Source organism: Leuresthes tenuis, unplaced genomic scaffold (assembly GCF_036924035.1).
Source record: "Leuresthes tenuis unplaced genomic scaffold, fLeuTen1.0.hap1 SCAF_23, whole genome shotgun sequence".
Taxonomy (NCBI): domain Eukaryota; kingdom Metazoa; phylum Chordata; class Actinopteri; order Atheriniformes; family Atherinopsidae; genus Leuresthes; species Leuresthes tenuis.
In genome coordinates, this window is record NW_027325377.1 from 12,013,084 (window position 1) to 12,085,172 (window position 72,089).

General features: G+C 41.8%; 7 non-coding genes and 5 pseudogenes across 7 annotated transcripts; 6 read left to right on the plus strand and 6 right to left on the minus strand.

The window, feature by feature from the left end:
* Window positions 1-613: 613 nt before the first annotated feature.
* LOC140283408 (U2 spliceosomal RNA) lies at window positions 614-790 on the minus strand (annotated as a pseudogene).
* Window positions 791-5,778: 4,988 nt separating this feature from the next.
* On the plus strand, window positions 5,779-5,969 carry LOC140283569 (U2 spliceosomal RNA). Its single transcript, XR_011910163.1, has one exon. It is a non-coding gene; the product is annotated as a U2 spliceosomal RNA (small nuclear RNA).
* A 9,335-nt stretch (window positions 5,970-15,304) lies between these two features.
* Window positions 15,305-15,481, minus strand: LOC140283473 (U2 spliceosomal RNA; annotated as a pseudogene).
* A 4,985-nt stretch (window positions 15,482-20,466) lies between these two features.
* Window positions 20,467-20,657, plus strand: LOC140283281 (U2 spliceosomal RNA). Its single transcript, XR_011909991.1, has one exon. It is a non-coding gene; the product is annotated as a U2 spliceosomal RNA (small nuclear RNA).
* Window positions 20,658-27,023: 6,366 nt separating this feature from the next.
* Window positions 27,024-27,200, minus strand: LOC140283470 (U2 spliceosomal RNA; annotated as a pseudogene).
* Window positions 27,201-32,185: 4,985 nt separating this feature from the next.
* Window positions 32,186-32,376, plus strand: LOC140283282 (U2 spliceosomal RNA). Its single transcript, XR_011909992.1, has one exon. It is a non-coding gene; the product is annotated as a U2 spliceosomal RNA (small nuclear RNA).
* A 5,842-nt stretch (window positions 32,377-38,218) lies between these two features.
* Window positions 38,219-38,395, minus strand: LOC140283471 (U2 spliceosomal RNA; annotated as a pseudogene).
* Window positions 38,396-43,380: 4,985 nt separating this feature from the next.
* Window positions 43,381-43,571, plus strand: LOC140283283 (U2 spliceosomal RNA). The gene has a single exon (XR_011909993.1). It is a non-coding gene; the product is annotated as a U2 spliceosomal RNA (small nuclear RNA).
* Window positions 43,572-55,265: 11,694 nt separating this feature from the next.
* On the minus strand, window positions 55,266-55,442 carry LOC140283409 (U2 spliceosomal RNA; annotated as a pseudogene).
* Window positions 55,443-62,291: 6,849 nt separating this feature from the next.
* Window positions 62,292-62,405, plus strand: LOC140283501 (U5 spliceosomal RNA). The gene has a single exon (XR_011910100.1). It is a non-coding gene; the product is annotated as a U5 spliceosomal RNA (small nuclear RNA).
* A 308-nt stretch (window positions 62,406-62,713) lies between these two features.
* LOC140283357 (U2 spliceosomal RNA) lies at window positions 62,714-62,897 on the plus strand. The gene has a single exon (XR_011910060.1). It is a non-coding gene; the product is annotated as a U2 spliceosomal RNA (small nuclear RNA).
* Window positions 62,898-66,048: 3,151 nt separating this feature from the next.
* On the minus strand, window positions 66,049-66,162 carry LOC140283502 (U5 spliceosomal RNA). Its single transcript, XR_011910101.1, has one exon. It is a non-coding gene; the product is annotated as a U5 spliceosomal RNA (small nuclear RNA).
* Between the last annotated feature and the right edge of the window lie 5,927 nt (window positions 66,163-72,089).

Sequence of the window (72,089 nt, forward strand, 5' to 3'; positions counted from 1 at the left end):
ACACCTTGTCGCAGCCAAACACCCTGTTTCGATCATGTATGGTTGGACATTCGCACCTTTTCTCACCCGCTTTTTGCAAACTATGGTCGGCCATTCACAGCTTCCTCTCCACCATACTTGTATGGTGGGATATTCACACCCACTTGCATCCGAAGATCTCCGCCCCCACTTTTGTTGATATTTAGTCGGTCATTCACACCTTACCCGCTTTTGGCAAACTATGGCCTTCTTGCAGCCAAAAACCTCTGATCTCGCTTTTGATGATGTAAGGTTGGGCATTCAGACCTTGCTTCACCTGCTTTTCACCAAATATAGTCGGACATTCACACCTTCTTGCAGCCGAACACTTCCGCTCCACCTTTTAGTTTTCTATGGGGCATTCACACCTTTATTTTCACCGCATTTTATAAAAACACCACAGGAACACCGTATTGAGGCTTTGTTCTGACCGCTCATTCGGTGTCGCGTTTCTTTCAAGCATTTCTCCTGGTTAGCCCGCACTCGGCTCGCTCCCAGAGCCGTGTTAAAGTCTACTTCGCATTCACTCTCTTTTCTCAGCAGACTAAAAGAAACTTCCATCCTGCACCGCTGTTAGCTTTTTCACAAGAGCAGAGGAGAGCGCACCGTTCCCAGCGGCACTGCAGTACCGGGTCGATGCTTGGAGTGAACGGAGCAAGCTCCTTTTTCAACTCCTATTGATAAAAATCCATTTAATATGTAGTCCTTGCATAGACATATCACATATTAAACTGATAAGTACAGATGGATTATGTGCAATTAGTAAAGAGAGTAGAGGACGATCTCTCTCGTTGGAAGTCCTTACCTATATCACTTATGGGGAGAGTTACAACCATTAAAATGATGATACTACCAAAAGTTAACTATTTGTTCTCAATGATCCCCATAAAAAACTATCTGCTACTTGGTTTAAGTCACTAGATTCATGCATCTCCAAATTTCTGTGGAAAAACAAACCACCATGTATTAGTTTAAAAACCCTACAGAAGACCAAGGACAGTGGTGGATTAGATTTACCTCATTTTCAGCACTATTCCTTAGCCAATAGGTTACAATATATATCAAAATGGTTTAAACCTTGTTGTTGTCACAGTTCCCAGAGACGTTGTAATCGTTGAGGATTCTATATTCACCCCCTCATTAGAGGCACGTGTTGCAGATTGATGACACTGAATCTTCTTCTCTGTTCATTGCTGGCATCATTCCCAGCATCGTAAGTGTTCGTGGCATTGTTAGCCTCTTCTTCTGGATCTTGATATCGAGCATCCTTTTGTATTTCTGGTTTGTAAGTCCTCTCTCTTCGTTCACCGGAGTCTTCGTCTCTTTGTCCTTGAGTTTGGTGATTTTTTCTTCTTTTGATGCCTTGACACAGTGTGACAGGTGATACCACATGGGAGATCCTTTAACTTGGACTGCTGTCCCTGTGCTGCGAAATGGCTGTGCTGCTCAAATGGTCTCTCCTTCATCATATACACAGTTATTTATACATCACCTTCCACCATGAAGCGTTGTCCCTTTTTGTTTCTCTCTTTGTTCTTAAAATGCTGTTATAAATGTCTAAACCAATCCATTAAACTAGATCATTTTGGCAGTAAAGCGATCTACAATGTGCTTGGTCGCAAAGCTGCTCATCTGTGGTAAACAGCTCTCCAGAAAGGCATTCTTCAATTGATTTCACTCATTTTATGTAATAATTTTGTGATTTCCTACAAAACTACACTTCTTCTCCCATCTGTCTGAGTATTTAATATTGTCTGGGTCCCGTTAAAACATGTATTTTTCCCATCTAATTCCTTGTTTGCTTTAAAACAAGTATTCCCCATTTTCTATCCCTTCAGTAGCCAACCAGTTTGTATGGAGTACAGTGGAGCAACTTGACTGATCAGTAAAACACTGCTTTTGTTGTCACCGCAAGGCTTCCCCCGTCGGTTGTTTCACTGAGACACTACTGAGTAACTACAACTCAACACAGTTTATACACATAACATTCATATACATACTAACAAACAAACAAACAATAATTTATCGCAATTTTCTCATCTCTGTTTGAACGTACACCCAGGTAAATATTCCTGTAGTCTTCTCATACCGACTATGGACCCATTCATTGTTTAACTTCACTGTTTTGCAAATCCTAATTGGATATTACACATTGACATTGAACTTTACTGGATAAGCAGGTCTTCATTGCATTCAGCAGCCTATATGTGAGCATTTATGTGTAAGCTGTTCTTCTTTGCATTTATCAGCAGCAAGCAATTCTTCACTGCACATGCATATGTAAATAGTAAAACAATTCCAATGTGTTAGCGAAACCTTCTATATCACAGTGGTTTCTAAGGTCTATTTTAAGTTCTTTGCCATCAGTGAGATGACATTGTTTACAAAGTGTGTCAAATTATCACTGAAGATCTTTTCAGGAATTTCAAATCTAGAAATGAGTTATTTTACGCGTGATTTTGCTACTGAGAGTGCATCTGCTTGTGCACATGGAAATATTTCAGACCATTTGGTAAAAACCTCTGTTGTCACTGAGCAGAATCGTTTCCCTTAACATTAATTTAGTTCAATGAAATCTACAAAATAATGAAATAATGAAATCCAAACAAATATGTTGAAAAAGATACACTGGCTTAGGGAATTATCTTCGTTTTGGTCTTAGATTGCCCTGTGGAATGTATTTTGCACATATTTGACCTGCTAGACAAAACTTTATTCATTTATTTATTCTAAAAAAATGTTTTTAATAATTAGTAAAACCATATGCTGTAAAAACCTGGTTCATTATTGCTTCCATCCCTCCTGTTGAGACATGACATGGTCCGTGGCTCAATACTGCAGCATATTTAAACAAATTCTTTGGCAGTATGGTTTTCCTTCCGGTCATTCATACGAGTCTATTGTAGATGGCAATTGAATAACATCTAATAATGCTAAAATATTTGTAGTTTATACATTTAGCTGTGGATGTCAACATACCTGTTTTTCCAATGCTGTGTTAACACATGTACAGTTGAGAAGGCATACTGACTGTCAGTGTAAACGTTAACAACCTTTTTGTTATTTAATTTACAAGCTTCAGTTAAAGCTACCAATTCGACTGCTTGAACAGAGTAATTTTTTGGTAGTGGTTGTTTTAAGAAAACTTCAGTTTCTGTTACTACTGCAAATCCTGTAGCATTTGTGCCATCAGGGTTTTTTTCCTTGATCTGTTGAATAAATATAGTTATTTCTGCATTTTCATAATGTATATCAGTTAAGTCTGGCCTGGGTAAAACACTGATGGTTATTTCTGACATGCAATCATGAGGCTTTCCATCTGTGGGGTAGGTAGCAGTGTGGATGGATTAAGTGTAGCACATCTCTCGACAACAAGGTGTGGCTGTGAAAGAAGAACTGTTATGTAGGAGAGATGTCTGGTAAAGATATTTTGTTAAGTAACCATATCACAGCCACTGCATGAGGTACCTTAAGTGTTAATGGGTGAAATAACACCATTATTGTTGATGCCTGCACTGCCAATGGCTTCTGGCCATTGATTCAAAAGTACGATCTCGTCCCTTTTTCCTCTTTCAGTGGACACTGGCCCCTAATTACCGCAATTCAGCAGGGGGTCTTTCATTAGGAGTACTGGACTCCCCCGTGCACGGTTTCAGCTCCGACCCTGGACAGCGGAAAAAACGTTGAGATCTGGTTTGAGGACCCAATTGTTGAGAAAAGTCTCTCAATGAGACTCAGAGTTGCTGGAGTCAGTTAATGCAAAGGTTTAATCTTGCAGCAAGTTCAAGAATGTGTGTGTGTATGGGTGTATGTGTGCGAACGTGTGTGAGTTTGTGTGTGTGAGAGTTTAAAGAACCTGTAATCCACAGGCAGGCCTTAACTAGTATGGCACGGGTCCAGCCTGTCTCATCTTTTTTGGAAGGTCCAGCGCTCGGCCGTAACCCTTCTGTCTGTTTGGACTCTCACATACATTCGGTTAATCATAGAAAAACGAGAACAAAACTTTTTAGCCCCTTAAATTCATAAAACAGACATGGTGCAGTTATTTCCATTCTAGAAAATAAGAGTAATCACCACCATTCCTATAAATTCTGGATATTCTAACAATCTGAATCTTTTTTAAATGTTCGATGAAGCCCTTTGCTGTTCTGTTTAGAGACTCAGCTGATCATAAACCAAGTTTTGCTCTTGAACCAAGCTTCTAAACTCTTCACCTTTTTCATTTCTCAGTTAGTATTCACTTTAAAACTGATTAAAAGAAAAATTAAATGAATGCCTATCAACAAATGTGGGATCTAAACTCTAGTGCTTCCTCTAAAATAATTTCCTTTCTCAATTCAGAAATGTGTGTGTGTAAGTCACAACACCCGTGACACCAAAACGGCTTTCTTTTCTCTCTTTTCTCTACACTCTGCACTGTGAGCACACACACCAAATCAGAAAGGCTTTTTTCTCTCTTTTCTACATTATGGACTGTGGGGACACAAAACCGCTCTCTCTTTTTTTTTTTTTGATTGTGTGCCAGGGCGTTGTCTCACGTATTAGATTATGCTTAAGATACGAATGAGTTTATCAGTCACATCAGAATCCATACATACTGATCCTCCCGTAATAAAATGGTCGGATCTTATCAAACACACTTTGTTTCTTGTGACAAGTCAGCGAAACAGCGTATACACGTCAAGACACTGAATCAAGTTTGCCACAAGAACTCATAAGTTTGGCAGTATTGCTCTGCCGTCAGCAATCATACACCCATTTTATTTTCATGAGACATGTGCAGGCACCTGTTCATCTACTGTTCTATCACTTTGAATTAGTTTATCTATTATCAATAAGGATACTTCTACAACTACTATCAAAGTATGTCCGGACTTCTTATGTTGTCAGTTGCTATATATGAATAAGTGGGTTGCTACTGAAAAGCATTAAGCATGTCACACAGCCCAAACATATAACATTTCAGGACACACCACACAGTTAACAACCACAGTGAAGCGTGTCAAAGCCCAAACATGTAACATTCAACAGGACACTTACACAACACATTCAAATCAAACAGTCAGACAACATACAAGAACCTATACCCCAGCCGGCATTGCTCCCTGCCTATTTTCCTACAACTCACTATGTGTGCGCACACCTTTATTCACAAACTCTTCAACTTATACTCTTTTACCGAAGCTGCTACAGCTCGATTGGCCAAATACCCTTAGATCCTATTTCGGTGAATTTGACATCTGCCTTGCATGTAACAGATTAGCGGTTTAGCAGTTTTAATTTAGTTTGAGTGAAGGAATTCATTTTATAGCAAATTTCCGAAATCGTGAAGAACTCATGGAAGTAAGCTTATTCTCGGATTCCTGAATCTTTAGATTTGCTCTTTCTTTTACTGCAAAGTACAACGTTGAGCAGCACTAATGAGTTGTTTCTATTTTTGGCAGGCTTTACCTTTGCGGATGAAGCCCTTTCTGTCTGTGCAAAAGAAATCTTGTTACTGTGCAGAGTGACTTCTCTGAGTAGAGTCGCCTTACTTGTTGCGACTGTGCCAATGTTCGAAGCTGGAGTGCAAAGTTGTTGCTTGAATGGTGCTCGCTGGAGTGTGCGGTAGTGTAAAGTTATACCATTTAAAAGGGCTGAAGAGTGCTCAGTGCAGCGGGTGGGCCGAGGTGCAAAGTGACACTATGGCCATAAAAAGAACACCGCTACAAGTGCGCATTGTGCCAGGAAGGGCCCTCGGACGTGAACCAGTGGACAGTTATCGCTTCTCGGCCTTTTGGCTAAGATCAAGTGTAGTATCTGTTCTTATCAGTTTAATGTCTGATGTGTCCTCTATGCGAGGACTACATATTAAATGGATTTGTATCAATAGGAGTTGAAAAAGGAGCTTGCTCCGTTCACTCCAAGCATCGACCCGGTACTGTAGTGCCCCTGGGAACGGTGCGCTCTCCTCTGCTCTTGTGAAAAAGCAAACAGCGGTGCAGGATGGAGGTTTCAGGGAGCCCAAGATGAAACTTTCTTTTAGTCTGCTGAGAAAAGAGAGTGAATGCGAAGTAGACTTTAACACGGCTCTGGGAGCGAGCCGAGTGCGGGCTAACCAGGAGAATTGCTTGAAAGAAACGCGACACCGAATGAGCGGTCAGAACAAAGCCTCAATACGGTGTTCCTGTGGTGTTTTTATAAAATGCGGTGAAAAAAAAGGTGTGAATGCCCCATAGAAAACTAAAAGGTGGAGCGGAAGTGTTCGGCTGCAAGAAGGTGTGAATGTCCGACTATATTTGGTGAAAAGCAGGTGAAGCAAGGTCTGAATGCCCAACCTTACATCATCAAAAGCGAGATCAGAGGTTTTTGGCTGCAAGAAGGCCATAATTTGCCAAAAGTGGGTAAGGTGCGAATGACCGACTAAATATCAACAAAAGTGGGGGCGGAGGTCTTCGGATGCAAGTGGGTGTGAATATCCCACCATAGAAGTATGGTGGAGAGGAAGCTGTGAATGGCCGACCATAGTTTGCAAAAAGCGGGTGAGAAAAGGTGCGAATGTCCAACCATACATGATCAAAACAGGGAGCGGAGGTGTTTGGCTGCGACAAGGTGTGAATGTCCACCCATAATTAATGAAAAGCGGGCAACAAGTAGGTTCGAATGCCCAACCATACATCATCAAAAGCAGGAGTGGATGTGTTCGGCTACAAGAAGGTTTGAATGTCCGAGCATAGTTTGTAAAAAGCTGGTAAGAAAAGGTTCGAATGCCTGAACATACATCATCAAAAGCAGGACTGGATGTGTTTGGCTACAAGAAGGTTTGAATGTCCGACCATAGTTGGTAAAAAGTGGGTATGAAAAGGTTCGAATGCCCAAGTTCGGCTGAAAAAAACTGTGTTCGGCTGCAAAAAGGTGTGAATGTTTGACTAAAGTTTGTAAGACAAGGTTTGAATGCCTGACAATGTATGATCAAAAGCGGGAGCGGAGGTGTTCAGCTGCAAGAAGGTCTAAATGTCCATCATTAATTGCTAGAAAACATGAAAGAAAATTTTCGAAAATCAATCTGCACATGATCATAAGTGGGAGAGGAGGTGTTCAGCTGCAAGAAGGTGTGAATGTCCTACCATAGTTGCTGAAAAATGTGTTAGAAACGGTAAGAATGCCGGACCATACATCATCAAAAGCTAGAGAGGTGGTGTTCGGCTGCAAGTAGGTGTGAATGTCTGACTAAAGTTCAAATATATTAACAAAAGCGGGAGGAGAGGTCTTCGGATGACTGGTTGAGAATTTCCAACCATAATCTATAAAATGCGGTGAAAAAAAAGGTGTGATAGAAACCTAAAAGGTGGAGCGGAAGTGTTCGGCTGCAAGAAGGTGTGAATGTCCGTCTATAGTTGGTGAAAAGCAGGAAAAGCAAGGTCTGAATGCCGAATCTTACATCATCAAAAGCGAGATCAGAGGTGTTTGGCTGCAAGAAAACGGGTAAGGTGTGAACGACCGACTAAATATCAACAAAAGTGGGGGCGGAGGTCTTCGGATGCAAGTGGGTGTGAATATCCCACCATACAAGTATGGTGGAGAGGAAGCTGTGAATGTCCGACCATGGTTTGTAAAACGGGTAAGACAAGGTGCGAATGTCCGACAATGTATGATCAAAAGAGGGAGCGGAGGTGTTTGGCTGCAAGGTCTGAATTTCCAACCATAATTTGTAAACACCGTTGAAGAAAAGCCTCGAAAGCCCGACTATACACCATCAAAAGCGGGAGCAGAGGTGTTCAGCTGCAAGGTCTGAATGTCCACCAATAACTACTGAAAAATGGGTAAGAAGAGGTGTGAATGCCCAACTATACATCATCAAAAGCAGAAGTGGATGTGTTCGGCCACAAGAAGGTTTGAATGTCCGACCATAGTTTGTAAAAGGCGGGTAAGAAAAGGTTTGAATGCCCGAACATACACAATCAAAAGAGGGAGCGGAGGTGTTTCGCTGCAAGAAGGTGTGAATGTCCGAGCATAGTTTGTAAAAAGCGGGTAAGAAAAGGTTCTAATGCCCGAACATACACCATCAAAAGAGGGAGCGGAGGTGTTCCGCTGTAAGAAGGTGTGAATGTCCAACCATAGTTGGTAAAAAGCGGGTAAGAAAAGGTTAAAATACCCGACTCTACACAATCAATAGCGGGAGCGGAGTTGTTCGGCTAAAAGAAGGTGTGAAAGTCCGACCATGGTTTGTAAAAAGCGGGTAAGAAAAGGTTCGAATGCAAAAATATACACCATCAAAAGCGGAAGCCGAGGTGTTCGGCTGCAAGTAGGTCTGAATGTCCACCCATAATTAATGAAAAGCGGGCAACAAGTAGGTTCGAATGCCCAACCATACATCAACAAAAGCAGGAGTGGATGTGTTTGGCTACAAGAAGGTTTGAATGTCCGAGCATAGTTTGTAAAAAGCGGGTAAGAAAAGGTGCGAATGCCCGTAAATGTATGATCAAAAGAGGGAGTGGAGGTTTTCGGCTACAAGAAGGTTTGAATGTCCAACCATAGTTTGTAAAAAGCGGGTAAGAAAAGGTGCGAATGCCCGAAAATACACCATCAAAAGAGGGAGCGGAGGTGTTCCGCTGTAAGATGGTGCGAATGTCCGACCATAGTTGGTAAAAAGCGGGTAAGAAAAGGTTCGAATGCCCGAATATATACCATCATAAGCGGAAGCGGAGGTGTTCGGCTGCAAGAAGGTGTGAACGTCCGACCAAAGTTTGTAAAAAGCAGTTAAGAAAAGGTTCGAAAATCCAACCAAACATAATCAAAAGTGGGAGCAGAGCTGTTCGACTGCAAGTAGGTGTGAATTTCCACCCATAATTCCTGAAAAATGGGTAAGAAAAGGTGCGAATGCCCAACCATACATCATCAAAAGAAGAAGTGGATGTGTTCTGCTACAAGAAGGTTTGAATGTCCGACCATAGCTTGTAAAAAGTGGGTAAGAAAAAGTTCGAATGCTCGAACATACACCATCAAAATTGGGAGCGGAGGTGTTCCGCTGTAAGACGGTGTGAATGTCCGACCATAATTGGTAAAAAGCGGGTAAGAAAAGGTTAGAATACCCGACTGTACACAATCTATAGCGGGAGCGGAGTTGTTCGGCTACAAGAAGGTGTGAAAGTCCGACCATGGTTTGTAAAACGCGGGTAAGACAAGGTGCGAATGCCCGACAATGTATGATCAAAAGAGGGAGCGGAGGTGTTCGGCTGCAAGGTCTGAATTTCCAACCATAATTTGTAAACACCGTTGAAGAAAAGCCTCGAAAGCAGGGACTATACACCATCAAAAGCGGGAGCAGAGGTGTTCAGCTGCAAGAAGGTCTGAATGTCCACCAATAATTACTGAGAAATGGGTAAGAAAAGGTGTGAATGCCCAACTATACATCATCACAAGCAGAGGTGGATGTGTTCGGCCACAAGAAGGTTTGAATGTCCGACCATAGTTTGTAAAAGGCGGGTAAGAAAAGGTTTGAATGCCCGAACATACACAATCAAAAGAGGGAGCGGAGGTGTTTCGCTGCAAGAAGGTGTGAATGTCCGAGCATAGTTTGTAAAAAGTGGGTAAGAAAAGGTTCGAATGCCAGAACATACACCATCAAAAGAGGGAGCGGAGGGTTTCCGCTGTAAGAAGGTGTGAATGTCCGACCATAGTTGGTAAAAAGCGGGTAAGAAAAGGTTAAAATACCCGACTCTACACAATCAATAGCGGGAGCGGAGTTGTTCGGCTAAAAGAAGGTCTGAATGTCCATCAATAATTGCTAGAAAACATGAAAGAAAATTTTCGAATATCAAACCGCACATGATCATAAGTGGGAGCGGAGGTGTTTAGCTGCAAGAAGGTGTGAATGTCCACCCATAATTCCTCAAAAATGGGTAAAAAAAAAGGTGCGAATGCCCAACCATACATCATCAAAAGCAGGACTGGATGTGTTCGGCTACAAGGTTTGAATGTCCGAGCATAGTTTGTTAAAAGCGGGTAAGAAAAGGTTCGAATGCCCGAACATACACCATCAAAAGAGGGAGCGGAGGTGTTCCGCCATAAGAAGGTGTGAATGTCCGACCGTAGTTGGTAAAAAGCGGGTAAGAAAAGGTTAAAATGGCCGTCTGTACACAATCAATAGCGGGAAGGGATGTGTTCGGCTACAAGAAGGTGTGAAAGTCCGACCATGTTTTGTAAAAAGCGGTTAAGAAAAGGTGTGAATGCCCGACAACGTATGATCAAAAGAGGGAGCGGAGGTTTTCGGCTGCAAGAAGGTCTGAATGTCCAACCATAATTTGTAAAAACCGGGGAAGAAAAGGCTCGGAAGCCCGACTATACACCGTCAAAAGCGGGAGCAGAGGTGTTCAGCTGCAAGAAGGTCTCAATGTCCATCAATAATTGCTAAAAAACATGAAAGAAAATTTTCGAATATCAAACCGCACATGATCATATGCGGGAGAGGAGGTGTTCAGCTGCAAGAAGGTGTGAATGTCCACCCATATCTCCTGAAAAATGGGTAAAAAAAGGTGCGAATGCCCAACCATACATCATCAAAAGCAGGTGTGAATGTCAGATCATAATTTGCAAAAACCTGATGAGAAATGGTGAGAATGCCCGACTATACACCATCAAATGCGGGAGCGGAGGTGTTCGGCTGTGAGTAGGTGTGAATGTCCACCCATACTTGCTGAAAAATATGACAAAGCAGTTTTCACTTGGTTTGAGTGAAGGATTTCATTTTATATAGAAATCCGAAATTGTGTAGAACTCGTGGAAATAAGTTTATTCTCGGATTCCTAAAGGTTTAGTGTTGTTCTTTGGTATACTGCAAAGTAATACTTTTTATTTTGTTGAAACCGATTCAGACATGGATAAATATCAAGGAAAAAGCAGTTTTAACTTGGTTTGAGTGAAGGAATTCATTTTATATCAAAATCCGAAATTGTGTAGAACTCGTGGAAATAAGTTTATTCTCGGATTCCTAAAGGTTTAGTGTTGTTCTTTGGTATACTGCAAAGTAATACTTTCTATTTTGTTGAAACCGATTAAGTTAAAACTGCTTTGTCCTTCATATTTATCCATGTCATAATAGCTTTAAACAAAAAAGAACGTTGTACTTTGCAGGATAGGAAAGTCGGGCATTCTCACCATTTCTCATCAGGTTTTTGCAAATTATGATCTGACATTCACACATGCTTTTGATGTTGTATGGTTGGGCATTTGCACCTTTTTTTACCCATTTTTCAGGAATTATGGGTGGACATTCACACCATCTTGCAGCTGAACACCTCCTCTCCCGCATATGATCATGTGCGGTTTGATATTCGAAAATTTTCTTTCATGTTTTCTAGCAATTATTGATGGACATTGAGACCTTCTTGCAGCTGAACACCTCTGCTTCCGCTTTTGATGGTGTATAGTCGGGCATTCGAGCCTTTTCTTCCCCGGTTTTTACAAATTATGGTTGGACATTCAGACCTTCTTGCAGCCGAAAACCTCCGCTCCCTCTTTTGATGGTGTATAGTCGGGCTTCCGAGCCTTTTCTTCCCCGGTTTTTACAAATTATGGTTGGACATTTAGACCTTCTTGCAGCCGAAAACCTCCGTTCCCTCTTTTGATCATACATTGTCCGGCATTCGCAACTTTTCTTACCCGCTTTTTACAAACCATGGTCGGACTTTCACACCTTTTAGTAGCCAAACAACTCCGCTCCCGCTATTGATTGTGTACAGTCGGGTATTTTAACCTTTTCTTACCCGCTTTTTACCAATTATGGTGGGACATTCACACCTTCTTACAGCGGAACACCTCCGCTCCCTGTTTTGATCATTTATGGTCTGGCAATACTACCTTTTCTTACCCGTTTTTGAGTTATTATGGCTGGACATTCACAGCTTCTTGCAGCCGAACACCTCTTCTCCCGCTTTTGATGATGAATGGTCCGGCATTCTTACCTTTTCTAACACATTTTTCAGCAATTATTGTTGGTCATTCACACCTTTCTCATCAGCTTTTTACAAATTATGATCTGACATTCACACCTACTTGCAGCCGAACACCTCAGCTTCCGCTTTTGATGGTGTATATTTTGGCATTTGAACCTTTTCTTACCCGCTTTTTACAAACCATGGTCGGACTTTCATACCTTCTTTTAGCCGAACAACTCCGCTCCCGCTATTGATTGTGTAGAGTTGGGTATTTTAGCCTTTTCTTACCCGCTTTTTACCAACTATGGTCGGACATTCACACCTTCTTACAGCGGAACACCTCCGCTCCCTCTTTTGATGGTGTATGTTCTGGCATTCGAACCTTTTCTTACCCACTTTTTACAAACTATGCTCGGACATTCACACCTTCTTGCAGTGAAACACCTCCGCTCCCTCTTTTGATTGTGTATGTTCGGGCATTCGAACCTTTTCTTACCGGCCTTTTACAAACTATGGTCGGACATTCAAACCTTCTTGTGGCCGAACACATCCACTTCTGCTTGTGATGATGTATAGTTGGGCATTCACACCTTTTCTTACCCATTTTTCAGTAATTATTGGTGGACATTCAGACCTTCTTGCAGCTGAACACCTCCGCTCCCGCTTTTGATGGTGTATAGTCGGGCTTTCGAGCCTTTTCTTCAACGGTGTTTACAAATTATGGTTGGAAATTCAGACCTTGCAGCCGAAACACTCCGCTCCCTCTTTTGATCATACATTGTCGGGCATTCGCACCTTGTCTTACCCGCTTTTTACAAACCATGGTCGGACTTTCACACCTTCTTGTAGCCGAACAACTCCGCTCCCGCTATTGATTGTGTACAGTCCGGTTTTTTAACCTTTTCTTTCCCGCTTTTTACCAACTATGGTCGGACATTCGCAGCATCTTACAGCGGAACACCTCCGCTCCCTCTTTTGATGGTGTATGTTCGGGCATTTGAACTTTTTCTTACCCGCTTTTTACAAACTATGGTCGGACATTCAAACCTTCTTGTAGCAGAACACATCCACTTCTTCTTTTGATGATGTATGGTTGGGCATTCGCACCTTTTCTTACCCATTTTTCAGGAATTATGGGTGGATATTCACACCTACTTGCAGTCGAACAGCTCTGCTCCCACTTTTGATTATGTTTGGTTGGATATTCGAACCTTTTCTTAACTGCTTTTTAAAAACTTTGGTCGGACGTTCACACCTTCTTGCAGCCGAACACCTCCGCTTCCGCTTTTGATGGTATATATTCGGGCATTCGAACCTTTTCTTACCCACTTTTTACCAACTATGGTCGGACATTCACACCGTCTTTCAAGTGTAACACCTCCGCTCCCTCTTTTGATGGTGTATGTTCGGGCATTCGCACCTTTTCTTACCCGCTTTTTACAAACTATGGTCGTACATTCAAACCTTGTAGCCGAAAACCTCCACTCCCTCTTTTGATCATACTTTGTCGGGCATTCGCACCTTTTCTTACCCGCTTTTTACAAACTATGCTCGGACATTCAAACCTTCTTGTAGCCAAACACATCCACTCCTGCTTTTGTTGATGTATGGTTGGGCATTCGAACCTACTTGTTGCCCGCTTTTCATTAATTATGGGTGGACATTCACACCTTGTCACAGCCAAACACCTCCGCTCCCTGTTTTGATCATGTATGGTTGGACATTCGCACCTTTTCTCACCCGCTTTTTGCAAACTATGGTCGGCCATTCACAGCTTCCTCTCCACCATACTTGTATGGTGGGATATTCACACCCACTTGCATCCGAAGATCTCCGCCCCCACTTTTGTTGATATTTAGTCGGTCATTCACACCTTACCCGTTTTCTTGCCGCCAAACACCTCTGATCTCGCTTTTGATGATGTAAGATTGGGCATTCAGACCTTGCTTTTCCTGCTTTTCACCAACTATAGATGGACATTCACACCTTCTTGCAGCCGAACACTTCCGCTCCACCTTTTAGGTTTCTATCACACCTTTTTTTTCACCGCATTTTATAGATTATGGTTGGAAATTCTCAACCACTCATCCGAAGACCTCTCCTCCCGCTTTTGTTAATATATTTGAACTTTAGTCAGACATTCACACCTACTTGCAGCCGAACACCACCTCTCTAGCTTTTGATGATGTATGGTCCGGCATTCTTACCGTTTCTAACACATTTTTCAGCAACTATGGTAGGACATTCACACCTTCTTGCAGCTGAACACCTCCTCTCCCACTTATGATCATGTGCGGATTGATTTTCGAAAATTTTCTTTCATGTTTTCTAGCAATTAATTATGGACATTTAGACCTTCTTGCAGCTGAACACCTCCGCTCCCGCTTTTGATCATACATTGTCAGGCATTCGCACCTTGTCTTACCCGCTTTTTACAAACTTTAGTCGAACATTCACACCTTTTTGCAGCCGAACACAGTTTTTTGCAGCCGAATTTGGGCATTCGCACCTTTTCATACCCACTTTTTACCAACTATGGTCGGACATTCACACCGTCTTACAGCGGTACACCTCCGCTCCCTCTTTTGATGGTGTATGTTCGGGCATTCGAACCTTTTCTTACCCGCTTTTTACAAACTATGCTCGGACATTCAAACCTTCTTGTAGCCGAACACATCCACTCCTGCTTTTGATGATGTATGGTATGGCATTCGAACCTACTTGTTGCCCGCTTTTCATTAATTATGGGTGGACATTCACACCTTGTCGCAGCCAAACACCCTGTTTCGATCATGTATGGTTGGACATTCGCACCTTTTCTCACCCGCTTTTTGCAAACTATGGTCTGCCATTCACAGCTTCCTCTCCACCATACTTGTATGGTGGGATATTCACACCCACTTGCATCCGAAGACCTCCGCCCCCACTTTTGTTGATATTTAGTCGGTCATTCGCACCTTACCCGCTTTTGGCAAACTATGGCCTTCTTGCAGCCAAAAACCTCTGATCTCGCTTTTGATGATGTAAGGTTGGGCATTCAGACCTTGCTTCACCTGCTTTTCACCAAATATAGTCGGACATTCACACCTTCTTGCAGCCGAACACTTCCGCTCCACCTTTTAGTTTTCTATGGGGCATTCACACCTTTATTTTCACCGCATTTTATAAAAACACCACAGGAACACCGTATTGAGGCTTTGTTCTGACCGCTCATTCGGTGTCGCGTTTCTTTCAAGCATTTCTCCTGGTTAGCCCGCACTCGGCTCGCTCCCAGAGCCGTGTTAAAGTCTACTTCGCATTCACTCTCTTTTCTCAGCAGACTAAAAGAAACTTCCATCCTGCACCGCTGTTAGCTTTTTCACAAGAGCAGAGGAGAGCGCACCGTTCCCAGCGGCACTGCAGTACCGGGTCGATGCTTGGAGTGAACGGAGCAAGCTCCTTTTTCAACTCCTATTGATAAAAATCCATTTAATATGTAGTCCTTGCATAGACATATCACATATTAAACTGATAAGTATAGATGGATTATGTGCAATTAGTAAAGAGAGTAGAGGACGATCTCTCTCGTTGGAAGTCCTTACCTATATCACTTATGGGGAGAGTTACAACCATTAAAATGATGATACTACCAAAAGTTAACTATTTGTTCTCAATGATCCCCATAAAACCATCTGCTACTTGGTTTAAGTCACTAGATTCATGCATCTCCAAATTTCTGTGGAAAAACAAACCACCACGTATTAGTTTAAAAACCCTACAGAAGACCAAGGACAGTGGTGGATTAGATTTACCTCATTTTCAGCACTATTCCTTAGCCAATAGGTTACAATATATATCAAAATGGTTTAAACCTTGTTGTTGTCACAGTTCCCAGAGACGTTGTAATCGTTGAGGATTCTATATTCACCCCCTCATTAGAGGCACGTGTTGCAGATTGATGACACTGAATCTTCTTCTCTGTTCATTGCTGGCATCATTCCCAGCATCGTAAGTGTTCGTGGCATTGTTAGCCTCTTCTTCTGGATCTTGATATCGAGCATCCTTTTGTATTTCTGGTTTGTAAGTCCTCTCTCTTCGTTCACCGGAGTCTTCGTCTCTTTGTCCTTGAGTTTGGTGATTTTTTCTTCTTTTGATGCCTTGACACAGTGTGACAGGTGATACCACATGGGAGATCCTTTAACTTGGACTGCTGTCCCTGTGCTGCGAAATGGCTGTGCTGCTCAAATGGTCTCTCCTTCATCATATACACAGTTATTTATACATCACCTTCCACCATGAAGCGTTGTCCCTTTTTGTTTCTCTCTTTGTTCTTAAAATGCTGTTATGCATGTCTAAACCAATCCATTAAACTAGATCATTTTGGCAGTAAAGCGATCTACAATGTGCTTGGTCGCAAAGCTGCTCATCTGTGGTAAACAGCTCTTCAGAAAGGCATTCTTCAATTGATTTCACTCATTTTATGTAATAATTTTGTGATTTCCTACAAAACTACACTTCTTCTCCCATCTGTCTGAGTATTTAATATTGTCTGGGTCCCGTTAAAACATGTATTTTTCCCATCTAATTCCTTGTTTGCTTTAAAACAAGTATTCCCCATTTTCTATCCCTTCAGTAGCCAACCAGTTTGTATGGAGTACACTGGAGCAACTTGACTGATCAGTAAAACACTGCTTTTGTTGTCACCGCAAGGCTTCCCCCGTCGGTTGTTTCACTGAGACACTACTGAGTAACTACAACTCAACACAGTGTATACACATAACATTCATATACATACTAACAAACAAACAAACAATAATTTATCGCAATTTTCTCATCTCTGTTTGAACGTACACACAGGTAAATATTCCTGTAGTCTTCTCATACCGACTATGGACCCATTCATTGTTTAACTTCACTGTTTTGCAAATCCTAATTGAATATTACACATTGACATTGAACTTTACTGGATAAGCAGGTCTTCATTGCATTCAGCAGCCTATATGTGAGCATTTATGTGTAAGCTGTTCTTCTTTGCATTTATCAGCAGCAAGCAATTCTTCACTGCACATGCATATGTAAATAGTAAAACAATTCCAATGTGTTAGCGAAACCTTCTATATCACAGTGGTTTCTAAGGTCTATTTTAAGTTCTTTGCCATCAGTGAGATGACATTGTTTACAAAGTGTGTCAAATTATCACTGAAGATCTTTTCAGGAATTTCAAATCTAGAAATGAGTTATTTTACGCGTGATTTTGCTACTGAGAGTGCATCTGCTTGTGCACATGGAAATATTTCAGACCATTTGGTAAAAACCTCTGTTGTCACTGAGCAGAATCGTTTCCCTTAACATTAATTTAGTTCAATGAAATCTACAAAATAATGAAATAATGAAATCCAAACAAATATGTTGAAAAAGATACACTGGCTTAGGGAATTATCTTCGTTTTGGTCTTAGATTGCCCTGTGGAATGTATTTTGCACATATTTGACCTGCTAGACAAAACTTTATTCATTTATTTATTCTAAAAAAATGTTTTTAATAATTAGTAAAACCATATGCTGTAAAAACCTGGTTCATTATTGCTTCCATCCCTCCTGTTGAGACATGACATGGTCCGTGGCTCAATACTGCAGCATATTTAAACAAATTCTTTGGCAGTATGGTTTTCCTTCCGGTCATTCATACGAGTCTATTGTAGATGGCAATTGAATAACATCTAATAATGCTAAAATATTTGTAGTTTATACATTTAGCTGTGGATGTCAACATACCTGTTTTTCCAATGCTGTGTTAACACATGTACAGTTGAGAAGGCATACTGACTGTCAGTGTAAACGTTAACAACCTTTTTGTTATTTAATTTACAAGCTTCAGTTAAAGCTACCAATTCGACTGCTTGAACAGAGTAATTTTTTGGTAGTGGTTGTTTTAAGAAAACTTCAGTTTCTGTTACTACTGCAAATCCTGTAGCATTTGTGCCATCAGGGTTTTTTTCCTTGATCTGTTGAATAAATATAGTTATTTCTGCATTTTCATAATGTATATCAGTTAAGTCTGGCCTGGGTAAAACACTGATGGTTATTTCTGACATGCAATCATGAGGCTTTCCATCTGTGGGGTAGGTAGCAGTGTGGATGGATTAAGTGTAGCACATCTCTCGACAACAAGGTGTGGCTGTGAAAGAAGAACTGTTATGTAGGAGAGATGTCTGGTAAAGATATTTTGTTAAGTAACCATATCACAGCCACTGCATGAGGTACCTTAAGTGTTAATGGGTGAAATAACACCATTATTGTTGATGCCTGCACTGCCAATGGCTTCTGGCCATTGATTCAAAAGTACGATCTCGTCCCTTTTTCCCCTTTCAGTGGACACTGGCCCCTAATTACCGCAATTCAGCAGGGGGTCTTTCATTAGGAGTACCGGACTCCCCCGTGCACGGTTTCAGCTCCGACCCTGGACAGCGGAAAAAACGTTGAGATCTGGTTTGAGGACCCAATTGTTGAGAAAAGTCTCTCAATGAGACTCAGAGTTGCTGGAGTCAGTTAATGCAAAGGTTTAATCTTGCAGCAAGTTCAAGAATGTGTGTGTGTATGGGTGTATGTGTGCGAACGTGTGTGAGTTTGTGTGTGTGAGAGTTTAAAGAACCTGTAATCCACAGGCAGGCCTTAACTAGTATGGCACGGGTCCAGCCTGTCTCATCTTTTTTGGAAGGTCCAGCGCTCGGCCGTAACCCTTCTGTCTGTTTGGACTCTCACATACATTCGGTTAATCATAGAAAAACGAGAACAAAACTTTTTAGCCCCTTAAATTCATAAAACAGACATGGTGCAGTTATTTCCATTCTAGAAAATAAGAGTAATCACCACCATTCCTATAAATTCTGGATATTCTAACAATCTGAATCTTTTTTAAATGTTTGATGAAGCCCTTTGCTGTTCTGTTTAGAGACTCAGCTGATCATAAACCAAGTTTTGCTCTTGAACCAAGCTTCTAAACTCTTCACCTTTTTCATTTCTCAGTTAGTATTCACTTTAAAACTGATTAAAAGAAAAATTAAATGAATGCCTATCAACAAATGTGGGATCTAAACTCTAGTGCTTCCTCTAAAATAATTTCCTTTCTCAATTCAGAAATGTGTGTGTGTAAGTCACAACACCCGTGACACCAAAACGGCTTTCTTTTCTCTCTTTTCTCTACACTCTGCACTGTGAGCACACACAACAAATCAGAAAGGCTTTTTTCTCTCTTTTCTACATTATGGACTGTGGGGACACAAAACCGCTCTCTCTTTTTTTTTTTTTGATTGTGTGCCAGGGCGTTGTCTCACGTATTAGATTATGCTTAAGATACGAATGAGTTTATCAGTCACATCAGAATCCATACATACTGATCCTCCCGTAATAAAATGGTCGGATCTTATCAAACACACTTTGTTTCTTGTGACAAGTCAGCGAAACAGCGTATACACGTCAAGACACTGAATCAAGTTTGCCACAAGAACTCATAAGTTTGGCAGTATTGCTCTGCCGTCAGCAATCATACACCCATTTTATTTTCATGAGACATGTGCAGGCACCTGTTCATCTACTGTTCTATCACTATGAATTAGTTTATCTATTATCAATAAGGATACTTCTACAACTACTATCAAAGTATGTCCGGACTTCTTATGTTGTCAGTTGCTATATATGAATAAGTGGGTTGCTACTGAAAAGCATTAAGCATGTCACACAGCCCAAACATATAACATTTCAGGACACACGACACAGTTAACAACCACAGTGAAGCGTGTCAAAGCCCAAACATGTAACATTCAACAGGACACTTACACAACACATTCAAATCAAACAGTCAGACAACATACAAGAACCTATACCCCAGCCGGCATTGCTCCCTGCCTATTTTCCTACAACTCACTATGTGTGCGCACACCTTTATTCACAAACTCTTCAACTTATACTCTTTTACCGAAGCTGCTACAGCTCGATTGGCCAAATACCCTTAGATCCTATTTCGGTGAATTTGACATCTGCCTTGCATGTAACAGATTAGCGGTTTAGCAGTTTTAATTTAGTTTGAGTGAAGGAATTCATTTTATAGCAAAATCCGAAATCGTGAAGAACTCATGGAAGTAAGCTTATTCTCGGATTCCTGAATCTTTAGATTTGCTCTTTGTTTTACTGCAAAGTACAACGTTGAGCAGCACTAATGAGTTGTTTCTATTTTTGGCAGGCTTTACCTTTGCGGATGAAGCCCTTTCTGTCTGTGCAAAAGAAATCTTGTTACTGTGCAGAGTGACTTCTCTGAGTAGAGTCGCCTTACTTGTTGCGACTGTGCCAATGTTCGAAGCTGGAGTGCAAAGTTGTTGCTTGAATGGTGCTCGCTGGAGCGTGCGGTAGTGTAAAGTTATACCATTTAAAAGGGCTGAAGAGTGCTCAGTGCAGCGGGTGGGCCGAGGTGCAAAGTGACACTATGGCCATAAAAAGAACACCGCTACAAGTGCGCATTGTGCCAGGAAGGGCCCTCGGACGTGAACCAGTGGACAGTTATCGCTTCTCGGCCTTTTGGCTAAGATCAAGTGTAGTATCTGTTCTTATTAGTTTAATGTCTGATGTGTCCTCTATGCGAGGACTACATATTAAATGGATTTGTATCAATAGGAGTTGAAAAAGGAGCTTGCTCCGTTCACTCCAAGCATCGACCCGGTACTGTAGTGCCCCTGGGAACGGTGCGCTCTCCTCTGCTCTTGTGAAAAAGCAAACAGCGGTGCAGGATGGAAGTTTCAGGGAGCCCAAGATGAAACTTTCTTTTAGTCTGCTGAGAAAAGAGAGTGAATGCGAAGTAGACTTTAACACGGTTCTGGGAGCGAGCCGAGTGCGGGCTAACCAGGAGAATTGCTTGAAAGAAACGCGACACCGAATGAGCGGTCAGAACAAAGCCTCAATACGGTGTTCCTGTGGTGTTTTTATAAAATGCGGTGAAAAAAAAGGTGTGAATGCCCCATAGAAAACTAAAAGGTGGAGCGGAAGTGTTCGGCTGCAAGAAGGTGTGAATGTCCGACTATATTTGGTGAAAAGCAGGTGAAGCAAGGTCTGAATGCCCAACCTTACATCATCAAAAGCGAGATCAGAGGTTTTTGGCTGCAAGAAGGCCATAGTTTGCCAAAAGTGGGTAAGGTGCGAATGACCGACTAAATATCAACAAAAGTGGGGGCGGAAGTCTTCGGATGCAAGTGGGTGTGAATATCCCACTTTAGAAGTATGGTGGAGAGGAAGCTGTGAATGGCCGACCATAGTTTGCAAAAAGCGGGTGAGAAAAGGTGCGAATGTCCAACCATACATGATCAAAACAGGGAGCGGAGGTGTTTGGCTGCGACAAGGTGTGAATGTCCACCCATAATTAATGAAAAGCGGGCAACAAGTAGGTTCAAATGCCCAACCATACATCATCAAAAGCAGGAGTGGATGTGTTCGGCTACAAGAAGGTTTGAATGTCCGAGCATAGTTTGTAAAAAGCGGGTAAGAAAAGGTTCGAATGCCTGAACATACATCATCAAAAGCAGGACTGGATGTGTTCGGCTACAAGAAGGTTTGAATGTCCGACCATAGTTGGTAAAAAGTGGGTATGAAAAGGTTCGAATGCCCAAAATCGGCTGAAAAAAACTGTGTTCGGCTGCAAAAAGGTGTGAATGTTTGACTAAAGTTTGTAAGACAAGGTTCGAATGCCTGACAATGTATGATCAAAAGCGGGAGCGGAGGTATTCAGCTGCAAGAAGGTCTAAATGTCCATCATTAATTGCTAGAAAACATGAAAGAAAATTTTCGAAAATCAATCTGCATATGATCATAAGTGGGAGAGGAGGTGTTCAGCTGCAAGAAGGTGTGAATGTCCTACCATAATTGCTGAAAAATGTGTTAGAAACGGTAGGAATGCCGGACCATACATCATCAAAAGCTAGAGAGGTGGTGTTCGGCTGCAAGTAGGTGTGAATGTCTGACTAAAGTTCAAATATATTAACAAAAGCGGGAGGAGAGGTCTTCGGATGAGTGGTTGAGAATTTCCAACCATAATCTATAAAATGCGGTGAAAAAAAAGGTGTGATAGAAACCTAAAAGGTGGAGCGGAAGTGTTCGGCTGCAAGAAGGTGTGAATGTCCGTCTATAGTTGGTGAAAAGCAGGAAAAGCATGGTCTGAATGCCCAATCTTACATCATCAAAAGCGAGATCAGAGGTGTTTGGCTGCAAGAAAACGGGTAAGGTGTGAATGACCGACTAAATATCAACAAAAGTGGGGGCGGAGGTCTTCGGATGCAAGTGGGTGTGAATATCCCACCATACAAGTATGGTGGAGAGGAAGCTGTGAATGTCCGACCATGGTTTGTAAAACGCGGGTAAGACAAGGTGCGAATGTCCGACAATGTATGATCAAAAGAGGGAGCGGAGGTGTTCGGCTGCAAGGTCTGAATTTCCAACCATAATTTGTAAACACCGTTGAAGAAAAGCCTCGAAAGCCCGACTATACACCATCAAAAGCGGGAGCAGAGGTGTTCAGCTGCAAGAAGGTCTGAATGTCCACCAATAATTACTGAAAAATGGGTAAGAAAAGGTGTGAATGCCCAACTATACATCATCAAAAGCAGAAGTGGATGTGTTCGGCCACAAGAAGGTTTGAATGTCCGACCATAGTTTGTAAAAGGCGGGTAAGAAAAGGTTTGAATGCCCGAACATACACAATCAAAAGAGGGAGCGGAGGTGTTTCGCTGCAAGAAGGTGTGAATGTCCGAGCATAGTTTGTAAAAAGTGGGTAAGAAAAGGTTCGAATGCCCGAACATACACCATCAAAAGAGGGAGCGGAGGTGTTCCGCTGTAAGAAGGTGTGAATGTCCAACCATAGTTGGTAAAAAGCGGGTAAGAAAAGGTTAAAATACCCGACTCTACACAATCAATAGCGGGAGCGGAGTTGTTCGGCTAAAAGAAGGTGTGAAAGTCCGACCATGGTTTGTAAAAAGCGGGTAAGAAAAGGTTCGAATGCAAAAATATACACCATCAAAAGCGGAAGCCGAGGTGTTCGGCTGCAAGTAGGTCTGAATGTCCACCCATAATTAATGAAAAGCGGGCAACAAGTAGGTTCGAATGCCCAACCATACATCAACAAAAGCAGGAGTGGATGTGTTTGGCTACAAGAAGGTTTGAATGTCCGAGCATAGTTTGTAGAAAGCGGGTAAGAAAAGGTGCGAATGCCCGACAATGTATGATCAAAAGAGGGAGTGGAGGTTTTCGGCTACAAGAAGGTTTGAATGTCCAACCATAGTTTGTAAAAAGCGGGTAAGAAAAGGTGCGAATGCCCGAAAATACACCATCAAAAGAGGGAGCGGAGGTGTTCCGCTGTAAGATGGTGCGAATGTCCGACCATAGTTGGTAAAAAGCGGGTAAGAAAAGGTTCGAATGCCCGAATATATACCATCAAAAGCGGAAACGGAGGTGTTCGGCTGCAAGAAGGTGTGAACGTCCGACAAAAGTTTGTAAAAAGCAGTTAAGAAAAGGTTCGAATATCCAACCAAACATAGTCAAAAGTGGGAGCAGAGCTGTTCGACTGCAAATAGGTGTGAATGTCCACCCATAATTCCTGAAAAATGGGTAAGAAAAGGTGCGAATGCCCAACCATACATCATCAAAAGAAGAAGTGGATGTGTTCTGCTACAAGAAGGTTTGAATGTCCGACCATAGTTTGTAAAAAGTGGGTAAGAAAAAGTTCGAATGCCCGAACATACACCATCAAAAGAGGGAGCGGAGGTGTTCCGCTGTAAGACGGTGTGAAAGTCCGACCATAATTGGTAAAAAGCGGGTAAGAAAAGGTTAAAATACCCGACTGTACACAATCAATAGCGGGAGCGGAGTTGTTCGGCTACAAGAAGGTGTGAAAGTCCGACCATGGTTTGTAAAACGCGGGTAAGACAAGGTGCGAATGCCCGACAATGTATGATCAAAAGAGGGAGCGGAGGTGTTCGGCTGCAAGGTCTGAATTTCCAACCATAATTTGTAAACACCGTTGAAGAAAAGCCTCGAAAGCCCGACTATACACCATCAAAAGCGGGAGCAGAGGGGTTCAGCTGCAAGAAGGTCTGAATGTCCACCAATAATTACTGAAAAATGGGTAAGAAAAGGTGTGAATGCCCAACTATACATCATCAAAAGCAGAAGTGGATGTGTTCGGCCACAAGAAGGTTTGAATGTCCGACCATAGTTTGTAAAAAGCGGGTAAGAAAAGGTTCGAATGCCCAAACATACACAATCAAAAGAGGGAGCGGAGGGGTTTCGCTGCAAGAAGGTGTGAATGTCCGAGCATAGTTTGTAAAAAGTGGGTAAGAAAAGGTTCGAATGCCAAAATATACACCATCAAAAACGGAAGCCGAGGTGTTCGGTTGCAAGTAGGTGTGAATGTCAGATCATAATTTGCAAAAAGCTGATGAGAAAGGTGTGAATGACCGACAATAATTACTGAAAAATGTGTTAGAAAAGGTAAGAATGCCGGACTATTCATCATCAAAAGCAGAGAAGAGGTGTTCGGATGCAAGAAGCTGTGAATGTCAAGCCATAATTACTCAAAAACGGGTAAGAAAAGGTAGTATTGCCAGACCATAAATGATCAAAACAGCGAGCGGAGGTGTTCCGCTGTAAGACGGTGTGAATGTCCGACCATAATTGGTAAAAAGCGGGTAAGAAAAGGTTAAAATACCCGACTGTACACAATCAATAGCGGGAGCGGAGTTGTTTGGCTACTAAAAGGTGTGAAAGTCCGACCATAAATCCTCAAAAGCAGAACTGGATGTGTTCGGCTACAAGAAGGTTTGAATGTCCGACCATAGTTTGTAAAAAGCGGGTAAGAAAAGGTTCGAATGCCCAAACATACACCATCAAAAGAGGGAGCGGAGGTGTTCCGCCATAAGAAGGTGTGAATGTCCGACCGTAGTTGGTAAAAAGTGGGTAAGAAAAGGTTAAAATACCCGACTGCACACAATCAATAGCGGGAGCGAATGTGTTCGGCTACAAGAAGGTGTGAAAGTCCGACCATGTTTTGTAAAAAGCGGGTAAGAAAAGGTGCGAATGCCCGACAATGTATGATCAAAAGAGGGAGCGGAGGTTTTCGGCTAAAAGAAGGTCTGAATGTCCAACCATAATTCGTAAAAACCGGGGAAGAAAAGGCTTGAAAGCCCGACTATACACCATCAAAAGCGGGAGCAGAGGGGTTCAGCTGCAAGAAGGTCTGAATGTCCATCAATAATTGCTAGAAAACATGAAAGAAAATTTTCGAATATCAAACCGCACATGGTCATAAGTGGGAGCGGAGGTGTTTAGCTGCAAGAAGGTGTGAATGTCCACCCATAATTCCTCAAAAATGGGTAAAAAAAAGGTGCGAATGCCCAACCATACATCATCAAAAGCAGGTGTGAATGTCAGATCATAATTCGCACCTTTTCTCACCCGCTTTTTGCAAACTATGGTCGGCCATTCACAGCTTCCTCTCCACCATACTTGTATGGTGGGATATTCACACCCACTTGCATCCGAAGATCTCCGCCCCCACTTTTGTTGATATTTAGTCGGTCATTCACACCTTACCCGTTTTCTTGCCGCCAAACACCTCTGATCTCGCTTTTGATGATGTAAGATTGGGCATTCAGACCTTGCTTTTCCTGCTTTTCACCAACTATAGATGGACATTCACACCTTCTTGCAGCCGAACACTTCCGCTCCACCTTTTAGGTTTCTATCACACCTTTTTTTTCACCGCATTTTATAGATTATGGTTGGAAATTCTCAACCACTCATCCGAAGACCTCTCCTCCCGCTTTTGTTAATATATTTGAACTTTAGTCAGACATTCACACCTACTTGCAGCCGAACACCACCTCTCTAGCTTTTGATGATGTATGGTCCGGCATTCTTACCGTTTCTAACACATTTTTCAGCAACTATGGTAGGACATTCACACCTTCTTGCAGCTGAACACCTCCTCTCCCACTTATGATCATGTGCGGATTGATTTTCGAAAATTTTCTTTCATGTTTTCTAGCAATTAATTATGGACATTTAGACCTTCTTGCAGCTGAACACCTCCGCTCCCGCTTTTGATCATACATTGTCAGGCATTCGCACCTTGTCTTACCCGCTTTTTACAAACTTTAGTCGAACATTCACACCTTTTTGCAGCCGAACACAGTTTTTTGCAGCCGAATTTGGGCATTCGCACCTTTTCATACCCACTTTTTACCAACTATGGTCGGACATTCACACCGTCTTACAGCGGTACACCTCCGCTCCCTCTTTTGATGGTGTATGTTCGGGCATTCGAACCTTTTCTTACCCGCTTTTTACAAACTATGCTCGGACATTCAAACCTTCTTGTAGCCGAACACATCCACTCCTGCTTTTGATGATGTATGGTATGGCATTCGAACCTACTTGTTGCCCGCTTTTCATTAATTATGGGTGGACATTCACACCTTGTCGCAGCCAAACACCCTGTTTCGATCATGTATGGTTGGACATTCGCACCTTTTCTCACCCGCTTTTTGCAAACTATGGTCGGCCATTCACAGCTTCCTCTCCACCATACTTGTATGGTGGGATATTCACACCCACTTGCATCCGAAGACCTCCGCCCCCACTTTTGTTGATATTTAGTCGGTCATTCGCACCTTACCCGCTTTTGGCAAACTTCTTGCAGCCAAAAACCTCTGATCTCGCTTTTGATGATGTAAGGTTGGGCATTCAGACCTTGCTTCACCTGCTTTTCACCAAATATAGTCGGACATTCACACCTTCTTGCAGCCGAACACTTCCGCTCCACCTTTTAGTTTTCTATGGGGCATTCACACCTTTATTTTCACCGCATTTTATAAAAACACCACAGGAACACCGTATTGAGGCTTTGTTCTGACCGCTCATTCGGTGTTGCGTTTCTTTCAAGCATTTCTCCTGGTTAGCCCGCACTCGGCTCGCTCCCAGAGCCGTGTTAAAGTCTACTTCGCATTCACTCTCTTTTCTCAGCAGACTAAAAGAAACTTCCATCCTGCACCGCTGTTAGCTTTTTCACAAGAGCAGAGGAGAGCGCACCGTTCCCAGCGGCACTGCAGTACCGGGTCGATGCTTGGAGTGAACGGAGCAAGCTCCTTTTTCAACTCCTATTGATAAAAATCCATTTAATATGTAGTCCTCTCATAGACATATCACATATTAAACTGATAAGTATAGATGGATTATGTGCAATTAGTAAAGAGAGTAGAGGACGATCTCTCTCGTTGGAAGTCCTTACCTATATCACTTATGGGGAGAGTTACAACCATTAAAATGATGATACTACCAAAAGTTAACTATTTGTTCTCAATGATCCCCATAAAACCATCTGCTACTTGGTTTAAGTCACTAGATTCATGCATCTCCAAATTTCTGTGGAAAAACAAACCACCACGTATTAGTTTAAAAACCCTACAGAAGACCAAGGACAGTGGTGGATTAGATTTACCTCATTTTCAGCACTATTCCTTAGCCAATAGGTTACAATATATATCAAAATGGTTTAAACCTTGTTGTTGTCACAGTTCCCAGAGACGTTGTAATCGTTGAGGATTCTATATTCACCCCCTCATTAGAGGCACGTGTTGCAGATTGATGACACTGAATCTTCTTCTCTGTTCATTGCTGGCATCATTCCCAGCATCGTAAGTGTTCGTGGCATTGTTAGCCTCTTCTTCTGGATCTTGATATCGAGCATCCTTTTGTATTTCTGGTTTGTAAGTCCTCTCTCTTCGTTCACCGGAGTCTTCGTCTCTTTGTCCTTGAGTTTGGTGATTTTTTCTTCTTTTGATGCCTTGACACAGTGTGACAGGTGATACCACATGGGAGATCCTTTAACTTGGACTGCTGTCCCTGTGCTGCGAAATGGCTGTGCTGCTCAAATGGTCTCTCCTTCATCATATACACAGTTATTTATACATCACCTTCCACCATGAAGCGTTGTCCCTTTTTGTTTCTCTCTTTGTTCTTAAAATGCTGTTATGCATGTCTAAACCAATCCATTAAACTAGATCATTTTGGCAGTAAAGCGATCTACAATGTGCTTGGTCGCAAAGCTGCTCATCTGTGGTAAACAGCTCTTCAGAAAGGCATTCTTCAATTGATTTCACTAATTTTATGTAATAATTTTGTGATTTCCTACAAAACTACACTTCTTCTCCCATCTGTCTGAGTATTTAATATTGTCTGGGTCCCGTTAAAACATGTATTTTTCCCATCTAATTCCTTGTTTGCTTTAAAACAAGTATTCCCCATTTTCTATCCCTTCAGTAGCCAACCAGTTTGTATGGAGTACACTGGAGCAACTTGACTGATCAGTAAAACACTGCTTTTGTTGTCACCGCAAGGCTTCCCCCGTCGGTTGTTTCACTGAGACACTACTGAGTAACTACAACTCAACACAGTGTATACACATAACATTCATATACATACTAACAAACAAACAAACAATAATTTATCGCAATTTTCTCATCTCTGTTTGAACGTACACCCAGGTAAATATTCCTGTAGTCTTCTCATACCGACTATGGACCCATTCATTGTTTAACTTCACTGTTTTGCAAATCCTAATTGAATATTACACATTGACATTGAACTTTACTGGATAAGCAGGTCTTCATTGCATTCAGCAGCCTATATGTGAGCATTTATGTGTAAGCTGTTCTTCTTTGCATTTATCAGCAGCAAGCAATTCTTCACTGCACATGCATATGTAAATAGTAAAACAATTCCAATGTGTTAGCGAAACCTTCTATATCACAGTGGTTTCTAAGGTCTATTTTAAGTTCTTTGCCATCAGTGAGATGACATTGTTTACAAAGTGTGTCAAATTATCACTGAAGATCTTTTCAGGAATTTCAAATCTAGAAATGAGTTATTTTACGCGTGATTTTGCTACTGAGAGTGCATCTGCTTGTGCACATGGAAATATTTCAGACCATTTGGTAAAAACCTCTGTTGTCACTGAGCAGAATCGTTTCCCTTAACATTAATTTAGTTCAATGAAATCTACAAAATAATGAAATAATGAAATCCAAACAAATATGTTGAAAAAGATACACTGGCTTAGGGAATTATCTTCGTTTTGGTCTTAGATTGCCCTGTGGAATGTATTTTGCACATATTTGACCTGCTAGACAAAACTTTATTCATTTATTTATTCTAAAAAAATGTTTTTAATAATTAGTAAAACCATATGCTGTAAAAACCTGGTTCATTATTGCTTCCATCCCTCCTGTTGAGACATGACATGGTCCGTGGCTCAATACTGCAGCATATTTAAACAAATTCTTTGGCAGTATGGTTTTCCTTCCGGTCATTCATACGAGTCTATTGTAGATGGCAATTGAATAACATCTAATAATGCTAAAATATTTGTAGTTTATACATTTAGCTGTGGATGTCAACATATCTGTTTTTCCAATGCTGTGTTAACACATGTACAGTTGAGAAGGCATACTGACTGTCAGTGTAAACGTTAACAACCTTTTTGTTATTTAATTTACAAGCTTCAGTTAAAGCTACCAATTCGACTGCTTGAACAGAGTAATTTTTTGGTAGTGGTTGTTTTAAGAAAACTTCAGTTTCTGTTACTACTGCAAATCCTGTAGCATTTGTGCCATCAGGGTTTTTTTCCTTGATCTGTTGAATAAATATAGTTATTTCTGCATTTTCATAATGTATATCAGTTAAGTCTGGCCTGGGTAAAACACTGATGGTTATTTCTGACATGCAATCATGAGGCTTTCCATCTGTGGGGTAGGTAGCAGTGTGGATGGATTAAGTGTAGCACATCTCTCGACAACAAGGTGTGGCTGTGAAAGAAGAACTGTTATGTAGGAGAGATGTCTGGTAAAGATATTTTGTTAAGTAACCATATCACAGCCACTGCATGAGGTACCTTAAGTGTTAATGGGTGAAATAACACCATTATTGTTGATGCCTGCACTGCCAATGGCTTCTGGCCATTGATTCAAAAGTACGATCTCGTCCCTTTTTCCCCTTTCAGTGGACACTGGCCCCTAATTACCGCAATTCAGCAGGGGGTCTTTCATTAGGAGTACTGGACTCCCCCGTGCACGGTTTCAGCTCCGACCCTGGACAGCGGAAAAAACGTTGAGATCTGGTTTGAGGACCCAATTGTTGAGAAAAGTCTCTCAATGAGACTCAGAGTTGCTGGAGTCAGTTAATGCAAAGGTTTAATCTTGCAGCAAGTTCAAGAATGTGTGTGTGTATGGGTGTATGTGTGCGAACGTGTGTGAGTTTGTGTGTGTGAGAGTTTAAAGAACCTGTAATCCACAGGCAGGCCTTAACTAGTATGGCACGGGTCCAGCCTGTCTCATCTTTTTTGGAAGGTCCAGCGCTCGGCCGTAACCCTTCTGTCTGTTTGGACTCTCACATACATTCGGTTAATCATAGAAAAACGAGAACAAAACTTTTTAGCCCCTTAAATTCATAAAACAGACATGGTGCAGTTATTTCCATTCTAGAAAATAAGAGTAATCACCACCATTCCTATAAATTCTGGATATTCTAACAATCTGAATCTTTTTTAAATGTTTGATGAAGCCCTTTGCTGTTCTGTTTAGAGACTCAGCTGATCATAAACCAAGTTTTGCTCTTGAACCAAGCTTCTAAACTCTTCACCTTTTTCATTTCTCAGTTAGTATTCACTTTAAAACTGATTAAAAGAAAAATTAAATGAATGCCTATCAACAAATGTGGGATCTAAACTCTAGTGCTTCCTCTAAAATAATTTCCTTTCTCAATTCAGAAATGTGTGTGTGTAAGTCACAACACCCGTGACACCAAAACGGCTTTCTTTTCTCTCTTTTCTCTACACTCTGCACTGTGAGCACACACAACAAATCAGAAAGGCTTTTTTCTCTCTTTTCTACATTATGGACTGTGGGGACACAAAACCGCTCTCTCTTTTTTTTTTTTTGATTGTGTGCCAGGGCGTTGTCTCACGTATTAGATTATGCTTAAGATACGAATGAGTTTATCAGTCACATCAGAATCCATACATACTGATCCTCCCGTAATAAAATGGTCGGATCTTATCAAACACACTTTGTTTCTTGTGACAAGTCAGCGAAACAGCGTATACACGTCAAGACACTGAATCAAGTTTGCCACAAGAACTCATAAGTTTGGCAGTATTGCTCTGCCGTCAGCAATCATACACCCATTTTATTTTCATGAGACATGTGCAGGCACCTGTTCATCTACTGTTCTATCACTATGAATTAGTTTATCTATTATCAATAAGGATACTTCTACAACTACTATCAAAGTATGTCCGGACTTCTTATGTTGTCAGTTGCTATATATGAATAAGTGGGTTGCTACTGAAAAGCATTAAGCATGTCACACAGCCCAAACATATAACATTTCAGGACACACCACACAGTTAACAACCACAGTGAAGCGTGTCAAAGCCCAAACATGTAACATTCAACAGGACACTTACACAACACATTCAAATCAAACAGTCAGACAACATACAAGAACCTATACCCCAGCCGGCATTGCTCCCTGCCTATTTTCCTACAACTCACTATGTGTGCGCACACCTTTATTCACAAACTCTTCAACTTATACTCTTTTACCGAAGCTGCTACAGCTCGATTGGCCAAATACCCTTAGATCCTATTTCGGTGAATTTGACATCTGCCTTGCATGTAACAGATTAGCGGTTTAGCAGTTTTAATTTAGTTTGAGTGAAGGAATTCATTTTATAGCAAAATCCGAAATCGTGAAGAACTCATGGAAGTAAGCTTATTCTCGGATTCCTGAATCTTTAGATTTGCTCTTTGTTTTACTGCAAAGTACAACGTTGAGCAGCACTAATGAGTTGTTTCTATTTTTGGCAGGCTTTACCTTTGCGGATGAAGCCCTTTCTGTCTGTGCAAAAGAAATCTTGTTACTGTGCAGAGTGACTTCTCTGAGTAGAGTCGCCTTACTTGTTGCGACTGTGCCAATGTTCGAAGCTGGAGTGCAAAGTTGTTGCTTGAATGGTGCTCGCTGGAGCGTGCGGTAGTGTAAAGTTATACCATTTAAAAGGGCTGAAGAGTGCTCAGTGCAGCGGGTGGGCCGAGGTGCAAAGTGACACTATGGCCATAAAAAGAACACCGCTACAAGTGCGCATTGTGCCAGGAAGGGCCCTCGGACGTGAACCAGTGGACAGTTATCGCTTCTCGGCCTTTTGGCTAAGATCAAGTGTAGTATCTGTTCTTATTAGTTTAATGTCTGATGTGTCCTCTATGCGAGGACTACATATTAAATGGATTTGTATCAATAGGAGTTGAAAAAGGAGCTTGCTCCGTTCACTCCAAGCATCGACCCGGTACTGTAGTGCCCCTGGGAACGGTGCGCTCTCCTCTGCTCTTGTGAAAAAGCAAACAGCGGTGCAGGATGGAAGTTTCAGGGAGCCCAAGATGAAACTTTCTTTTAGTCTGCTGAGAAAAGAGAGTGAATGCGAAGTAGACTTTAACACGGTTCTGGGAGCGAGCCGAGTGCGGGCTAACCAGGAGAATTGCTTGAAAGAAACGCGACACCGAATGAGCGGTCAGAACAAAGCCTCAATACGGTGTTCCTGTGGTGTTTTTATAAAATGCGGTGAAAAAAAAGGTGTGAATGCCCCATAGAAAACTAAAAGGTGGAGCGGAAGTGTTCGGCTGCAAGAAGGTGTGAATGTCCGACTATATTTGGTGAAAAGCAGGTGAAGCAAGGTCTGAATGCCCAACCTTACATCATCAAAAGCGAGATCAGAGGTTTTTGGCTGCAAGAAGTTTGCCAAAAGCGGGTAAGGTGCGAATGACCGACTAAATATCAACAAAAGTGGGGGCGGAGGTCTTCGGATGCAAGTGGGTGTGAATATCCCACCATACAAGTATGGTGGAGAGGAAGCTGTGAATGGCCGACCATAGTTTGCAAAAAGCGGGTGAGAAAAGGTGCGAATGTCCAACCATACATGATCAAAACAGGGAGCGGAGGTGTTTGGCTGCGACAAGGTGTGAATGTCCACCCATAATTAATGAAAAGCGGGCAACAAGTAGGTTCGAATGCCCAACCATACATCATCAAAAGCAGGAGTGGATGTGTTCGGCTACAAGAAGGTTTGAATGTCCGAGCATAGTTTGTAAAAAGCGGGTAAGAAAAGGTTCGAATGCCTGAACATACATCATCAAAAGCAGGACTGGATGTGTTCGGCTACAAGAAGGTTTGAATGTCCGACCATAGTTGGTAAAAAGTGGGTATGAAAAGGTTCGAATGCCCAAAATCGGCTGAAAAAAACTGTGTTCGGCTGCAAAAAGGTGTGAATGTTTGACTAAAGTTTGTAAGACAAGGTTCGAATGCCTGACAATGTATGATCAAAAGCGGGAGCGGAGGTATTCAGCTGCAAGAAGGTCTAAATGTCCATCATTAATTGCTAGAAAACATGAAAGAAAATTTTCGAAAATCAATCTGCATATGATCATAAGTGGGAGAGGAGGTGTTCAGCTGCAAGAAGGTGTGAATGTCCTACCATAATTGCTGAAAAATGTGTTAGAAACGGTAGGAATGCCGGACCATACATCATCAAAAGCTAGAGAGGTGGTGTTCGGCTGCAAGTAGGTGTGAATGTCTGACTAAAGTTCAAATATATTAACAAAAGCGGGAGGAGAGGTCTTCGGATGAGTGGTTGAGAATTTCCAACCATAATCTATAAAATGCGGTGAAAAAAAAGGTGTGATAGAAACCTAAAAGGTGGAGCGGAAGTGTTCGGCTGCAAGAAGGTGTGAATGTCCGTCTATAGTTGGTGAAAAGCAGGAAAAGCATGGTCTGAATGCCCAATCTTACATCATCAAAAGCGAGATCAGAGGTGTTTGGCTGCAAGAAAACGGGTAAGGTGTGAATGACCGACTAAATATCAACAAAAGTGGGGGCGGAGGTCTTCGGATGCAAGTGGGTGTGAATATCCCACCATACAAGTATGGTGGAGAGGAAGCTGTGAATGTCCGACCATGGTTTGTAAAACGCGGGTAAGACAAGGTGCGAATGTCCGACAATGTATGATCAAAAGAGGGAGCGGAGGTGTTCGGCTGCAAGGTCTGAATTTCCAACCATAATTTGTAAACACCGTTGAAGAAAAGCCTCGAAAGCCCGACTATACACCATCAAAAGCGGGAGCAGAGGTGTTCAGCTGCAAGAAGGTCTGAATGTCCACCAATAATTACTGAAAAATGGGTAAGAAAAGGTGTGAATGCCCAACTATACATCATCAAAAGCAGAAGTGGATGTGTTCGGCCACAAGAAGGTTTGAAAGTCCGACCATAGTTTGTAAAAGGCGGGTAAGAAAAGGTTTGAATGCCCGAACATACACAATCAAAAGAGGGAGCGGAGGTGTTTCGCTGCAAGAAGGTGTGAATGTCCGAGCATAGTTTGTAAAAAGTGGGTAAGAAAAGGTTCGAATGCCCGAACATACACCATCAAAAGAGGGAGCGGAGGTGTTCCGCTGTAAGAAGGTGTGAATGTCCAACCATAGTTGGTAAAAAGCGGGTAAGAAAAGGTTAAAATACCCGACTCTACACAATCAATAGCGGGGAGCGGAGTTGTTCGGCTAAAAGAAGGTGTGAAAGTCCGACCATGGTTTGTAAAAAGCGGGTAAGAAAAGGTTCGAATGCAAAAATATACACCATCAAAAGCGGAAGCCGAGGTGTTCGGCTGCAAGTAGGTCTGAATGTCCACCCATAATTAATGAAAAGCGGGCAACAAGTAGGTTCGAATGCCCAACCATACATCAACAAAAGCAGGAGTGGATGTGTTTGGCTACAAGAAGGTTTGAATGTCCGAGCATAGTTTGTAGAAAGCGGGTAAGAAAAGGTGCGAATGCCCGACAATGTATGATAAAAGAGGGAGTGGAGGTTTTCGGCTACAAGAAGGTTTGAATGTCCAACCATAGTTTGTAAAAAGCGGGTAAGAAAAGGTGCGAATGCCCGAAAATACACCATCAAAAGAGGGAGCGGAGGTGTTCCGCTGTAAGATGGTGCGAATGTCCGACCATAGTTGGTAAAAAGCGGGTAAGAAAAGGTTCGAATGCCCGAATATATACCATCAAAAGCGGAAACGGAGGTGTTCGGCTGCAAGAAGGTGTGAACGTCCGACAAAAGTTTGTAAAAAGCAGTTAAGAAAAGGTTCGAATATCCAACCAAACATAGTCAAAAGTGGGAGCAGAGCTGTTCGACTGCAAATAGGTGTGAATGTCCACCCATAATTCCTGAAAAATGGGTAAGAAAAGGTGCGAATGCCCAACCATACATCATCAAAAGAAGAAGTGGATGTGTTCTGCTACAAGAAGGTTTGAATGTCCGACCATAGTTTGTAAAAAGCGGGTAAGAAAAGGTTCGAATGCCCAAACATACACAATCAAAAGAGGGAGCGGAGGGGTTTCGCTGCAAGAAGGTGTGAATGTCCGAGCATAGTTTGTAAAAAGTGGGTAAGAAAAGGTTCGAATGCCAAAATATACACCATCAAAAACGGAAGCCGAGGTGTTCGGTTGCAAGTAGGTGTGAATGTCAGATCATAATTTGCAAAAAGCTGATGAGAAAGGTGTGAATGACCGACAATAATTACTGAAAAATGTGTTAGAAAAGGTAAGAATGCCGGACTATTCATCATCAAAAGCAGAGAAGAGGTGTTCGGATGCAAGAAGCTGTGAATGTCAAGCCATAATTACTCAAAAACGGGTAAGAAAAGGTAGTATTGCCAGACCATAAATGATCAAAACAGCGAGCGGAGGTGTTCCGCTGTAAGACGGTGTGAATGTCCGACCATAATTGGTAAAAAGCGGGTAAGAAAAGGTTAAAATACCCGACTGTACACAATCAATAGCGGGAGCGGAGTTGTTTGGCTACTAAAAGGTGTGAAAGTCCGACCATAAATCCTCAAAAGCAGAACTGGATGTGTTCGGCTACAAGAAGGTTTGAATGTCCGACCATAGTTTGTAAAAAGCGGGTAAGAAAAGGTTCGAATGCCCAAACATACACCATCAAAAGAGGGAGCGGAGGTGTTCCGCCATAAGAAGGTGTGAATGTCCGACCGTAGTTGGTAAAAAGTGGGTAAGAAAAGGTTAAAATACCCGACTGCACACAATCAATAGCGGGAGCGAATGTGTTCGGCTACAAGAAGGTGTGAAAGTCCGACCATGTTTTGTAAAAAGCGGGTAAGAAAAGGTGCGAATGCCCGACAATGTATGATCAAAAGAGGGAGCGGAGGTTTTCGGCTAAAAGAAGGTCTGAATGTCCAACCATAATTCGTAAAAACCGGGGAAGAAAAGGCTTGAAAGCCCGACTATACACCATCAAAAGCGGGAGCAGAGGGGTTCAGCTGCAAGAAGGTCTGAATGTCCATCAATAATTGCTAGAAAACATGAAAGAAAATTTTCGAATATCAAACCGCACATGGTCATAAGTGGGAGCGGAGGTGTTTAGCTGCAAGAAGGTGTGAATGTCCACCCATAATTCCTCAAAAATGGGTAAAAAAAAGGTGCGAATGCCCAACCATACATCATCAAAAGCAGGTGTGAATGTCAGATCATAATTCGCACCTTTTCTCACCCGCTTTTTGCAAACTATGGTCGGCCATTCACAGCTTCCTCTCCACCATACTTGTATGGTGGGATATTCACACCCACTTGCATCCGAAGATCTCCGCCCCCACTTTTGTTGATATTTAGTCGGTCATTCACACCTTACCCGTTTTCTTGCCGCCAAACACCTCTGATCTCGCTTTTGATGATGTAAGATTGGGCATTCAGACCTTGCTTTTCCTGCTTTTCACCAACTATAGATGGACATTCACACCTTCTTGCAGCCGAACACTTCCGCTCCACCTTTTAGGTTTCTATCACACCTTTTTTTTCACCGCATTTTATAGATTATGGTTGGAAATTCTCAACCACTCATCCGAAGACCTCTCCTCCCGCTTTTGTTAATATATTTGAACTTTAGTCAGACATTCACACCTACTTGCAGCCGAACACCACCTCTCTAGCTTTTGATGATGTATGGTCCGGCATTCTTACCGTTTCTAACACATTTTTCAGCAACTATGGTAGGACATTCACACCTTCTTGCAGCTGAACACCTCCTCTCCCACTTATGATCATGTGCGGATTGATTTTCGAAAATTTTCTTTCATGTTTTCTAGCAATTAATTATGGACATTTAGACCTTCTTGCAGCTGAACACCTCCGCTCCCGCTTTTGATCATACATTGTCAGGCATTCGCACCTTGTCTTACCCGCTTTTTACAAACTTTAGTCGAACATTCACACCTTTTTGCAGCCGAACACAGTTTTTTGCAGCCGAATTTGGGCATTCGCACCTTTTCATACCCACTTTTTACCAACTATGGTCGGACATTCACACCGTCTTACAGCGGTACACCTCCGCTCCCTCTTTTGATGGTGTATGTTCGGGCATTCGAACCTTTTCTTACCCGCTTTTTACAAACTATGCTCGGACATTCAAACCTTCTTGTAGCCGAACACATCCACTCCTGCTTTTGATGATGTATGGTATGGCATTCGAACCTACTTGTTGCCCGCTTTTCATTAATTATGGGTGGACATTCACACCTTGTCGCAGCCAAACACCCTGTTTCGATCATGTATGGTTGGACATTCGCACCTTTTCTCACCCGCTTTTTGCAAACTATGGTCGGCCATTCACAGCTTCCTCTCCACCATACTTGTATGGTGGGATATTCACACCCACTTGCATCCGAAGACCTCCGCCCCCACTTTTGTTGATATTTAGTCGGTCATTCGCACCTTACCCGCTTTTGGCAAACTTCTTGCAGCCAAAAACCTCTGATCTCGCTTTTGATGATGTAAGGTTGGGCATTCAGACCTTGCTTCACCTGCTTTTCACCAAATATAGTCGGACATTCACACCTTCTTGCAGCCGAACACTTCCGCTCCACCTTTTAGTTTTCTATGGGGCATTCACACCTTTATTTTCACCGCATTTTATAAAAACACCACAGGAACACCGTATTGAGGCTTTGTTCTGACCGCTCATTCGGTGTTGCGTTTCTTTCAAGCATTTCTCCTGGTTAGCCCGCACTCGGCTCGCTCCCAGAGCCGTGTTAAAGTCTACTTCGCATTCACTCTCTTTTCTCAGCAGACTAAAAGAAACTTCCATCCTGCACCGCTGTTAGCTTTTTCACAAGAGCAGAGGAGAGCGCACCGTTCCCAGCGGCACTGCAGTACCGGGTCGATGCTTGGAGTGAACGGAGCAAGCTCCTTTTTCAACTCCTATTGATAAAAATCCATTTAATATGTAGTCCTCTCATAGACATATCACATATTAAACTGATAAGTATAGATGGATTATGTGCAATTAGTAAAGAGAGTAGAGGACGATCTCTCTCGTTGGAAGTCCTTACCTATATCACTTATGGGGAGAGTTACAACCATTAAAATGATGATACTACCAAAAGTTAACTATTTGTTCTCAATGATCCCCATAAAACCATCTGCTACTTGGTTTAAGTCACTAGATTCATGCATCTCCAAATTTCTGTGGAAAAACAAACCACCACGTATTAGTTTAAAAACCCTACAGAAGACCAAGGACAGTGGTGGATTAGATTTACCTCATTTTCAGCACTATTCCTTAGCCAATAGGTTACAATATATATCAAAATGGTTTAAACCTTGTTGTTGTCACAGTTCCCAGAGACGTTGTAATCGTTGAGGATTCTATATTCACCCCCTCATTAGAGGCACGTGTTGCAGATTGATGACACTGAATCTTCTTCTCTGTTCATTGCTGGCATCATTCCCAGCATCGTAAGTGTTCGTGGCATTGTTAGCCTCTTCTTCTGGATCTTGATATCGAGCATCCTTTTGTATTTCTGGTTTGTAAGTCCTCTCTCTTCGTTCACCGGAGTCTTCGTCTCTTTGTCCTTGAGTTTGGTGATTTTTTCTTCTTTTGATGCCTTGACACAGTGTGACAGGTGATACCACATGGGAGATCCTTTAACTTGGACTGCTGTCCCTGTGCTGCGAAATGGCTGTGCTGCTCAAATGGTCTCTCCTTCATCATATACACAGTTATTTATACATCACCTTCCACCATGAAGCGTTGTCCCTTTTTGTTTCTCTCTTTGTTCTTAAAATGCTGTTATGCATGTCTAAACCAATCCATTAAACTAGATCATTTTGGCAGTAAAGCGATCTACAATGTGCTTGGTCGCAAAGCTGCTCATCTGTGGTAAACAGCTCTTCAGAAAGGCATTCTTCAATTGATTTCACTAATTTTATGTAATAATTTTGTGATTTCCTACAAAACTACACTTCTTCTCCCATCTGTCTGAGTATTTAATATTGTCTGGGTCCCGTTAAAACATGTATTTTTCCCATCTAATTCCTTGTTTGCTTTAAAACAAGTATTCCCCATTTTCTATCCCTTCAGTAGCCAACCAGTTTGTATGGAGTACACTGGAGCAACTTGACTGATCAGTAAAACACTGCTTTTGTTGTCACCGCAAGGCTTCCCCCGTCGGTTGTTTCACTGAGACACTACTGAGTAACTACAACTCAACACAGTGTATACACATAACATTCATATACATACTAACAAACAAACAAACAATAATTTATCGCAATTTTCTCATCTCTGTTTGAACGTACACCCAGGTAAATATTCCTGTAGTCTTCTCATACCGACTATGGACCCATTCATTGTTTAACTTCACTGTTTTGCAAATCCTAATTGAATATTACACATTGACATTGAACTTTACTGGATAAGCAGGTCTTCATTGCATTCAGCAGCCTATATGTGAGCATTTATGTGTAAGCTGTTCTTCTTTGCATTTATCAGCAGCAAGCAATTCTTCACTGCACATGCATATGTAAATAGTAAAACAATTCCAATGTGTTAGCGAAACCTTCTATATCACAGTGGTTTCTAAGGTCTATTTTAAGTTCTTTGCCATCAGTGAGATGACATTGTTTACAAAGTGTGTCAAATTATCACTGAAGATCTTTTCAGGAATTTCAAATCTAGAAATGAGTTATTTTACGCGTGATTTTGCTACTGAGAGTGCATCTGCTTGTGCACATGGAAATATTTCAGACCATTTGGTAAAAACCTCTGTTGTCACTGAGCAGAATCGTTTCCCTTAACATTAATTTAGTTCAATGAAATCTACAAAATAATGAAATAATGAAATCCAAACAAATATGTTGAAAAAGATACACTGGCTTAGGGAATTATCTTCGTTTTGGTCTTAGATTGCCCTGTGGAATGTATTTTGCACATATTTGACCTGCTAGACAAAACTTTATTCATTTATTTATTCTAAAAAAATGTTTTTAATAATTAGTAAAACCATATGCTGTAAAAACCTGGTTCATTATTGCTTCCATCCCTCCTGTTGAGACATGACATGGTCCGTGGCTCAATACTGCAGCATATTTAAACAAATTCTTTGGCAGTATGGTTTTCCTTCCGGTCATTCATACGAGTCTATTGTAGATGGCAATTGAATAACATCTAATAATGCTAAAATATTTGTAGTTTATACATTTAGCTGTGGATGTCAACATACCTGTTTTTCCAATGCTGTGTTAACACATGTACAGTTGAGAAGGCATACTGACTGTCAGTGTAAACGTTAACAACCTTTTTGTTATTTAATTTACAAGCTTCAGTTAAAGCTACCAATTCGACTGCTTGAACAGAGTAATTTTTTGGTAGTGGTTGTTTTAAGAAAACTTCAGTTTCTGTTACTACTGCAAATCCTGTAGCATTTGTGCCATCAGGGTTTTTTTCCTTGATCTGTTGAATAAATATAGTTATTTCTGCATTTTCATAATGTATATCAGTTAAGTCTGGCCTGGGTAAAACACTGATGGTTATTTCTGACATGCAATCATGAGGCTTTCCATCTGTGGGGTAGGTAGCAGTGTGGATGGATTAAGTGTAGCACATCTCTCGACAACAAGGTGTGGCTGTGAAAGAAGAACTGTTATGTAGGAGAGATGTCTGGTAAAGATATTTTGTTAAGTAACCATATCACAGCCACTGCATGAGGTACCTTAAGTGTTAATGGGTGAAATAACACCATTATTGTTGATGCCTGCACTGCCAATGGCTTCTGGCCATTGATTCAAAAGTACGATCTCGTCCCTTTTTCCCCTTTCAGTGGACACTGGCCCCTAATTACCGCAATTCAGCAGGGGGTCTTTCATTAGGAGTACTGGACTCCCCCGTGCACGGTTTCAGCTCCGACCCTGGACAGCGGAAAAAACGTTGAGATCTGGTTTGAGGACCCAATTGTTGAGAAAAGTCTCTCAATGAGACTCAGAGTTGCTGGAGTCAGTTAATGCAAAGGTTTAATCTTGCAGCAAGTTCAAGAATGTGTGTGTGTATGGGTGTATGTGTGCGAACGTGTGTGAGTTTGTGTGTGTGAGAGTTTAAAGAACCTGTAATCCACAGGCAGGCCTTAACTAGTATGGCACGGGTCCAGCCTGTCTCATCTTTTTTGGAAGGTCCAGCGCTCGGCCGTAACCCTTCTGTCTGTTTGGACTCTCACATACATTCGGTTAATCATAGAAAAACGAGAACAAAACTTTTTAGCCCCTTAAATTCATAAAACAGACATGGTGCAGTTATTTCCATTCTAGAAAATAAGAGTAATCACCACCATTCCTATAAATTCTGGATATTCTAACAATCTGAATCTTTTTTAAATGTTTGATGAAGCCCTTTGCTGTTCTGTTTAGAGACTCAGCTGATCATAAACCAAGTTTTGCTCTTGAACCAAGCTTCTAAACTCTTCACCTTTTTCATTTCTCAGTTAGTATTCACTTTAAAACTGATTAAAAGAAAAATTAAATGAATGCCTATCAACAAATGTGGGATCTAAACTCTAGTGCTTCCTCTAAAATAATTTCCTTTCTCAATTCAGAAATGTGTGTGTGTAAGTCACAACACCCGTGACACCAAAACGGCTTTCTTTTCTCTCTTTTCTCTACACTCTGCACTGTGAGCACACACAACAAATCAGAAAGGCTTTTTTCTCTCTTTTCTACATTATGGACTGTGGGGACACAAAACCGCTCTCTCTTTTTTTTTTTTTGATTGTGTGCCAGGGCGTTGTCTCACGTATTAGATTATGCTTAAGATACGAATGAGTTTATCAGTCACATCAGAATCCATACATACTGATCCTCCCGTAATAAAATGGTCGGATCTTATCAAACACACTTTGTTTCTTGTGACAAGTCAGCGAAACAGCGTATACACGTCAAGACACTGAATCAAGTTTGCCACAAGAACTCATAAGTTTGGCAGTATTGCTCTGCCGTCAGCAATCATACACCCATTTTATTTTCATGAGACATGTGCAGGCACCTGTTCATCTACTGTTCTATCACTATGAATTAGTTTATCTATTATCAATAAGGATACTTCTACAACTACTATCAAAGCATGTCCGGACTTCTTATGTTGTCAGTTGCTATATATGAATAAGTGGGTTGCTACTGAAAAGCATTAAGCATGTCACACAGCCCAAACATATAACATTTCAGGACACACCACACAGTTAACAACCACAGTGAAGCGTGTCAAAGCCCAAACATGTAACATTCAACAGGACACTTACACAACACATTCAAATCAAACAGTCAGACAACATACAAGAACCTATACCCCAGCCGGCATTGCTCCCTGCCTATTTTCCTACAACTCACTATGTGTGCGCACACCTTTATTCACAAACTCTTCAACTTATACTCTTTTACCGAAGCTGCTACAGCTCGATTGGCCAAATACCCTTAGATCCTATTTCGGTGAATTTGACATCTGCCTTGCATGTAACAGATTAGCGGTTTAGCAGTTTTAATTTAGTTTGAGTGAAGGAATTCATTTTATAGCAAAATCCGAAATCGTGAAGAACTCATGGAAGTAAGCTTATTCTCGGATTCCTGAATCTTTAGATTTGCTCTTTGTTTTACTGCAAAGTACAACGTTGAGCAGCACTAATGAGTTGTTTCTATTTTTGGCAGGCTTTACCTTTGCGGATGAAGCCCTTTCTGTCTGTGCAAAAGAAATCTTGTTACTGTGCAGAGTGACTTCTCTGAGTAGAGTCGCCTTACTTGTTGCGACTGTGCCAATGTTCGAAGCTGGAGTGCAAAGTTGTTGCTTGAATGGTGCTCGCTGGAGCGTGCGGTAGTGTAAAGTTATACCATTTAAAAGGGCTGAAGAGTGCTCAGTGCAGCGGGTGGGCCGAGGTGCAAAGTGACACTATGGCCATAAAAAGAACACCGCTACAAGTGCGCATTGTGCCAGGAAGGGCCCTCGGACGTGAACCAGTGGACAGTTATCGCTTCTCGGCCTTTTGGCTAAGATCAAGTGTAGTATCTGTTCTTATTAGTTTAATGTCTGATGTGTCCTCTATGCGAGGACTACATATTAAATGGATTTGTATCAATAGGAGTTGAAAAAGGAGCTTGCTCCGTTCACTCCAAGCATCGACCCGGTACTGTAGTGCCCCTGGGAACGGTGCGCTCTCCTCTGCTCTTGTGAAAAAGCAAACAGCGGTGCAGGATGGAAGTTTCAGGGAGCCCAAGATGAAACTTTCTTTTAGTCTGCTGAGAAAAGAGAGTGAATGCGAAGTAGACTTTAACACGGTTCTGGGAGCGAGCCGAGTGCGGGCTAACCAGGAGAATTGCTTGAAAGAAACGCGACACCGAATGAGCGGTCAGAACAAAGCCTCAATACGGTGTTCCTGTGGTGTTTTTATAAAATGCGGTGAAAAAAAAGGTGTGAATGCCCCATAGAAAACTAAAAGGTGGAGCGGAAGTGTTCGGCTGCAAGAAGGTGTGAATGTCCGACTATATTTGGTGAAAAGCAGGTGAAGCAAGGTCTGAATGCCCAACCTTACATCATCAAAAGCGAGATCAGAGGTTTTTGGCTGCAAGAAGGCCATAGTTTGCCAAAAGTGGGTAAGGTGCGAATGACCGACTAAATATCAACAAAAGTGGGGGCGGAAGTCTTCGGATGCAAGTGGGTGTGAATATCCCACCATAGAAGTATGGTGGAGAGGAAGCTGTGAATGGCCGACCATAGTTTGCAAAAAGCGGGTGAGAAAAGGTGCGAATGTCCAACCATACATGATCAAAACAGGGAGCGGAGGTGTTTGGCTGCGACAAGGTGTGAATGTCCACCCATAATTAATGAAAAGCGGGCAACAAGTAGGTTCGAATGCCCAACCATACATCATCAAAAGCAGGAGTGGATGTGTTCGGCTACAAGAAGGTTTGAATGTCCGAGCATAGTTTGTAAAAAGCGGGTAAGAAAAGGTTCGAATGCCTGAACATACATCATCAAAAGCAGGACTGGATGTGTTCGGCTACAAGAAGGTTTGAATGTCCGACCATAGTTGGTAAAAAGTGGGTATGAAAAGGTTCGAATGCCCAAAATCGGCTGAAAAAAACTGTGTTCGGCTGCAAAAAGGTGTGAATGTTTGACTAAAGTTTGTAAGACAAGGTTCGAATGCCTGACAATGTATGATCAAAAGCGGGAGCGGAGGTATTCAGCTGCAAGAAGGTCTAAATGTCCATCATTAATTCCTAGAAAACATGAAAGAAAATTTTCGAAAATCAATCTGCATATGATCATAAGTGGGAGAGGAGGTGTTCAGCTGCAAGAAGGTGTGAATGTCCTACCATAATTGCTGAAAAATGTGTTAGAAACGGTAGGAATGCCGGACCATACATCATCAAAAGCTAGAGAGGTGGTGTTCGGCTGCAAGTAGGTGTGAATGTCTGACTAAAGTTCAAATATATTAACAAAAGCGGGAGGAGAGGTCTTCGGATGAGTGGTTGAGAATTTCCAACCATAATCTATAAAATGCGGTGAAAAAAAAGGTGTGATAGAAACCTAAAAGGTGGAGCGGAAGTGTTCGGCTGCAAGAAGGTGTGAATGTCCGTCTATAGTTGGTGAAAAGCAGGAAAAGCATGGTCTGAATGCCCAATCTTACATCATCAAAAGCGAGATCAGAGGTGTTTGGCTGCAAGAAAACGGGTAAGGTGTGAATGACCGACTAAATATCAACAAAAGTGGGGGCGGAGGTCTTCGGATGCAAGTGGGTGTGAATATCCCACCATACAAGTATGGTGGAGAGGAAGCTGTGAATGTCCGACCATGGTTTGTAAAACGCGGGTAAGACAAGGTGCGAATGTCCGACAATGTATGATCAAAAGAGGGAGCGGAGGTGTTCGGCTGCAAGGTCTGAATTTCCAACCATAATTTGTAAACACCGTTGAAGAAAAGCCTCGAAAGCCCGACTATACACCATCAAAAGCGGGAGCAGAGGTGTTCAGCTGCAAGAAGGTCTGAATGTCCACCAATAATTACTGAAAAATGGGTAAGAAAAGGTGTGAATGCCCAACTATACATCATCAAAAGCAGAAGTGGATGTGTTCGGCCACAAGAAGGTTTGAATGTCCGACCATAGTTTGTAAAAGGCGGGTAAGAAAAGGTTTGAATGCCCGAACATACACAATCAAAAGAGGGAGCGGAGGTGTTTCGCTGCAAGAAGGTGTGAATGTCCGAGCATAGTTTGTAAAAAGTGGGTAAGAAAAGGTTCAAATGCCCGAACATACACCATCAAAAGAGGGAGCGGAGGTGTTCCGCTGTAAGAAGGTGTGAATGTCCAACCATAGTTGGTAAAAAGCGGGTAAGAAAAGGTTAAAATACCCGACTCTACACAATCAATAGCGGGAGCGGAGTTGTTCGGCTAAAAGAAGGTGTGAAAGTCCGACCATGGTTTGTAAAAAGCGGGTAAGAAAAGGTTCGAATGCAAAAATATACACCATCAAAAGCGGAAGCCGAGGTGTTCGGCTGCAAGTAGGTCTGAATGTCCACCCATAATTAATGAAAAGCGGGCAACAAGTAGGTTCGAATGCCCAACCATACATCAACAAAAGCAGGAGTGGATGTGTTTGGCTACAAGAAGGTTTGAATGTCCGAGCATAGTTTGTAGAAAGCGGGTAAGAAAAGGTGCGAATGCCCGACAATGTATGATCAAAAGAGGGAGTGGAGGTTTTCGGCTACAAGAAGGTTTGAATGTCCAACCATAGTTTGTAAAAAGCGGGTAAGAAAAGGTGCGAATGCCCGAAAATACACCATCAAAAGAGGGAGCGGAGGTGTTCCGCTGTAAGATGGTGCGAATGTCCGACCATAGTTGGTAAAAAGCGGGTAAGAAAAGGTTCGAATGCCTGAATATATACCATCAAAAGCGGAAACGGAGGTGTTCGGCTGCAAGAAGGTGTGAACGTCCGACAAAAGTTTGTAAAAAGCAGTTAAGAAAAGGTTCGAATATCCAACCAAACATAATCAAAAGTGGGAGCAGAGCTGTTCGACTGCAAATAGGTGTGAATGTCCACCCATAATTCCTGAAAAATGGGTAAGAAAAGGTGCGAATGCCCAACCATACATCATCAAAAGAAGAAGTGGATGTGTTCTGCTACAAGAAGGTTTGAATGTCCGACCATAGTTTGTAAAAAGTGGGTAAGAAAAAGTTCGAATGCCCGAATATACACCATCAAAAGAGGGAGCGGAGGTGTTCCGCTGTAAGACGGTGTGAAAGTCCGACCATAATTGGTAAAAAGCGGGTAAGAAAAGGTTAAAATACCCGACTGTACACAATCAATAGCGGGAGCGGAGTTGTTCGGCTACAAGAAGGTGTGAAAGTCCGACCATGGTTTGTAAAACGCAGGTAAGACAAGGTGCGAATGCCCGACAATGTATGATCAAAAGAGGGAGCGGAGGTGTTCGGCTGCAAGGTCTGAATTTCCAACCATAATTTGTAAACACCGTTGAAGAAAAGCCTCGAAAGCCCGACTATACACCATCAAAAGCGGGAGCAGAGGGGTTCAGCTGCAAGAAGGTCTGAATGTCCACCAATAATTACTGAAAAATGGGTAAGAAAAGGTGTGAATGCCCAACTATACATCATCAAAAGCAGAAGTGGATGTGTTCGGCCACAAGAAGGTTTGAATGTCCGACCATAGTTTGTAAAAAGCGGGTAAGAAAAGGTTCGAATGCCCAAACATACACAATCAAAAGAGGGAGCGGAGGGGTTTCGCTGCAAGAAGGTGTGAATGTCCGAGCATAGTTTGTAAAAAGTGGGTAAGAAAAGGTTCGAATGCCAAAATATACACCATCAAAAACGGAAGCCGAGGTGTTCGGTTGCAAGTAGGTGTGAATGTCAGATCATAATTTGCAAAAAGCTGATGAGAAAGGTGTGAATGACCGACAATAATTACTGAAAAATGTGTTAGAAAAGGTAAGAATGCCGGACTATTCATCATCAAAAGCAGAGAAGAGGTGTTCGGATGCAAGAAGCTGTGAATGTCAAGCCATAATTACTCAAAAACGGGTAAGAAAAGGTAGTATTGCCAGACCATAAATGATCAAAACAGCGAGCGGAGGTGTTCCGCTGTAAGACGGTGTGAATGTCCGACCATAATTGGTAAAAAGCGGGTAAGAAAAGGTTAAAATACCCGACTGTACACAATCAATAGCGGGAGCGGAGTTGTTTGGCTACTAAAAGGTGTGAAAGTCCGACCATAAATCCTCAAAAGCAGAACTGGATGTGTTCGGCTACAAGAAGGTTTGAATGTCCGACCATAGTTTGTAAAAAGCGGGTAAGAAAAGGTTCGAATGCCCAAACATACACCATCAAAAGAGGGAGCGGAGGTGTTCCGCCATAAGAAGGTGTGAATGTCCGACCGTAGTTGGTAAAAAGTGGGTAAGAAAAGGTTAAAATACCCGACTGCACACAATCAATAGCGGGAGCGAATGTGTTCGGCTACAAGAAGGTGTGAAAGTCCGACCATGTTTTGTAAAAAGCGGGTAAGAAAAGGTGCGAATGCCCGACAATGTATGATCAAAAGAGGGAGCGGAGGTTTTCGGCTAAAAGAAGGTCTGAATGTCCAACCATAATTCGTAAAAACCGGGGAAGAAAAGGCTTGAAAGCCCGACTATACACCATCAAAAGCGGGAGCAGAGGGGTTCAGCTGCAAGAAGGTCTGAATGTCCATCAATAATTGCTAGAAAACATGAAAGAAAATTTTCGAATATCAAACCGCACATGATCATAAGTGGGAGCGGAGGTGTTTAGCTGCAAGAAGGTGTGAATGTCCACCCATAATTCCTCAAAAATGGGTAAAAAAAAAGGTGCGAATGCCCAACCATACATCATCAAAAGCAGGTGTGAATGTCAGATCATAATTTGCAAAAACCTGATGAGAAATGGTGAGAATGCCCGACTATACACCATCAAATGCGGGAGCGGAGGTGTTCGGCTGTTAGTAGGTGTGAATGTCCGATCATACTTGCTGAAAAATATGACAAAGCAGTTTTCACTTGGTTTGAGTGAAGGATTTCATTTTATATCAAAATCCGAAATTGTGTAGAACTCGTGGAAATAAGTTTATTCTCGGATTCCTAAAGGTTTAGTGTTGTTCTTTGGTATACTGCAAAGTAATACTTTTTATTTTGTTGAAACCGATTCAGACATGGATAAATATCAAGGACAAAGCAGTTTTAACTTGGTTTGAGTGAAGGAATTCATTTTATATCAAAATCCGAAATTGTGTAGAACTCGTGGAAATAAGTTTATTCTCGGATTCCTAAAGGTTTAGTGTTGTTCTTTAGTATACTGCAAAGTAATACTTTCTATTTTGTTGAAACCGATTAAGTTAAAACTGCTTTGTCCTTCATATTTATCCATGTCATAATAGCTTTAAACAAAAAAGAACGTTGTACTTTGCAGGATAGGAAAGAACAACTCTAAACCTTTTCAGGAATCCGAGAATAAGCTTCTTATCACCAGTTCTACACAATTTCGGATTTTGATATAAAATGAATTCCTTCACTCAAACCAAGTTAAAACTGCTTTGTCCTTCATATTTATCCATGTCTGAATAGGTTTCAACAAAAAAGAAAGTATTAATTTGCAGTATACCAAAGAACAACACTAAACCTTTAGGAATCCGAGAATAAGCTTCTTATCACCAGTTCTACACAATTTCGGATTTTGATATAAAATGAATTCCTTCACTCAAACCAAGTTAAAACTGCTTTGTCCTTAATATTTATCCATGTCTGAATAGGTTTCAACAAAAAAGAAAGTATTACTTTGTAGTATACCAAAGAACAACACTAAACCTTTAGGAATCCGAGAATAAGCTTCTTATCACCAGTTCTACACAATTTCGGATTTTGATATAAAATGAATTCCTTCACTCAAACCAAGTTAAAACTGCTTTGTCCTTCATATTTATCCATGTCTGAATGGGTTTCAACAAAATAGAAAGTATTACTTTGCAGTATACCAAAGAACAACACTAAACCTTTAGGAATCCGAGAATAAACTTATTTCCACGAGTTCTACACAATTTCGGATTTTGATATAAAATGAATTCCTTCACTCAAACCAAGTGAAAACTGCTTTGTCATATTTTTCAGCAAGTATGGTCGGACATTCACACCTACTCACAGCCGAACACCTCCGCTCCCGCATTTGATGGTGTATAGTCGGGCATTCTCACCATTTCTCATCAGGTTTTTGCAAATTATGATGACATTCACACCTGCTTTTGATGTTGTATGGTTGGGCATTCGCACCTTTTTTTACCCATTTTTCAGGAATTATGGGTGGACATTCACACCATCTTACAGCTGAACACCTCCTCTCCCGCATATGATCATGTGCGGTTTGATATTCGAAAAATTTTCTTCCATGTTTTCTAGCAATTATTGATGGACATTGAGACCTTCTTGCAGCTGAACACCTCTCCTCCCGCTTTTGATGGTGTATAGTTGGGCTTTCGAGCCTTTTCTTCCCCGGTTTTTACAAATTATGGTTGGACATTCAGACCTTCTTGCAGCCGAAAACCTCCGCTCCCTCTTTTGATCATACATTGTCGGGCATTCGCACCTTTTCTTAACCACTTTTTACAAAACATGGTTGGACTTTCACACTTTCTTGTAGCCGAACACATCCCTTCCCGCTATTGATTGTGTACAGTCGGGTATTTTAACCTTTTCTTACCCGCTTTTTACCAACTACGGTCGGACATTCACACCTTCTTATGGCGGAACACCTCCGCTCCCTCTTTTGATGGTGTAGGTTCGGGCATTCGAACCTTTTCTTACCCGCTTTTTACAAACTATGGTCGGACATTCAAACCTTCTTGTAGCCGAACACATCCAGTCCTGCTTTTGATGATGTATGGTTGGGCATTCGCACCTTTTTTTTTACCCATTTTTGAGGAATTATGGGTGGACATTCACACCTTCTTGCAGCTGAACCCCTCTGCTCCCACTTATGATCATGTGCGGTTGGATATTCGAACATTTTTTTTCATGTTTTCTAGCAATTATTGATGGACATTCAGACCTTCTTGCAGCTGAACACCTCCGCTCCCGCTTTTGATGGTGTATAGTCGGGCTTCCGAGCCTTTTCTTCCCCGGTTTTTACAAATTATGGTTGGACATTTAGACCTTCTTGCAGCCGAAAACCTCCGTTCCCTCTTTTGATCATACATTGTAGGGCATTCGCACCTTTTCTTACCCGCTTTTTACAAACCATGGTCGGACTTTCACACCTTTTAGTAGCCAAACAACTCCGCTCCCGCTATTGATTGTGTACAGTCGGGTATTTTAACCTTTTCTTACCCGCTTTTTACCAATTATGGTGGGACATTCACACCTTCTTACAGCGGAACACCTCCGCTCCCTGTTTTGATCATTTATGGTCTGGCAATACTACCTTTTCTTACCCGTTTTTGAGTTATTATGGCTGGACATTCACAGCTTCTTGCAGCCGAACACCTCTTCTCCGGCTTTTGATGATGAATCGTCCGGCATTCTTACCTTTTCTAACACATTTTTCAGCAATTATTGTCGGTCATTCACACCTTTCTCATCAGCTTTTTACAAATTATGATCTGACATTCACACCTACTTGCAGCCGAACACCTCGGCTTCCGCTTTTGATGGTGTATATTTTGGCATTCGAACCTTTTCTTACCCGCTTTTTACAAACCATGGTCGGACTTTCATACCTTCTTTTAGCCGAACAACTCCGCTCCCGCTATTGATTGTGTAGAGTTGGGTATTTTAGCCTTTTCTTACCCGCTTTTTACCAACTATGGTCGGACATTCACACCTTCTTACAGCGGAACACCTCCGCTCCCTCTTTTGATGGTGTATGTTCTGGCATTCGAACCTTTTCTTACCCACTTTTTACAAACTATGCTCGGACATTCACACCTTCTTGCAGTGAAACACCTCCGCTCCCTCTTTTGATTGTGTATGTTCGGGCATTCGAACCTTTTCTTACCCGCCTTTTACAAACTATGGTCGGACATTTAAACCTTCTTGTGGCCGAACACATCCACTTCTGCTTGTGATGATGTATAGTTGGGCATTCACACCTTTTCTTACCCATTTTTCAGTAATTATCGGTGGACATTCAGACCTTCTTGCAGCTGAACACCTCCGCTCCCGCTTTTGATGGTGTATAGTCGGGCTTTCGAGCCTTTTCTTCAACGGTGTTTACAAATTATGGTTGGAAATTCAGACCTTGCAGCCGAACAACTCCGCTCCCTCTTTTGATCATACATTGTCGGGCATTCGCACCTTGTCTTACCCGCTTTTTACAAACCATGGTCGGACTTTCACACCTTCTTGTAGCCGAACAACTCCGCTCCCGCTATTGATTGTGTACAGTCGGGTTTTTTAACCTTTTCTTACCCGCTTTTTACCAACTATGGTCGGACATTCGCAGCATCTTACAGCGGAACACCTCCGCTCCCTCTTTTGATGGTGTATGTTCGGGCATTCGAACTTTTTCTTACCCGCTTTTTACAAACTATGGTTGGACATTCAAACCTTCTTGTAGCAGAACACATCCACTTCTTCTTTTGATGATGTATGGTTGGGCATGCGCACCTTTTCTTACCCATTTTTCAGGAATTATGGGTGGATATTCACACCTACTTGCAGTCGAACAGCTCTGCTCCCACTTTTGATTATGTTTGGTTGGATATTCGAACCTTTTCTTAACTGCTTTTTACAAATTTTGGTCGGACGTTCACACCTTCTTGCAGCCGAACACCTCCGCTTCCGCTTTTGATGGTATATATTCCGGCATTCGAACCTTTTCTTACCCACTTTTTACCAACTATGGTCGGACATTCACACCGTCTTTCAAGTGTAACACCTCCGCTCCCTCTTTTGATGGTGTATGTTCGGGCATTCGCACCTTTTCTTACCCGCTTTTTACAAACTATGGTCGAACATTCAAACCTTCTTGTAGCCGAAAACCTCCACTCCCTCTTTTGATCATACTTTGTCGGGCATTCGCACCTTTTCTTACCCGCTTTTTACAAACTATGCTCGGACATTCAAACCTTCTTGTAGCCAAACACATCCACTCCTGCTTTTGTTGATGTATGGTTGGGCATTCGAACCTACTTGTTGCCCGCTTTTCATTAATTATGGGTGGACATTCACACCTTGTCGCAGCCAAACACCTCCGCTCCCTGTTTTGATCATGTATGTTTTGACATTCGCACCTTTTCTCACCTGCTTTTTACTATTGTCGGCCAATCACAGCTTCCTCTCCACCATACTTGTATGGTAGGAAATTCTCACCCACTCTCATCCGAAGACCTCTCCTCCCGCTTTTGTTAATATTTAGTCGGGCATTCGAACCTTTTCTTACCCACTTTTTACAAATTATGGTCGAACATTCACACCTACTTGCATCTGAATACTTCCGCTCCACCTTTTAGTGATGTATGGTTGGCATTTGCACCTTTTGTTACCCTCTTTTTATACTGATTGCTGAAGATTAAGTTGTTCTTTCTCAAACTACAATTTTTTTTTAATTGTTGAAACTTGATTTGAAGTGGATAAATAAGGAGGACAAACAGTTTTAAGTCACGCTGATAGAAGAAATGAATTTTATAGCAAAATCTGTATTTCGTCATATGTCGAGAGATGCTTATTGCTGAAGAAGTTCTTTCTCATTCTACAAAGTACAACGTTGTTTATCGTTGAAACTTGATTAGACATGAATAAATATGAAGGACAAAGCAGTCTTAACTTGGTTTGAGTTAATTAATTCGTTTTATAGGAGAATCCGAATTCGTGCTTATTTTCGGATTCCTGAAGAATGAGTCTGGTTCTTTCTCATAATACAAAGTTTGTTGTTTATTGTTGAAACTTCATCAGAAGTGAAGAAATAAATGAATGCCTATCAACAAATGTGGGATCTAAACTCTACTGCTTCCTCTAAAATAATTTCTTTTCTCAATTCAGAAATGTGTGTGTGTAAGTCACAACACCCGTGACACCAAAACGGCTTTCTTTTCTCTCTTTTCTCTACACTCTGCACTATGAGCACACACACCAAATCAGAAAGGCTTTTTTCTCTCTTTTCTACATTATGGACTGTGGGGACACAAAACCACTCTCTCACCTTGTCACAGCCAAACACCTCCGCTCCCTGTTTTGACCATGTATGGTTGGACATTCGCACCTTTTCTCACCCGCTTTTTGCAAACTATGGTCGGCCATTCACAGCTTCCTCTCCACCATACTTGTATGGTGGGATATTCACACCCACTTGCATCCGAAGATCTCCGCCCCCACTTTTGTTGATATTTAGTTGGTCATTCACACCTTACCCGTTTTCTTGCCGCCAAACACCTCTGATCTCGCTTTTGATGATGTAAGATTGGGCATTCAGACCTTGCTTTTCCTGCTTTTCACCAACTATAGATGGACATTCACACCTTCTTGCAGCCGAACACTTCCGCTCCACCTTTTAGGTTTCTATCACACCTTTTTTTTCACCGCATTTTATAGATTATGGTTGGAAATTCTCAACCACTCATCCGAAGACCTCTCCTCCCGCTTTTGTTAATATATTTGAACTTTAGTCAGACATTCACACCTACTTGTAGCCGAACACCACCTCTCTAGCTTTTGATGAGGTATGGTCCGGGATTCTTACCGTTTCTAACACATTTTTCAGCAATTATGGTAGGATATTCACACCTTCTTGCAGCTGAACACCTCCTCTCCCACTTATGATCATGTGCGGATTGATTTTCGAAAATTTTCTTTCATGTTTTCTAGCAATTAATTATGGACATTTAGACCTTCTTGCAGCTGAACACCTCCGCTCCCGCTTTTGATCATACATTGTCAGGCATTCGCACCTTGTCTTACCTGCTTTTTACAAACTTTAGTCGAACATTCACACCTTTTTGCAGCCGAACACAGTTTTTTGCAGCCGAATTTGGGCATTCGCACCTTTTCATACCCACTTTTTACCAACTATGGTCGGACATTCACACCGTTTTACAGCGGAACACCTCCGCTCCCTCTTTTGATGGTGTATGTTCGGGCATTCGAACCTTTTCTTACCCGCTTTTTACAAACTATGCTCGGACATTCAAACCTTCTTGTAGCCGAACACATCCACTCCTGCTTTTGATGATGTATGGTATGGCATTCGAACCTACTTGTTGCCCGCTTTTCATTAATTATGGGTGGACATTCACACCTTGTCGCAGCCAAACACCCTGTTTCGATCATGTATGGTTGGACATTCGCACTTTTTCTCACCCGCTTTTTGCAAACTATGGTCGGCCATTCACAGCTTCCTCTCCACCATACTTGTATGGTGGGATATTCAAACCCACTTGCATCCGAAGACCTCCGCCCCCACTTTTGTTGATATTTAGTCGGTCATTCGCACCTTACCCGCTTTTGGCAAACTATGGCCTTCTTGCAGCCAAAAACCTCTGATCTCGCTTTTGATGATGTAAGGTTGGGCATTCAGACCTTGCTTCACCTGCTTTTCACCAAATATAGTCGGACATTCACACCTTCTTGCAGCCGAACACTTCCTTCCGCTCCACCTTTTAGTTTTCTATGGGGCATTCACACCTTTATTTTCACCGCATTTTATAAAAACACCACAGGAACACCGTATTGAGGCTTTGTTCTGACCGCTCATTCGGTGTCGCGTTTCTTTCAAGCATTTCTCCTGGTTAGCCCGCACTCGGCTCGCTCCCAGAGCCGTGTTAAAGTCTACTTCGCATTCACTCTCTTTTCTCAGCAGACTAAAAGAAACTTCCATCCTGCACCGCTGTTAGCTTTTTCACAAGAGCAGAGGAGAGCGCACCGTTCCCAGCGGCACTGCAGTACCGGGTCGATGCTTGGAGTGAACGGAGCAAGCTCCTTTTTCAACTCCTATTGATAAAAATCCATTTAATATGTAGTCCTTGCATAGACATATCACATATTAAACTGATAAGTACAGATGGATTATGTGCAATTAGTAAAGAGAGTAGAGGAAGATCTCTCTCGTTGGAAGTCCTTACCTATATCACTTATGGGGAGAGTTACAACCATTAAAATGATGATACTACCAAAAGTTAACTATTTGTTCTCAATGATCCCCATAAAAAACTATCTGCTACTTGGTTTAAGTCACTAGATTCATGCATCTCCAAATTTCTGTGGAAAAACAAACCACCACGTATTAGTTTAAAAACCCTACAGAAGACCAAGGACAGTGGTGGATTAGATTTACCTCATTTTCAGCACTATTCCTTAGCCAATAGGTTACAATATATATCAAAATGGTTTAAACCTTGTTGTTGTCACAGTTCCCAGAGACGTTGTAATCGTTGAGGATTCTATATTCACCCCCTCATTAGAGGCACGTGTTGCAGATTGATGACACTGAATCTTCTTCTCTGTTCATTGCTGGCGTCATTCCCAGCATCGTAAGTGTTCGTGGCATTGTTAGCCTCTTCTTCTGGATCTTGATATCGAGCATCCTTTTGTATTTCTGGTTTGTAAGTCGTCTCTCTTCGTTCACCGGAGTCTTCGTCTCTTTGTCCTTGAGTTTGGTGATTTTTTCTTCTTTTGATGCCTTGACACAGTGTGACAGGTGATACCACATGGGAGATCCTTTAACTTGGACTGCTGTCCCTGTGCTGCGAAATGGCTGTGCTGCTCAAATGGTCTCTCCTTCATCATATACACAGTTATTTATACATCACCTTCCACCATGAAGCGTTGTCCCTTTTTGTTTCTCTCTTTGTTCTTAAAATGCTGTTATAAATGTCTAAACCAATCCATTAAACTAGATCATTTTGGCAGTAAAGCGATCTACAATGTGCTTGGTCGCAAAGCTGCTCATCTGTGGTAAACAGCTCTTCAGAAAGGCATTCTTCAATTGATTTCACTCATTTTATGTAATAATTTTGTGATTTCCTACAAAACTACACTTCTTCTCCCATCTGTCTGAGTATTTAATATTGTCTGGGTCCCGTTAAAACATGTATTTTTCCCATCTAATTCCTTGTTTGCTTTAAAACAAGTATTCCCCATTTTCTATCCCTTCAGTAGCCAACCAGTTTGTATGGAGTACACTGGAGCAACTTGACTGATCAGTAAAACACTGCTTTTGTTGTCACCGCAAGGCTTCCCCCGTCGGTTGTTTCACTGAGACACTACTGAGTAACTACAACTCAACACAGTTTATACACATAACATTCATATACATACTAACAAACAAACAAACAATAATTTATCGCAATTTTCTCATCTCTGTTTGAACGTACACCCAGGTAAATATTCCTGTAGTCTTCTCATACCGACTATGGACCCATTCATTGTTTAACTTCACTGTTTTGCAAATCCTAATTGAATATTACACATTGACATTGAACTTTACTGGATAAGCAGGTCTTCATTGCATTCAGCAGCCTATATGTGAGCATTTATGTGTAAGCTGTTCTTCTTTGCATTTATCAGCAGCAAGCAATTCTTCACTGCACATGCATATGTAAATAGTAAAACAATTCCAATGTGTTAGCGAAACCTTCTATATCACAGTGGTTTCTAAGGTCTATTTTAAGGTTGAAATGCCGGAACATACACCATCAAAAGAGGCAGCGGAGGTGTTCCGCCATAAGAAGGTGTGAATGTCCGACCGTAGTTGGTAAAAAGTGGGTAAGAAAAGGTTAAAAAACCCGACTGTACACAATCAATAGCGGGAGCGGAGTTGTTCGGCTACAAGAAGGTGTGAAAGTCCGACCATGGTTTGTAAAACGCGGGTAAGACAAGGTGCGAATGCCCCACAATGTATGATCAAAAGAGGGAGCGGAGATTTTAGGTTGCAAGGTCTGAATTTCCAACCATAATTTGTAAACACCGTTGAAGAAAAGCCTCCAAAGCCCGACTATACACCATCAAAAGCGGGAGCGGAGGTATTCAGCTGCAAGAAGGTCTGAATGTCCACCAATAATTACTGAAAAATGGGTAAGAAAAGGTATGAATGCCCAACTATACATCATCAAAAGCAGAAGTGGATGTGTTCGGCCACAAGAAGGTTTGAATGTCCGACCATAGTTTGTAAAAGGCGGGTAAGAAAAGGTTCGAATGCCCGAACATACACAATCAAAAGAGGGAGCGGAGGTGTTTCGCTGTAAGAAGGTGTGAATGTCCGACCATAGTTGGTAAAAAGCGGGTAAGAAAAGGTTAAATTACCCGACTCTACACAATCAATAGCAGGAGCGGAGTTGTTCGGCTAAAAGAAGGTGTGAAAGTCCGACCATGGTTTGTAAAAAGCGGGTAAGAAAAGGTTCGAATGCCAAAATATACACCATCAAAAGCGGAAGCCGAGGTGTTCGGCTGCAAGTAGGTGTGAATGTCAGATCATAATTTGCAAAAAGCTGATGAGAAAGGTGTGAATGACCGACAATAATTGCTGAAAAATGTGTTAGAAAAGGTAAGAATGCCGGACAATTCATCATCAAAAGCGGGAGAAGAGGTGTTCGGCTGCAAGAAGCTGTGAATGTCCAGCCATAATTACCTAAAAACGGGTAAGAAAAGGTAGTATTGCCAGACCATAAATGATCAAAACAGGGAGCGGAGGTGTTCCGCCGAAAGAAGGTGTGAATGTCCGACCATAATTGGTAAAAAGCGGGTAAGAAAAGGTTAAAATACCCGACTGTACACAATCAATAGCGGGAGCGGAGTTGTTTGGCTACTAAAAGGTGTGAAAGTCCGACCATGGTTTGTAAAAAGCGGGTAAGAAAAGGTTCAAATGCCAAAATATACACCATCAAAAGAGGGAGCGGAGGTGTTCAGCTGCAAGAAGGTCTGAATGTCCATCAATAATTGCTAGAAAACATGAAAAAAAAATTTCGAATATCCAACCGCACATGATCATAAGTGGGAGAGGAGGTGTTCAGCTGCAAGAAGGTGTGAATGTCCACCCATAATTCCTCAAAAATGGGTAAAAAAAAAAGGTGCGAATGCCCAACCATACATCATCAAAAGCAGGACTGGATGTGTTTGGCTACAAGAAGGTTTGAATGTCCGACCATAGTTTGTAAAAAGCGGGTAAGAAAAGGCTCGAATGCCCGAACATACACCATCAAAAGAGGCAGCGGAGGTGTTCCGCCATAAGAAGGTGTGAAAGTCCGACAATGGTTTGTAAAAAGCGGGTAATAAAAGGTTCGAATGCCCGAATATACATCATCAAAAGCGGAAGCGGAGGTGTTCGGATGCAAGAAGGTGTGAACGTCCGACCAAAGTTTGTAAAAAGCAGTGAAAAGCGAGAAAAAGCTTTTCGTAAGTTCTGCATGATTTGGGTTTCACTCTAACTATGTTAAAACTGATTTGTCCTTCTTATTTACCATGTCTAGAAAGATTTAAACAAAAAAACAACGTTGTACTTTGCAGTAAAAGAAAGAGCAAATCTAAAGTTTCAGGAATCCGAGTATAAGCCTGCTTTCATGAGTTCTGCACGATTTCGGATTTTGCTATAAAATGAATTGCTTTGCTCAAACCAAGTTAAAACTGCTTTGTCCTTCCATATTCATCAATGTCTAGATCGACTTCAACAAAGAAAAACATTGGACTTTGCAGTAGAAGAAGTTGAAATCCATCTACACATTGATAAATATGAAGGACAAAGCAGTTCCCACTTGCCCATAAGAAAATAAGCTTATTCTCGGATTCCTGATCCTTCAGTTTTGCTCTTTCTTCTACTACTTCATACATTGTCGGGCATTCGCACCTTTTCTTACCCGCTTTTTACAAACTTTAGTCGGACATTAACACCTTCTTGCAGCTTAACCACCTCCGCTCCCTGTTTTGATCATGTATGGTCTGGCAATACTACCTTTTCTTACCCATTTGTGAGTAATTATGGCTGGACATTCACACCTACTTGCAGGCGAACACCACCTCTCCCGCTTTTGATGATGTATGGACCGGCATTCTTACCTTTTCTAACACATTTTTCAGCAATTATGGTTGGAGATTCACACCTACTCACAGCCGAACACCTCCGCTCCCGCATTTGATGGTGTATATTCGGGCATACGAACCTGTTCTTACCCGCTTTTTACAAACCATGGTCGGACTTTCACACCTTCTTGTAGCTGAACAACTCTGCTCCCTCTTTTGATTGTGTACAGTCGGGCATACAAACCTGTTCTTACCAGCTTTTTACAAACTATGGTCGGACATTCAAACCTTCTTGTAGCCGAACACATCCACTCCTGCTTTTGATGATGTATGGTTGGGCATTCGCACCTTTTCTTACCCATTTTTCAGTAATTACGGGTGGATATTCACACCTTCTTGCAGCGGAACACCTCCTCTCCCGCTTATGATTATGTGCGGTTTGATATTCGAAAATTTTCTTTCATGTTTTATAGCAATTATTGATGGACATTCATACCTTCTTGAAGCCGAACACATCCACTCCTGCTTTTGATGATGTATGGTTGGGCATTCGAACCTACTTGTTGCCCGTTTTTCATTAATTATGGGTGGACATTCACACCTTGTCGCAGCCAAACACCTCCGCTCCCTGTTTTGATCATGTATGTTTTGACATTCGCACCTTTTCTCACCTGCTTTTTACTATTGTCGGCCAATCACAGCTTCCTCTCCACCATACTTGTATGGTAGGAAATTCTCACCCACTCTCATCCGAAGACCTCTCCTCCCGCTTTTGTTAATATTTAGTCGGGCATTCGAACCTTTTCTTACCCACTTTTTACAAATTATGGTCGAACATTCACACCTACTTGCATCTGAATACTTCCGCTCCACCTTTTAGTGATGTATGGTTGGCATTTGCACCTTTTGTTACCCTCTTTTTATACTGATTGCTGAAGATTAAGTTGTTCTTTCTCAAACTACAATTTTTTTTTAATTGTTGAAACTTGATTTGAAGTGGATAAATAAGGAGGACAAACAGTTTTAAGTCACGCTGATAGAAGAAATGAATTTTATAGCAAAATCTGTATTTCGTCATATGTCGAGAGATGCTTATTGCTGAAGAAGTTCTTTCTCATTCTACAAAGTACAACGTTGTTTATCGTTGAAACTTGATTAGACATGAATAAATATGAAGGACAAAGCAGTCTTAACTTGGTTTGAGTTAATTAATTCGTTTTATAGGAGAATCCGAATTCGTGCTTATTTTCGGATTCCTGAAGAATGAGTCTGGTTCTTTCTCATAATACAAAGTTTGTTGTTTATTGTTGAAACTTCATCAGAAGTGAAGAAATAAATGAATGCCTATCAACAAATGTGGGATCTAAACTCTACTGCTTCCTCTAAAATAATTTCTTTTCTCAATTCAGAAATGTGTGTGTGTAAGTCACAACACCCGTGACACCAAAACGGCTTTCTTTTCTCTCTTTTCTCTACACTCTGCACTATGAGCACACACACCAAATCAGAAAGGCTTTTTTCTCTCTTTTCTACATTATGGACTGTGGGGACACAAAACCACTCTCTCTTTTTTTTTTTTGATTGTGTGCCAGGGCGTTGTCTCACGTATTAGATTATGCTTAAGATACGAATGGGTTTATCAGTCACATCAGAATCCATACATACTGATCCTCCCGTAATAAAATGGTCGGATCTTATCAAACACACTTTGTTTCTTTGTTTCTTGTGACAATCAAGTCAGCGAAACAGCGTATACACGTCAAGACACTGAATCAAGTTTGCCACAAGAACTCATAAGTTTGGCAGTATTGCTCTGCCGTCAGCAATCATACACCCATTTTATTTTCGTGAGACGTGCAGGCACCTGTTCATCTACTGTTCTATCACTATGAATTAGTTTATCTATTATCAATAAGGATACTTCTACAACTACTATCAAAGTATGTCCGGACTTCTTATGTTGTCAGTTGCTATATATGAATAAGTGGGTAGCTACTGACAAGCATTAAGCATGTCACACAGCCCAAACATATAACATTTCAGGACACACCACACAGTTAACAACCACAGTGAAGTGTCAAAGCCCAAACATTCAACAGGACACTTACACAACACATTCAAATCAAACAGTCAGACAACATACAAGAACATATACCCCAGCCGGTATTGCTCCCTGCCTATTTTCCTACAGCTCACTATGTGTGCGCACACCTTTATTCACAAACTCTTCAACTTATACTCTTTTACCGAAGCTGCTACAGCTCGATTGGCCGAATACCCTTAGATCCTATTTCGGTGAATTTGACATCTGCCTTACATGTAACAGATTAGCGGTTTAGCAGTTTTAATTTAGTTTGAGTGAAGGAATTCATTTTATGGCAAAATCCGAAATCGTGAAGCACTCCTGAAAGTAAGCTTATTCTCGGATTCCTGAAACTTTAGATTTGCTCTTTCTTTTACTGCAAAGTACAACGTTGTTTTTTTTGTTTAAATCTTTCTAGACATGGTAAATATGAACGACAAAGCAGTTTTAACATAGTTTGAGTGAAGGAATTCATTTTATAGATAAAATCCCAAGAGTCTGCAGAGAAAAGAGAGTGAATGCGAAGTAGACTTTAACACGGCTATGGGAGCGAGCCGAGTGTCGGCTAACCGGGAGAATTGCTTGAAAGAAACGCGACACCGAATGAGCGGTCAGAACAAAGCCTCAATACGGGATTCTCGTGGTGTTTTTGTTGCTGCCTTGTCTTTTGCATAGAGTAAAAGACAAGGCAGCCATCGAATAGGGCCTGATTGTTCCTACTTGGTCAGCCGAGGAGCAAGGGGGGGGGGGGGGGGGGCAAGCGTCTCAACCAAGCAAAGCTAACCATGGGGAAGGTGGCTAAACCAACTAGCCTGATGCCCTGCTCCCGCAGTGACGGATAATCGTACTCTGGTTTCTCTTCATAACATACAAGTCTTTCGCCTTTTACTAAAGACTTCCGTGGAGAGCAGCACTAATGAGTTGTTTCTATTATTGGCAGGCTTTACCTTTGCGGGTGAAGCCCTTTCTGTCTGTGCAAAAGAAATCTTGCTACTTTGCAGAGTGACTTCTCTGAGTAGAGTCGCCTTACTTGTTGCGACTGTGCCGATGTTCGAAGCTGGAGTGCAAAGTTGTTGCTTGAATGGTGCTTGCTGGAGCATGCGGGAGTGCAAAGTTATACCATTTAAAAGGGCTGAAGAGTGCTCAGTGCAGCGGGTGGGCGGAGGTGCAACGTGACACTCTGGCCACCTATGGCCATAAAAAGAACACTGCTACAAGTGCGCATTGTGCCAGCAAGGGCCCTCGGACCTGAAACAGTGGACAGTTATCGCTTCTCGGCCTTTTGGCTAAGATCAAGTGTAGTATCTGTTCTTATCAGTTTAATATGTCCTCTATACGAGGACAACATATTAAATGGATTTTTAAGAATAGGAGTTGAAAAAGAAGCTTGCTCCGTTAACTCCAAGCCTCGACCCGGTACTGCAGTGCCGCTGGGAACGGTGCGCTCTCCTCTGCTCTTGTGAAAAAGCAAACAGCGGTGCAGGATGGAAGTTTCAGGGAGCCCAAGATGAAACTTTCTTTTAATCTGCTGAGAAAAGAGAGTGAATGCGAAGTGGACTTTAACACGGCTCTGGGAGCGAGCCGAGTGCGGGCTAACCGGGAGAATTGCTTGAAAGAAACGCGACACCGAATGAGTGGTCAGAACAAAGCCTCAATACGGTGTTCCCGTGGTGTTTGTGGCTGCCTTGTCTTTTGCACAGAGTAAAAGACAAGGCAGCCATCGAATAGATTGTTTCTACTTGGTCAGCCGAGGAGCAGGGGGGGGGGGCAAGCGTCTCAACCAAGCAAAGCTCACCAAGTAGGAACAATCGGGCCCTTTTCGATGGCTGCAACACCTGAAAGAGATATTGATGCGAGACCCGATCAAATGCTTTTTCAAAGTCTAAATTTAAGATGACAAACCGGGTGTTTCTGTCTCTAGCGTAATCAATGATGTCTCGAATCAGTACGAGGCTGTCGGTGAGTTGTCTCCCTGAGATGGCACAAGCTTGGTCTGGGTGAATTACCTCCTCTAAAACAGAGGACATCCGTGTCGCTAAAACCTTGCTAAAAAGTTTACAGTCAAAGTTTAAAAGTGTGATGGGCCTCCAATTCTTTAGGTCAGTCTTATCATTTTTTTTATAAAGTAGAGTCACTATTCCCACTCTAAAACTGTCAGGCAGTCGGTCGAGTTTTTCAAAATCTTTAAAAACATCTAAAATGTCTGATGATAAAAGGTCCCAATAGGTCAGATAGAATTCTGCAGGAAGCCCGTCTAAACCCGGAGCTCGACTTCTCTTAAAACCTGTTAGGCATTTTTTTAACTCTAAAGCAGTAAAATTCTGTGTCAAGTGTGCATTCTCTTTTACGGTTTTGTCAACGAATTTTAAGATTTCTGCCGATGTTTCCAAGTGCACTGGTTTCTCTTTGTACATGTTACTATAAAAGGTATGTACAGTTTCAATCATCTCTTGTGTGGATTTTGTTAAAAACCCATCTTCTCTTTTTAGATTTTGATTACACTCCTTTTTATTTATAACTTTCTTTCTTTTTCACCTTCCTCAATTTCCTGCTCCCTGCTTCTTACAAAAATTCCTTTACTCTTTATTTCTGCTAAAACTGACATTTCCTTTTTGACATCTTTGATTTCTTCTTTAAAGTCTATGCCACACTGATTTAGTTTAAAGTAGCGCTGTAAGCGTTTATGTAGTCCCATCATACATCTATTCTCTTTCCTTTTTTTACGTTTACCTTGCTGTTTAAAAAAAGTCTGGGTCGTTTCCTTCACCATTTCCCACCATTGTGCATGTGTTTCGTAGAGGTCTTGAAGGGTCTGCCACTCTTTATAACATTCCCTGTACTGACTGACTATGATTTCATCCTCCAACAGGGAACAGTTGAGTTTCCACAGACCATTTCCTACCGTCACACCAGAAGGGGGTGAAAGGGTGCAGGAGAGCATAAGGTGGTCTGAAAAGAAAACAGGGGTTAATCTATCATCAGTGGGTGGGCAATCTCTAGTAAAGAAATAATCAACGCGAGAGGCTCTGGTGCCATCATGACTAAACCAGGTGAAGCCCTCCTCTCTGGGATGCATGGTTTTAAAACAGTCAGTAAGCTTAAAATCCCTGCATATGCCCTGAAGTAAAATCGAAGTCTTATCCACTTTAAAATCTACCCCTGCTCTTTTTCTATCTTTCCTGCTCAAGATACAGTTAAAATCCCCTCCTACAACTAAAGGTACTTGCCCTAGCATGTAAAGCTGTATATCTTCTAAAAGGTCATACCTTTCATTTTTTCCATTGAAACCATAAATATTTAAGAGGTTAAAGTCTTGCCCCATAAAATTCAAGTGTGCTAAAAGTGCCCGTCCGTCTCTCACCACTGTGCTACCTTTCACCAGAACATGCGGATTTTTAATTAGAATGGCCACACCATCATTTTTATTTTGATTTGAGCCACTCCATATCGATAAATGGGGCCACATTTCCTCCCATTGTCTATGGTTTTTTAAAAAAGGTAGTCCACATTCTTGTATTAAAAACACATCTGATTTTATGGAATCTAAGAAGGATAAAATACTCTGGGCTCTTGTCTTTGATTTCACACTTCTCACATTTAGTGTTGAGAAGGTGAGAACCATTAACCATTTCTTTAGGTGAAAAGTGAGTAGGGTGATCTATATTTCCTTTTCGGACTCTCGATGTTGGCCTCTGACGCAATGTTGCATTTAACTTTGAGTCCCTGGGGGTCGATTGCAGAGCTGAAGTTAAAAAGGAGACCTCATTTGGTGAGTCGGAGGGGAAGACTCTAGGTTCTTCCACTGAAGAACTGTCTGAAAGGGACCTAACCCTTCCCCTCTTCTCTGATACCACTGGGGAATCAGAGGCTCAGATGCCGTCCTCTTCGGCTGTTGACCTTCGGGGAGGTGAGTATCTTCACTAGACTCACCTGTCTGCTCTTCCTCCTCATTTAGCGTAGCTCCACCCTCTGCCTGTGAATTCTCACAGACTTCAACACTGAGTGGTGAGGCCTCTACAGGCCCCTCCCCTTTTTGCTCCTCACTTCCAATCCAAGCTTTTGGCGGGAAGTTTGAATTTATTGGGTCAACCTCTTCACTTTGTTCACCAACTGCCACCTTTGGTCCTTCTCTTTGTTGGCTTGACTGTGGCTTTACCGTCTTTAATTTGTTGGCAAAAGATTTAGGGCAATCTCTGAAGAGGTGATTTAATTCTCCACAGAGATTACATTTCCTGCCATTTGGACACTCTCCAAAAGTTTGCCCAATTTCTCTGCTCTTCCCACATAACACCTTGGTACAAGCCTCAACCAGGTGCCCATGCTCACCACACTTGCGGCAGAACTTGGGCTGCCCCTGGAAGTGGATGTAACCTCGGTTTTCAAGGTGGCCAGAGTGTCGCCCACCCGCTGCACTGAGCACTCTTCAGCCCTTTTAAATGGTATAACTTTGCACTCCCGCACGCTCCAGCAAGCACCATTCAAGCAACAACTTTGCACTCCAGCTTCGAACATCGGCACAGTCGCAACAAGTAAGGCGACTCTACTCAGAGAAGTCACTCTGCACAGTAAGAAGATTTCTTTTGCACAGACAGAAAGGGCTTCACCCGCAAAGGTAAAGCCTGCCAATAATAGAAACAACTCATTAGTGCTGCTCTCCACGGAAGTCTTTAGTAAAAGGCGAAAGACTTGTATGTTATGAAGAGAAACCAGAGTACGATTATCCGTCACTGCGGGAGCAGGGCATCAGGCTAGTTGGCATAGCCACCTTCCCCATGGTGAGCTTTGCTTGGTTGAGACGCTTGCCCCCCCCCCCCTTGCTCCTCGGCTAAGCATAATCTAATACGTGAGACAACGCCCTGGCACACGATTAAAAAAAAAAAAGTGAGAGAGCGGTTTTGTGTCCCCACAGTCCATAATGTAGAAAAGAGAGAAAAAAGCCTTTCTGATTTGGTGTGTGTGCTCATAGTGCAGAGTGTAGAGAAAAGAAAGCCGTTTTGGTGTCACGGGTGTTGTGACTTACACACACACATTTCTAAATTGAGAAAGGAAATTATTTTCGAGGAAGCACTAGAGTTTAGATCCCACATTTGTTGATAGGCATTCATTTATTTCTTCACTTCTGATGAAGTTTCAACAATAAACAACAAACTTTGTATTATGAGATAGAACCAGACTCATTCTTCAGGAATCCGAAAATAAGCTCTATTTTATGAGTTATGCACGAATTCGGATTCTCCTATAAAACGAATTCATTAACTCAAACCAAGTTAAGACTGCTTTGTCCTTCATATTTATTCATGTCTAATCAAGTTTCAACGATAAACAATGTTGTACTTTGTAGAATGAGAAAGAACTTCTTCAGCAATAAGCATCTCTCGACATATGACGAAATACAGATTTTGCTATAAAATTAATTCCTTCTATCAGCCTGACTTAAAACTGTTTTTCCTCCTTATTTATCCACTTCAAATCAAGTTTCAACAATTAAAAAAAATTTGTAGTTTGAGAAAGAACAACTTAATCTTCAGCAATCAGTATAAAAAGAGGTGCAAATGCCAACCATACATACCTAAAAGGTGGAGCGGAAGTATTCAGCTGCAAGTAGGTGTGAATGTTCGACCATAATTTGTAAAAAGCGGGTAAGAAAAGGTTCGAATGCCCGACTATATATTAACAAAAGCGGGAGGAGAGGTCTTCGGATGAGAGTGGGTGAGAATTTCCAACCATAATCTATAAAATACGGTGAAAAAAAATATGTGAATGCCTCATAGAACACTAAAAGCGGAAGTGTTCGGCTGCAAGAAGGTGTGAATGTCCGACTATATTTGGTGAAAAGCAGGTGAAGCAAGGTCTGAATGCCCAACCTTACATCATCAAAAGCGAGATCAGAGGTGTTTGGCTGCAAGAAGGCCATAGTTTTCCAAAAGCGGGTAAGGTGCGAATGACCGACTAAATATCAACAAAAGTGGGGGCGGAGGTCTTCGGATGCAAGTGGGTGTGAATATCCCACCATACAAGTATGGTGGAGAGGAAGCTGTGAATGGCCGACCATAGTAAAAGGCGGGTGAGAGAAGGTGTGAATGTCCAACCATAGTTGGTAAAAAGCGGGTAAGAAAAGGTTAAAATACCCGACTGTACACAATCAATAGCGGGAGCGGAGTTGTTCGGCTACTAAAAGGTGTGAAAGTCCGACCATGGTTTGTAAAAAGCGGGTAAGAAAAGGTGCGAATGCCCGACAATGTATGATCAAAAGAGGGAGTGGAGGTTTTCGGCTGCAAGAAGGTCTGAATGTCCAACCATAATTTGTAAAAACCGGGGAAGAAAAGGCTCGAAAGCCCGACTATACACCATCAAAAGTGGGAGCGGAGGTGTTCAGCTGCAAGACGGTCTGAATGTCCATCAATAATTGCTAGAAAACATGAAGGAAAATTTTCGAATATCAAACTGCACATGATCATAAGCGGGAGAGGAGGTGTTCAGCTGCAAGAAGGTGTGAATGTCTACCCATAATTACTGAAAAATGGGTAAGAAAAGGTGCGAATGCCTAACCATATATCATCAAAAGAGGGAGCGGAGGTGTTCCGCTGTAAGACAGTGTGAATGTCCGACCATAGATGGTAAAAAGCGGGTAAGAAAAGGTTAAATTACCCGACTGTACACAATCAAAAGAGGGAGCGGAGTTGTTCAGCTAAGAGAAGGTGTGAAAGTCCGACCTTGGTTTGTAAAAAGCGGGTAAGAAAAGGTTCGTATGCCCAAATATACACCATCAAAAGCGGAAGCGGAGGTGTTCGGTTGCAAGATATTGTGAACGTCCGACCAAAGTTTGTAAAAAGCAGTTAAGAAAAGGTTCGAATATCTAACCAAACATAATCAAAAGCGGGAGCAGAGCTGTTCGACTGGAAGTAGGTGTGAATGTCAGATCATAATTTGCAAAAAGCTGATGAGAAAGGGTGAGAATGCCCGACTATACACCATCAAATGCGGTAGCGGAGTTGTTCGGCTGTGAGTAGGTGTGAATCTCCAACCATAATTGCTGAAAAATGTGTTAGAAAAGGTAAAAATGCCGGTCCATACATCATCAAAATCGGGAGAGGTGGTGTTCAGCTGCAAGAAGGTCTAAATGTCCATCAATAATTGCTAGAAAACATGAAAGAAAATTTTCGAAAATCAAACCGCACATGATCATAAGTGGGAGAGGAGGTGTTCAACTGCAAGAAGGTGTGAATGTCCACCCATAATACCTGAAAAATGGGTAAAAAAAAGGTGCGAATGCCCAACCATACATCATCAAAAGCAGGAGTGCATGTGTTCGGCTACAAGAAAGTGTGAACGTGCAACCAAAGTTTGTAAAAAGCAGTTAAGAAAAGGTTCGAATATCCAACCATACATAATCAAAAGCGGGAGCAGAGCTGTTCGACTGCAAGTAGGTGTGAATGTCAGATCATAATTTGCAAAAAGCTGATGAGAAAGGGTGAGAATGCCCGACTATACACCATCAAATGCGGGAGCGGAGTTGTTCGGCTGTGAGTAGGTGTGAATGTCCAGCCATAATTACTCACAAACGGGTAAGAAAAGGTAGTATTGCCAGACCATATATGATCAAAACAGGGAGCGGAGGTGGTTCAGCTGCAAGAAGGTTTGAATGTCCGACTAAAGTTCAAATATATTAACAAAAGCGGGAGGAGAGGTCTTCGGATGAGAGTGGTTGAAAATTTCCAACCATAATGTATAAAATGCGGTGAAAAAAAGGTGTGATAGAACACTAAAAGGTGGAGCGGAAGTGTTCGGCTTCAAGAAGGTGTGAATGTCCGACTTTATTTGGTGAAAAGCAGGTGAAGCAAGGTCTGAATGCCCAACCTTACATCATCAAAAGCGAGATCAGAGGTGTTTGGCTGCAAGAAGGCCATAGTTTGCCAAAAGCAGGTAAGGTGCGAATGTCCGACTAAATATCAACAAAATTTGGGGCAGAGGTCTTCGGATACAAGTATGGTGGAGAGGAAGCTGTGAATGGCCGACCATAGTAAAAGGCGGGTGAGAGAAGGTGCGAATGTCAAACCATACATAATCAAAACAGGGAGCGGAGGTGTTCTGCTGTAAGAAGGTGTGAATGTCCAACCATAGTTGGTAAAAAGCGGGTAAGAAAAGGTTAAAATACCTGACTGTACACAATCAATAGCGGGAGCGGAGTTGTTCGGCTACTAAAAGGTGTGAAAGTCCGACCATGGTTTGTAAAAAGCGGGTACGAAAAGGTGCGAATGTCCGACAATGTATGATCAAAAGAGAGAGCGGAGGTTTTCGGATACAAGAAGGTTTGAATGTCCCACCATAGTTTGTAAAAAGCGGGTAAGAAAAGGTTCGAAAGCCCGACTATACACCATCAAAAGCGGGAGCAGAGGTGTTCCGCTGTAAGACGGTGTGAATGTCCGACCATAGTTGGTAAAAAGCGGGTAAGAAAAGGTTAAAATACCCGACTGTACACAATCAATAGCGGGAGCGGAGTTGTTTGGCTACAAGAAGGTGTGAAAGTCACACCATGGTTTGTAAAAACCGGGAAGAAAAGGCTCGAAAGCCCGACTATACACAATCAAAAAGAAGGTTTGAATGTCCATCAATAATTGCTTTAAAACAAGAAAGTAAATTTTCGAATATCAAACCGTACATGATCATAAGCGGGAGAGGAGGTGTTCCGCTGTAAGACGGTGTGAATGTCCGACCATAGTTTGTAAAAAGCGGGTAAGAAAAGGTTAAAATACCCGACTGTACACAATCAATAGCGGGAGCGGAGTTGTTCGGCTACTAAAAGGTGTGAAAGTCCGACCCTGGTTTGTAAAAGCGGGTAAGAAAAGGTTCAAATGCCCGAACATACACCATCAAAAGAGGGAGCGGAGGTGTTCCGCTGTAAGACGGTGTGAATGTCCGATCATAGTTGGTAAAAAGCGGGTAAGAAAAGGTTAAAATACCCGACTGTACACAATCAAAAGAGGGAGCGGAGTTGTTCAGCTAAGAGAAGGTGTGAAAGTCCGACCATGGTTTGTAAAAAGCGGGTAAGAAAAGGTTCGTATGCCCGAATATACACTATCAAAACCGGAAGCGTAGGTGTTCGGCTGCAAGAAGGTGTGAACGTCCGACCAAAGTTTGTAAAAAAGCAGTTAAGAAAAGGTTCGAATATCTAACCAAACATAATCAAAAGCGGGAGCAGAGCTGTTCGACTGCAAGTAGGTGTGACTGTCAGAGAATAATTTGCAAAAAGCTGATGAGAAAGGGTGAGAAATCCCGACTATACACCATCAAATGCGGTAGCGGAGTTGTTCGACTGTGAGTAGGTGTGATTCTCCAACCATAATTGCTGAAAAATGTGTTAGAAAAGGTAAGAATGCCGGTCCATACATCATCAAAAGCGGGAGAGGTGGTGTTCGGCTGCAAGTAGGTGTGAATGTCCATTAATAATTGCTTTAAAACATGAAAGAAAATTTTCGAATATCAAACCTTACATGATCATTAGCGGGAGAGGAGGTGTTCAGCTGCAAGAAGATGTGAATATCCACCCATAATTACTGAAAAATGGGTAGGAAAAGATGCGAATGTCCAACCATAAATCATCAAAAGCAGGAGTGGAGTTGTTCAGCTACAAGAAGGTATGAAAGTCCAACCATGGTTTGTAAAAAGCGGGTAAGAGAAGGTTCGAATACTGAAAAATGTGTTAGAAAAGGTAAGAATGCCGGACCATATATCATCAAAAACGGGAGAGGTTGTGTTCGGCTGCAAGAAGGTGTGAATGTCCAGCCATAATTACTCACAAACGGGTAAGAAAAGGTACTATTGCCAGACCATATATGATCAAAACAGGGAGCGGAGGTGGTTCAGCTGCAAGAAGGTTTGAATGTCCGACTAAAGTTTGTAAAAAGCGGGTAAGACAAGGTGTGAATGCCCGACAATGTATGATCAAAAGAGGTGCGGAGGTTTTCAGCTGCAAGAAGGTCTGAATATCCACCCATAATTACTGAAAAATGGGTAAGAAAAGGTGCGAAAGCCCAACCGCACATGATCATAAGTGGATGAGAAGGTGTTCGACTGCAAGTAGGTGTGAATGTAAGATCATAATTTGTAAAAAGCGGGTAAGAAAAGGTAAGAATGCCCAACCATAAATTATCAAAAGTGGCAGCAGAGTTTCGGCTGGTATTTATCAATGTCTAGATAGATTTCAACAAAAAACAACGTTGTACTTTGCAGTAAAAGAAAGTGCAAATCAAAAGTTTTAGGAATCCGAGAATAAGCTTATTTTCATGAGTTCTGCACGATTTCGGATTTTATGTATAAAATGAATTTCTTCACGCAAACTAAGTTAACACTGCTTTGTCCTTCATATGTACCCATTTCTACATATATTTCAAGCATAAACTTCCTCATATTACCCTGAATGAGAAAGAGCCACACTTGTGATTAAGCGATACCTCCCTTTTGAGGAGTTCTGCATGATTTGGGATTTTATCTATAAAATTAATTCCTTCACTCAAACTATGTTAAAACAGCTTTTACCTTCATATTTATCAATGTCTCGATAGATTTAAACAAAAAACCCACGTTGTACTTTGCAATAAAAGAAAGAGCCAATCAAAAGTTTTAGGAATCCGAGAATAAGCTT